The sequence below is a fragment of the Pocillopora verrucosa genome, chromosome 3 (genome assembly GCF_036669915.1).
Source record: "Pocillopora verrucosa isolate sample1 chromosome 3, ASM3666991v2, whole genome shotgun sequence".
In the NCBI taxonomy this organism is placed as follows: Eukaryota; Metazoa; Cnidaria; class Anthozoa; order Scleractinia; family Pocilloporidae; genus Pocillopora; species Pocillopora verrucosa.
This window is the reverse complement of record NC_089314.1, coordinates 6,427,101-6,493,210: the sequence shown is the minus strand read 5'-3', so window position 1 is coordinate 6,493,210 and position 66,110 is coordinate 6,427,101. Positions and strand designations below refer to the sequence as shown.

Genomic DNA, 66,110 nt, shown 5'->3' with positions numbered 1-66,110 from the left:
CTGATATCACAAAAGATAAAATCTAGTCAGATATCAGCTTTAGTACCTCTCTAGCTCCTCCCCAGGAGGGTCTCAATGGGTTAAACCGTTAGCCGTAAAATGTCTTATACATTTTCCTTGATTTTGTATGGTGTAATGAGTTAGATGAGGAGAGGTAAAACGCTAACCACCTTCATTACATAACACTAATTTTTTTTTAACCTTATTCGTGGACAATTCTGACTTGTCCATACCTGATTATCTTAGTTTTGTTTTGTTTTGTTTTGTCGTTGCTAGGCAAAACTAATTTAAGATTTGATTATCAACCACAAAAGTCAGACATGAAAGAAGTCAATTTAAATCTTATGGTTCAATAACAATCAGATTCTTTAGCTAAACGTTAAAATTTGTCCAAGAGAAAAAAACGTATCCTCAAATACGTAGGTAGGAAAACGTTAATAAAGACTATCGTAGGGGTACGAAAAAGTCGTTATTAAGTAATAATTTGGTGCGTATCATTAAATAACAATAGGAGCCTATGGGCTCCTGATAACAATCCTTTTTAGATGTAAATTTAACTGCGTGATTGCGAAAAATTTCAATACTGTAATCATTGAGCTAGTTTGCAAATTCTTGTAGCTATTTTACTTGACCTTAACAAGTTTTTCTTATTGGCAGATTTCCTCTTTAATAAGAGATTCTTTCTCAATCCAAAAGGTAAATACATCACTAACGAAGAAATCTACATCGAGTTTCAAAATGGTATAGTTTAAACACGTTAGTTTGTATCAATTGTTCTTCTTTGTAATCAGAGCAAAGGGGATAAGTTTCGAAAGAAACTTTGGTGCTGCTTTGGTGGGGTCTTCACTAGACAGTTTCGTTTTATCAACTAAGTTGTAGTTAAAGTTTTTTGTCAAGCACGACAGCAAACGGTTAGGTCCAGTTAAGTTCTCTGCCACTGACATCACCCGCCCATCCTTTATGACACTCGGTTTGATATCAAAACTTATTTACTGTTGCACCACTAGACTGCCAATAGAAATAATATGATCCCTTTGCCTAACATGAATAAAAAATAACTTTACATCCTGTTTCCCTTCCTCATAACAAATGCTATTGCAAAAATCAAGCAAGATCATGAGTAAGTTCAAGTCATCAGCACTTTTTCAAACAGATGAGTTATTCAGACGGCGACAACAAACTCGAGCTGCGATCATCAATGCAACAAAAGAGTTCCTCAAATCTCATTTTTCGGTCGGTGGTGTCAAAATGGTCCAACTGTAAATTTGAAGTAAGGTACTTACCTAGGAAGGAAACTCGAAGAAAAAGCAAAATTTCAGCTGTCCGCATCCTTGCCATGTTAGGTAACAAATTGATTATTGAGGGACTGTTTAGTTAGATCAGTCTTCCGTAAACTCCATTAAAAACTGCCAGTCACGATTTTTGACCTTGTTTTTGTTTGATTGTTTTAAAATTCTCCTCACTTACCGTTAATTTTTCAGTTGTATAATATCAAATTAAGACATGAAAACATGCGATACTTTCCCGACTTGCCAACACTTTCGACCAGCTGGTCGAGTTTCTTGCGTGAAGGGAGCCTAACAAGAATGTATCAGTTTCTGTTGCGAATAATCAGCATTTTACACTTTTTCTTTCCGGTTAACGTTCAGCCTGGAATTTCAAGCGTGTTTTGTTCTGATCGTGCACGTGCCTAGCTAATGATCGCCACAAGCAATAAAACTGAGCGTGTCGCTATGATCGGACTCATATCTGATTGAATAAAGGGGTCAGTGGAGGACATGACAAAGGGCTAATACTCGAAACGTCAGCTTTAGAAAGATTTTACGGTGGCCAATTGATAAAACCAATAATGCAAGATTGGATGGTACCGGACAGAAGTTACCATTGAGAAAAAAGGAGACATATCCATGAGCCTTATAAAAATAACACCTTGTACCTCCCCCCTCCGCCCTTTTCGTCGTTCAAAGCACAATTATTTCGCACATTCAAGGCAATTTAGAGATAGTAAGGTAACATAAGTGTTTGTAAGATATCTTTTAACATTTGGGACACAAATATTCTGACGCGAAATCTTTATATGACCTCCTCTCATCTCAAAAAGGCGTGCTTATGAGAAGTTATCATCCGAAGTCAGACATGGAACATGGACGGAAAGCTAAGAACTTATCGTTCCCTAAAATTACCGTCAAATTTGCATTGCTCGTACCAGGTCCCTACTCAGCCACGTCAGTGCATAATCCAATATAGCGGCACCCAGAAGCCCTCGCGAACTTAACGGCGGAATTTTGAAAATATTACCCAGCCCATGTCGTTCACGTAGATAGGATAGTACAACCTCACTTTGAATGGCTGAGAAAATATTTCTCTAGAAAGTTATTAGGTAATTTTAAGCGTTACTTTGTTTTTGTATTCCTGTGTTTCTGTATCATCTGAAACATAGCACAGACCTAAAGAGAGTAAGTAAATTGGTGTGCTTCGTATCCATTCCGCTCGCTGATGACGTTTAAACCTTAGCCGAGAAAGTTTCCCTTATATCAAGACAACATTTGACGTACAGCGTCAAATCAGATCTTATCAACAAATTGGCTTGCGCGTTAGGGCTGCATCCGTTGATGTGAATAAAACACGTTGTATAAGGGTGGAAAGCACATGGCGAGAAGCTTGAGTTGCATTAGTATCTTCTGTACATTCCAAACGTTCTTCTGATCATGAGTCAATTGTTTTATCAACTGAGTTGATGATGTGTAAATTGGCCGGGGGGGGGGGGGGGTTAAGGGTGTTATTAAACTGACCTGTCGGGCGTTGATCCTTTCCTTTTCGCTCTGACGAAGGGATAACGCTGGGAAACGTCAATCTTAGAAAATATTTATGTGGGCCAATTTTTACATTAACAGCTCAGTTGATTAATTAAACCAAATCATCTTGTGCTACCCTCCCCCACACACACACACCACCGACGCATTACCGTAGTTCCTTAAGAAACTTGGCCCGTTTGTTCATTTGAATCAGTCGTGCAAATTTAGATTATATTCAACCTGCGGATGCCTTACTGCACCACAGACCTGGCGCAATGTTGCAAAAGGGATCATTGTTTCAGTCTACGAGGTTTTTGTCACCACTAATACTTAACAATCCAATTACCCTCATCGTGAAATCGGTCATATGTTGTTTGTCTACTTTTTAATTTTTTTATTTTATGAATTTCAAAACAGGCACTTTTTTTAAAATTTTCCATGTTATTTCTTATCACTTTAAAAGGTAGCTTAAGCTAATCATAAAGTTTTGTCTTGTTGTTTAGTAAAGGAAACCGATATCGTAAGTCTTACCAATTACGGAAATGACCGGATTACGACTGGAAACACAGAGGGTGATAAAATACTCCTTCAACACAGGAAATCACCCTGGGTGATCAATTAATTGATTATAAATTGACTCTAGGCTGTGATGTAACATGGATGACAGACTGCTTACAAAACCTCTTGCAACTTGTGTCAGCGGGGCAACTTATATCAAAAGTAAACAGAACATTCCACATTAACTTCAATGGAGGACTATAGGAAGCTAACGGCTTAGATGAAGTAGTCTTTATCAAAAATAAACAAAATTGTACAATGGTTGTCTCTAATAGGTGTAGAGTACTGTTCCTCAAAAAGTAATAAACATTGAAAATATATTGTTTTTCTGCTCAGTGGATAATATTAAGCTAATAGAACTTAGGATCCCGGCCGAAATTTTAATCATCGCAAACCTCCAAAAACCTTTTTTTGAAAATTACAGATTTCTAACTCACAAATGAAGTATTTCCCTTTTGCAAATTACTGATTCGATTCGATTGCCGGTCTCGTCATGATTTTTTTACTTACAATTTGCTTCAATATATTCAATTTTTTCACGATGGTAAAGCGTTGTGTCGTCCAGTTTTGTGCTGATTCAAACAAAACTGGGCATACAATGCAAATATTTCCGAATGACGGAAATTTGAAGGGACAATTTGTGAAATTTGTTTAAGTGATAGCCGATTTCGTCGAGCCGTTCGAACATTCCGTTGTTTTTAGCACTCATTTTTCTTCCTGGTACTGTACCGACGGTTCAGGCCCTGTTTGAAGGACTCTTGGAGTTAGCGACGAAACATTTAACTTGGACGGTTCATGGTTAAAAAAAATATCTCTCTTTTTTTAATGCTGCAAATGTCATCAAAATCTTAACAAAGCAACAACTGGTAACGAGATGCAGCCAACATCACACAGCATATGTGAATAAGTACTTGAAGTGACATTGTGTTGTTGTTATTATTATTAATTGTTGTTTTTGTTGCTGCTTGTAATTCTGCGTTTGTTTCTCATTTTTTATCTTTTTTTATTTTCTCGTTTAAGACCTTCATCCCGCCCAGTATCCAGTAAAAGTCTTCACCGCTGACGTAGTGTAGTGACGTAGACACTACACGACACTTTCATGGAAACAAACACAAAATTACAGGTAACAACAAAAACAAAAATAACAATAACAGCAACATAATGTCACTTCAAAATGGTTTGTCGCTAACTCCCAGAGTCCTTCAAAAGAATTAAATTTCCGTTTTACCAAAGAAACATTTCAAGTTACGTTAAACAGAGTCAGCACAAAGCTTACTTTTTCCCTGTTCCAGGTTTGGTCACAATCACTTGATGTAAAAACCAACCAGTCTCTTTCCCAGTTTCCTTGACAACAGATCCCTGCCGTCTTCGATGTTCCAGTGTCACGTGAGTAAGATTCCCAAGAATTTTATTCGCAAACTCAAATGTGTCTGTTTGTCCTCTACATAGAACTTTGTTCTTTGCGCTGTTTTCTACAGAGTATTCCTGATATTTCCTCTCTTCTCCTTCAAGTACGATCCAAGCATTCTGGGTTGTCCCGGCATTTTTCTTGTCACTTGTAAGGAAAGTAAGTTCAAAGGCTACAAAAAGGGAATCAAAAAAATGAATTATGTAGGGAATGATTATAGTTTTAGGGTAAGTACATTTTTTAACTGAATTACACCACATCTAGAACTTTTAGAGCTGCAAACATCGTTGGAAACCAATTTGGGCCTCATGATTAATTTTGTATTATGTTCAAAGAAATTTTATCTACTTATTCATAGTAAAAGACATACGCTAAGGCCCTTCAATCAGTCAGTTGGTCGGCGCTTCCGTCGTAAACTACATAAAACTTATAGGGAAAACTCCATAAAGTTCACAGGGACTGGTCGAAGGAAGTTTAGGCAGGGTTTCTGTTGAGTCACGAACATAATCTGTAGTTCTCTTAAACATTATTACAAAATAAGATATTTTGTTTAATGGAATTCAATATAACCCCAAGGGGTTGGAGAGCGGCTAATACTCACTTGTGAGCGCTCGCGAGTCGGGACACTTCCCAGCATTTGCGGATGTCAGCTCTCGTACTAGGCTTCGTCGAAGTAGTTCTTTCGTCTTTCTTCGCTCACTGAATAGTCCAACGCGTATTTGATGGCAGAAAATTGTTAGTTGTTTATTGTGACAAATATTTTCTTTAACTTCTTTCAAAATCCGTTGTTTACTGAAACTTGAACCGTCTGGCTTTCGTACCTTTTTACGTAAGGTCAGATCAACCGTCAAACCAATTAATTTTGTGGAAGCAATCCATACTGCAATGTTATACTTCAGTGCAATATTTTACTCGCAATTTTAAATCAAGATAGTTGATTTTTACGTATTTTAAGCAAGGTTAGGGATTCTTTACCTTTTGGTAGTGGTCAGGCGCGAGATAAAAAAAAAAAGGCTTGTATGAACGACTTCTGTTTTTGACAGAGAACGTAGCTTGCTCAAAGTGACTTCTACTCTTGTTAACCTGGCTGATACATGCACACATTTTTACTGACGGGTTGCGGTAAATATTTTGCCCAATTTTTAAAAACGAGTTGCGTTGGAACTGAATTGAAAACACACATACTGCAAACGCTCAAGACACGCTACATATAATTTCCTTGACGCAATAACAATCCAGACTCACGTAGGTTTTTTCTTCTGTAACCGGCCTTGGAGTTTGTTATTCTTTTTGTGCATCTGACCTCTCTCGCTTTGTGTCCGAACTGCTTAAAAGACTCGTCGCGACGAACGCTTTTTGACATATACGCGCACGAGGGATGGGATAAAAGCGATAAATCTACAACCAGTAAAGAAAGACCAAATTTGACGAGTTGGAGAACAGCTTGGCACACTACTTGCAAGAGTATATTTAGTGATAAAATGGAAACGACCTATTTTGACTTTCGTTCATCTCTACGACCTTCATCAGAGTAGATAAGAGATGCAATCCGTTCTTCTATGGCGCATGATAACGAGAGAACCTTTTTGATGGTGCATACATGTATAAAAAATAGTATAAGAAGGTGAATTGATGGGTTTGCAAGTCGGTGGAATTGGCCTAAAAACCTTATCGAGTTCAGGTTACCGGTAATAAGACGGAGAAAGCTGTGACTACCATGGGACATACACCCTGCTGAGATCTTTCGCAAACACCAAATCACGTCAAACCTCTAAGTGACAGAAAACAGGGCGCATCGGTTTCTCAGAAAAGACGGAAGTGGTTCCGAACAGACGTTCATCCATAAACAGTACGTCGTCAAAACGACGACTGAAAAATTGTTTTCAAAAACAGTTTTTTTTACCATTACGTAGTTCTCAAGAAGCCTTCAAAGCTGCCCAGTAACCTTGTTTGTAGTTTGCGTGGTCAAGAAAATGTAGCGTGAAAGTGTCAAGACCCTTAACTTAACTTGAAAGTATGATGCAAAGCGGAAGTTATGTTTTGATTCTTCTTATCATTTTCCACAAAGGTAAGTTAACATTAAACTTCTCGCCTTCTAATATTTGAGGAAACAAAGTTTAGTCGAGGCTAAACTTAATTTTAGGTCTTCGTGTGTCAAATTCGTTAAAGAACGTCAAGGTTTAAGATTAATCGACAGGCTTGCAAACATGTTAATCAAAGATGGCGTCAAGAAACGCTACACTTTAATCGAGGTGCGTGACATCACATGAAAACCAAGAATATAGGTGTCAACTTCTTGTACTGTGAAAATGGGGTTTGAAGGCAAAAGATTGTTCAAAACAACCGAGTTTAGGAGCCTTTAAAAGGAAGAAATAGACAACGGATCTTATGAAAAGAAGAGAACATATTTAAGGTTCGTTTTATTCAGAAGCTGCGGCGTTTCCTATTTGGTCGATCGATGAACTAAATTACGCTAAAGTGTAATACTGGAGTGTGCTTAGTAAATTGTGATAAGCTCTTTTGTGATGTGTAAACTTTTACGTCGCAAAAAAAATATACATATATATTTACATAAAACATAGAGACTGTACTTTCGTCCCTACAAGCCTGTTTCGTGATTACTCACTCATCAGGGAATTTTATTTATCTTTAATATAATCCCCTAATTAGTGAGTAATCACGAAACTGGCTTGTACGGGGATGAAATTATAGCCCCTTTGTTTTTTCCCTATCTCAGTAGCAGCAGAACAACCAAACAAAGGTTTATAGACATGCCAGGCGCCGTAATTGACGTTATTATAACGTGAGCAGAGACGAAAATCCTCAAAGAGAAAACGAAATGGACAGTCCGCGCTTCACGCTCAGTTAGATTGCAAGCTTACGCATGGTAATAAAAATAAAACACAGCTAACACGTATAGTATTTAAAGTTCGAGTTCAAGAACATAACAGAACAAAACAGGAGTGATAAAAAAATATAACCAATGTGGCAGAACAGTTATAATTCATACTAATCAGTCAGAGCGACTGCGATCAAGCTGAGGTCCAACGTGGCTAGCTCAGAGATCGCCAGTGAAGCAAGCCTCAGAAATTACATCGACCGCCCTTCGAGTCAACAATAAGAGCTTGCTCTGATGTCCTTTCCGATGCGTTGAGTGGTGAAGGCCACATCAGTCACTGCAACTGAGTTTTACGGCTCTGTCATCCCGAGAAATCTTCATGTTCCGAATGAAATATATTTATAAGACGAACAAGAAGCAAATGACGTCTTATACAGATTAAACTTTAAGTTCAAAACTCGGACAATGCTGATAGACTTGGTCCGACTATCATTGACAGCGTCTCCGATCGAATTACTGAAAGGAACCTCTCAAGGCTGTCAGAAAATGTCTGGTGTCTTAAAGGTCATGTTTTATATGAAAATGAATTTTGTATTCATGGGTAAAATTACGGAATTTTATCCAAAGCTTTCTATTTTTTTTCCAATTGGTTGGCTAAAGGAGCTTAATCTAACTCTAAAGAGCTATTTCTTAATAACAAGAAAAAACAGTGAAATTTCGAGCGTTAGCCCTTCCCTTCTTTAGCCTTTCGCTCGAAACCTCTCAGCCGACGCAGCAGCACATGCAGTTTCTTTAGAAACTAACCCCTTTATTGCATAATTATCCCATCTGGGATGGGCAAGTTGCCCTACTCATTTCAGTTGATCATCCACTTCAAGTTGATAATTGTTGGTTAACTGGAATTTCGAAAAGCTGAAGTTTCGAGCATAAAGCTCCGTCGCTGCATATTTGCCCGCCAAAGCAATAGAGCGGTTCCTTTAACTTAGAGTTCAATAACCTCGATCGTTTACTTATTTCAAATCACTTGGGACTAAACTTTTTTCCACCATAAAAAAGCGGGGTTTAATATTAAGATTGCCTCGTTTTCGGTTTGTAAGTGAGATCGGAAATAGTATTCTGTTGGCTGTTAATGTAAAGTCAAGACAATTTAGCTCGAAACGTTCGAAATTGAGCTGATCACCGGTGAAACTTTTAGAATGTGAAACATTTAGAATGTGCAGCACTTCAAGTCAAAATTGGTTAAAACGAGGTACTCCATACATTTTACATAGCACATATATAACTCAATAATGCTTTCATACTTTAATTATTATAATCTAGTCTGAGGATCAACAATAAAAGAAATCTTCATAGAGCTGTAATTTTTCGAGAACGTGTAATTAGACGAATAAACATGTCCAAATATGAGGTACATACCTGTCCCTTTTTTCAAGAAACTTAACTTTCTTAAATTTCAAGACATTCATTTGGTACAGTTCGTTCAGTTTATGTTGTTATTAAAAAAGACGATCCCCTTTGAAAATTTGAAAATGTACCCATAAGAAACGACCAAATCTACGACTAAAACACAAGGCATGTAAACTCCTTTCGTTCGCCATTATGTGTAACAAATATTCCACAGTTTTTCATTTTCTATAAAGGTCCAAAGTTTTCCAACTCTCTGACTTTTGAGATCAATGGCTTCTCATCCCTTGCATCTTTCAGAAAAATAAAGGTTTAAAGTATATATTATCAATAAGTACTAATTTTACCTTAGATAGAATTATTATATCTAAGCTTAATTAATCTTTCTTTTAGCGGACACAACAGAGCCACCTACTACAAGTACCTTCATCAGTAATATGAAAACAAACAGCGTCATGTTTTGCCAATAGAACCTCTCAAAAATTTTTTTGGGCATGACATCGTTAAACATCTACCTCAGTAGAACATCGAGTGCTGATATGGAATCCTTCCTTACTCACCAGCTGCTCTAGATTAGATATTATCTAGTTTGAAGTATTTTGACTTCTGTTTATTTATGAAAATTTGCTGTTACATATTATGTTGTTCTTTATTTTTCAGCAGCTAACAGAACGACTTCCCCTCCTGTTGATAGTAAGCAATTATAGTTTCTTCTATAATTTGTTTTGTTTTGTCTTTATATTCCTTGTGTTTGTTGTGCTTCCTTAATGTAATAGATTGCAACTGTAACGAAACTGTGTACAATGCAAATGAATTTCATTCCTGGAAAGAATTAGCTAAATGCTCTTTTTTAGAAAATTTAATTTTAATTACCGCTTTCTCTATTATTAGACCAGCCTGTCATTTAGAATACATCTCTTGTTTAATAACTGTCTTAATTTAATTCTTACAGCCCCTATCGAGTTGAGATGAAGCTGCATATACACGGTAATGCTCTATTACTTGAAGTTCACTATTTCGTATACTTTTTCAATTCAAAGCGAGCAACGTGTATCCGTTTGGCCCTCAGCAGAATGACAGCGAGTTTCGTCTCGAAGATTCACGGTCTTTTTCCTCCCGGTGGTGCTTACGAATAAATACAGACTGGAAGGGATTCCCCTTCTTCTCGGGGAGACATTATAAACTGCATGTAAGTTCTTCTCGATGATCTTCACATGTGTTACGTTATCGTCGTACTCGGCGTAATTTCTTATTACCACAAGCATCATCCTTAAAAAGGTTATGTTTTTCTTTGCTGCTTTAGTTTCCAGCCTTAAAACCTATAGAAATACTCAATTTCTTCAACTAAGTTCAATAAACATCAATTTTTAATCAACTTTTCACTATGATTGGTCCAGAAAACTCGCGCTATCCTCTCAACCAATCAGATGCAAAACTTGCCAACAATCGTGACTTGGTCATCTGCGTTTTCCCGCGCGCCAAGCAGTCTCCTTGTTTTCTCTTTGAGTTCTCATTGGCCAATAATGATGTAACCCTTTGGTCTGCTCAGTCGCTAGGAACAATTTGGTTTTGGTCTTTCGACACTCAATTGAAAACTTGCTTTAACATGTTAGCATTATAATTTATCTCAAGGTTGTATTTTAAGAATTAGATTTGCCATTCGTGTGTAACGCTAGAGAGCACTCTGGGGTTTGCATACATCTGTAAAGCATCATAACGTACAAATGTACAAGATCAGCCTGTAAAACTATGATTATCCGCTTTATGATCAAGCTGCCTGATTGTGTTCTGTCATTCTGCCTTGCAGATATGCCGCGACGGTAAAATCCAACTGAAATATGAATGGAGCTGGTGGTGGCCGCAGAAGTTTGGTATCTACCGATGGTTCAGAAATATGGCTGTTATTGCACCTTTCTGGGCGACGACTGATACTTACTTTGCCTTCAAAAAAAACCATTCCAGGGTGTATTATCAAGTATACGAAGAAAGTAAGGAAAGCTCCTCTAATATTCTTGATATGGCTGCAAAACACGTGCAGAACTACACTGAAGGATTTTCCAACTTTCAGGCCTCCTGGGTCCTTGTAGTGACTTGGGAGAATCTCTGTCCGTACGTCTATTATCCATACTACTATTACTATTATGGATACCAGGAAATTGAGTTAAACTGTCGCTGGGTAAGTAAATATGTGTGGTTGATCAAACTAGTCCATGGTCATTCTTAGTACATACTAAAACAGTGGATAGCGTCGAAGGCGCGCTCTGATTGGCTACTCAAACTTCACTTTGAAATATTTTTGCCATTCACCTCCGGGCATTCACGCGCAGGATTTGCGCCTTAAAATATTGTAATCGTTGCGGGAATTAATGATTTGAAATCATCTTTTGTGCGATTTTGCCCCACCGCTTTGCAGCTCGGTAAATATCATTACTAGTCAGCTCCACTTCGGTGAATAGTTGTTTATTATTCCACCTGCTGTTCACGTAAAGTCTTAATTACGATTACAATGCAGTTCACACTGGTGTCCAGGCTTAGAGAGACCAGTAATTTTCCACTCTTTACAGTGCATGCGTTTCGAATAAATGAAGAATTGAAAAAAAAAATAGATTGACAAAACTGGGAAATGTAAAAAACCACAAAGAAACCAACAGCAACAAAGAAATAGGAGAAATATTTTTCTTCTGTAGATTTCAATATCTTTTTTATAATACACATTGCATTACTTTCATATCTCTTCCCTTCCTAAAAAATATCTTTGTCATTTAGTGTAGGTACGTCAGTTGATATTAGCTTCAATTTTTTTTTCAGAACAACACATTTCAAGCAGTTATAATAACAGATGGATTTAACACGTTCTTGATGTACAATTATCCCCACAATGGCATTCAGTGGGTGGTTCCTGCAGATCAGTAAATTTCTTTTTTTAGCTATTTTAAAATACATAATTCCAGTCTATTTATTGATTAACAATGTCCATGATAAACCTTTCTTAAACTTAATGAGGTAATGTTAGCTGCTCAACTCTTGCAATCCACGATTTGCATGAAACTTTCGCTTAGTTCGAAGAACGATATATTGGCTTAGCTGGCGGTTCTGTGAGTGGTTTCAATCGTTGAGCCGAGGATCCACAAGGGGTCTGGAAAAGAAAATTGAGAGAGTTCCACTACTCGTTTTCGAGGCAAGTAGGCCTTTATTTTCACCAAGCACCCAAAACACCGTCTAATACCGAGGCTAAGACTGGCTTCAATTAAAAATTAGCTTTATTCAAGTATAATCAAAAACTGACTTCTACTTCCTCACAGTTCTGATTACCGTTACTGGACTGGCTACTATGGTCTCCCTACTGCTGGGTGGAACGCAGGGAATGATGGTCAGGATTACCTTAACATTAAAGGGTACGAAAACTGCATCAGGAGGTCTATGACAATCTTTAATCATTTTCCTTGAAATAAGAACTTTATAGTAAATTTTTTTTCAATTGATTTGTATTTTTTTGTTCTATTTTAGATCCGGAACTTTGTTTGGAATGTATAATCTAGATAAACAAAACGGAAATACGGGATCACCTGGAAAATATTTCTGGAGGATCGAGAACAATACGGAAAAAGACTCATTAGAGAAGTGCATGGCTTGGAGTATGCGCCAAAGAGGATTGAACATGCGTGATTGGTACGATAAACTGATACGTTCAGACTGGCGGATGGCCTGTCCTTGTACGGAATGGCAAGCCTGGTTAGATTGGGGAAGATTCTCTTGGGATTGGTGGTCCACTTGGCCTGATTGGTGTTACGAGTCCAGGCGTGTCAAATTCATTCCCTTTCCAATGAATAGTGATATCAGGGGTTTTACCGTGAGACAGCAGTGTTGTTACTCAACTAACTGGGACGACTGGGGCTCTCTCAAGGTTGGTCCTCCTGATGGCGGACATGTGAAAGTTGATGACTGGTTTAATCAGGTTGAAGAGATGGAGGAAATGTACACAGACCGGCAGGCTTATCAGTTTTGTTGTGTTGATACAAATATGTGTGAGCATTTCTACTTCTACCGTCCGTCTGATCACTGCTCCTTGTATAGGCCGCCATTAAGACGTAAGTTCAGTTCTTTTCCACTGTTTCTAGGTCAAATTGAAATTGGAATGCTGGTTTTTGTGGAGGGAGGAAAGCCTGAGGACCCGGAGAAAAACCCTTGGAGCAAGGACTAGACCCCACAACAAACTCAACCCACATGTGACTCCAGGTCCGGGAATCGAACCCCAGCCACAGAACCACTGTGCCAGCCCTGCTCCCCTGTGGAGTGGTATGGTGTCTTTTTTTTCCACTCCAGTTACATCTAACATATCCAGATCGCCCGTCCCTTGTGTGGTCTCACATGTTGGTTCAAGTTGTTTAAAAGAAAACGTAAATTAGCCACCGTAAAGGGTAAAAAAGCTGACGTTTCGAGCGTTAGCCCTTCGTCAGAGCGATCGCTCAATCGCTCTGACGAAGGGCTAACGCTCGAAACGTCAGCTTTTTTACCCTTTACGGTGGCTAATTTACGTTTTCAACCCAGTTGTTATCACTAAATTACCTGCTATACTCTCTCACCGACGTAGCACCACAGTTTCTTTAGAAAATTACGCCTTTATTGTTTAAAAGAAGGGCGACAACTATTTCCTGAGTTCATACATTGTCACGACAGTCGGTATGACAATCGACTTTGACGATGTTGCAGGAAAATTGCGCTCCATCTTTACTATTCAACGGGACGCTGAAAATATTACATCAGGGCCTGAAATTCACAAAGCAAAAATTTACGACTTTTCCGCCCTCTCTGGCTACCAACTACCTAATTCGAAGTGTTTTAATACTTGGAATAAAATATCATCGCTATTTGCTTTTGGTACGTTTTTAAGAATTTTCTTTTACATTTTCAGGTTGGTTCTGGGGTGATCCTCACATTAAAAAAGTAACTGACTTTTTCGCCCTTCCAACAACCAACTCACTAATTCGAAATGTTTTAATACGTGGAATAAAATATCATCGCTATTTGCTTTCGGTTTGTTTTTGAGAATTTTCTGTTACATTTTTAGGTTGGTTCTGGGGTGATCCTCACATTAAAACACTTGATGATAGAAGCTATACTTTCAATGGTCTCGGTGAGTTCGTCATGGTTGATGCAAATGAGGGACAATTTCAACTTCAGGCCAGAACAAAACGTGCTCAAGGGAATAACACGAAAGCAACTATTTTCTCGGCCGGCGCAGCTAAAGAAGAAAATACGAGCACAATCGAAATACGGGTAAAGCCTAAAGGTAAGGATACTGTTATGCATTTTACATAACTTACAAAAAAAAGAATGTCTCGATTAATTGATAAATTAATTGCTCACTGCAGGGTTAAAATCTGCCTTGAGAGAGTTTGGATAGTTTTTTGATGCGTTCCTCAATAACTCAGAATACTACTTGTTGTTAAAAAATTTGAAAATTACCAGTTAATAACATGAAAAAAAATGAGGACGATTAGCAAGTTATGATCTCACACTTGATAAAGATAAAGACAGATAAAGATTAACGCTAACATCTATAGAAAGCAGTCCTAATAGTTGCGACGGTGTAGTTTGACTTACATATTCTTCACTTTTAGGAGGGCTGGAAATTTTGTTAGACAAGAAAATCTACCACGGCTACAACAACCTAATAGACAAGAGTATAGCAATCGGTGGAAATCTCTCTGCTTCAGCACCAGAGAAAAACTGTTTACAGGTTTCCTTTCCCTCAACAACATCCGTCAACTTCTGTGTGAAGAAAGAAATGTTGTCGTTTGTGGTAAGTCTCGGTGAGGATTTGAAAAACACCACCAAAGGACTGTTGGGAACGTGGAATGATAACCCGGATGATGACTTCACAAGGCCTGATGGGACTGTTTTAAAGTCATTTTCATTAAGGGATATTCATTTCTCGTTTGGTGTCAAGTGTAAGTATCCCCACACAGTCTTTCTTGCTTTTCCTTGTAAGTGGGAAGCACTCTACTTACACATCACACAGGGAAGAACATAAGGTCTCTAGGTTAGAGCGTGCCCTAAGACTGCCTGATTTAGCGGGCCGTATTTCACTGCACGGGCCGCTAAATTAAAAAAAATTTGTTTGAATTGAAATCTTTCACCTCAATTTGATTTTAGAGACATACTAAATATCTTGCTAACTTCGAACTGTAACTTATGGAAACTCGTTTTTTCCGCTCGGATATATTTAAGCGTAACTTAAAGAACGGACTTCGAACTCGGTTAGCACAAGAAATTTAAACTCCGACATTTCGAGGACGCGGAAGGCAGCCGGAATTTGAGAGTTCTTTTCCTAGGAATTTCTTAATTTTTTTATCTTTTGTCTTCGCGCTAAAATATGGCAGTTGGACGGTTGATCCTAAAGCGTCATTACAGCCTTACAAGTTCATTACAAGTCTTCTACGCTATTCTTTTCAGGGCAAATTAACCAGTCCCAATCTTTATTTACCTATGGTAACAATGAAAGCGTGGCCAGTTTTTCTGATCCTGATTTTGAGCCCATGTTTGCTGATAACATCACGTGGCATAATGACAGTTTAAGACAGAAAGCTGAAGATCAATGTGGAAACGATCAAGAGTGTCTATTTGACGTGGCTTCCACCAACGACTTGTCTCTTGGCTTGGTAACCAAAGATATCAGCATTCAACTGGTGAATGAGACAAAACAACTCAGTAAGTATTTGAATTTATCATTATATCTCCTGCTTGTGCCATAAATTCGATCGCAAAAAAAACTCGGTCCGTGCTGCCTATTAAACTTTAACGTGATACTTCGTTTTGGAGACAACTGTATTCCAAATGTAGTCTTTTTCTTTTGGTATCTAAACATTCGTGATGGGTTAAAATTGATAAAATATTTAAATGTTGATAATACTGCGTAAAGTTGTTGTAATCATTTGGGATTCCCGATACTCTGTGGGAGAATCTATCAGAAATTTTTCCTATTTTCAGCGTCCCCAATTAACTTCTGATATATTTTTTTGCGGATCCAATTTACCTGTAGCATTTATTTCACGATTACATTGTTACGCGTTCACTTTTCTTTTTCACAGACAACTTCCCGCCCAAAATAGAGACTGTTTCGAACGCGATAAATGCGACCCTTGGTGATACAGTTCACTTGAGCATCAGGGCTGTCGATAACGACACGATTAAGTTTCGCGTGATTAACAATCCTGAAGGGGCCACTTGGAACCAGACTGGTAACTTGTTATATTTCACTTGGCTTGTTACAACATCAAGAAAGGTATGCTTACCAACATTTTGTCTCTTCAAAATAGAAAATGTTTCTCATCTAATCAAAGTATCTGATATGGTATGTAAAGTTTTATCTTTCGCTTCGAGAGAATCCGTCATTTCGCATTTTGCAGCGTAACGTATACTTAAACGTATCAGCTATGTTCCTGTACCGTTCTGAGGAAAGTCGTCTGTGAGGGACTTCAAGAATTTTACCGCGCTTTCAAAGGCAAACTGCACAGAAGGCGCGAGAAATTAGTTGAATGTACTTCTCTTCTTAAAGCCTTGGCATTTGAAACGCGAAAGAGGTACATTCCTTGATTCAATCACCTCAAAACTAGCAAAAACTTTTCCGTGCAATCGCGGGTTATCTGAGTCTCTACCACGTTATTTTTCTAGTGGGGGCTTACTCGGGTGAATAAAAGCTTAACGCCGTCTGAAATCTCCCTTTGCAGTTCAGTTTGACTTTCGTTGCTTCTAACGACAAAGGCGCAAGTGCCAGTTGGAGTCCAATTATTAACATGTGTGCTTGCCAACATGATGGTCAATGCGTAAAGCCAGAAGAGGGTGACACAGCCAACACTGACAGCAAGTTTGTATACATGGGATGTGCATGTCAGGGAGGATACACAGGAAGATTCTGTGACAGCGACATTGACGCCTGCGAAATGAATGGTCAGCCGTGTTACGCGGGAGTTGCGTGCATTGATCTTCCTGCGCCAGCCAATTCCAGTGGATATAAATGTGGACCTTGTCCATCAGGGTACACTGGAAATGGAGCTCAGTGTGCTGGTGGGTTCTTTCAATTTTTCCAAGGATGAAGTTTAATTCTGAGCAAAGGTGAATTCAGTGACTTGCTCGAGTTAGCACACATGAAAACATCTTGCCACCTCGGGGTAAATTTGAATTGTTTGCGAATAGTGAAAGAAAAAAGTTGTGCATGTTAAGTCTTCTGATCTCGAATAACCTCACTTCTATAGCTATCTTTGTGTGGAAATTCAAAAGGACCCTTCTGATCGATCAAAAAGCTATCGTTTCTTACACCTGTAGACTCAAAGAACTGAAAAATCGTTAAATATTTAAATGCAGATAACCAAGTCGAGAATACATTGTGATCTTACACACAAGGGACTCTAAAAGAACGATTAATGATAACGTACGTGAACGTTCAGACAGTTTTTACACAATGGTGTACGTTACTGATTAATTGACGCTATGCATTTTTTTTCAGACATCGACGAATGCCAAAATAAGTCGGGAATTAACTGTGATCAGCTCTGTGTCAATCTGCCAGGTTCTTACTTCTGTGATTGTAACAACGGATACAAACTGAATGCTGATGGCGGCACGTGTGATGGTAAGCCACCTAATTTCTTTTATTCCTGTCCAATTACTTTAAGTCCTGTCCAGTTTCTTTGAGTCCTATTCCGCTTTGTTTTGGGTATACGCATGACCCAGAAATGGAACTGAATTTTGCAGAGTAATTTTCTCCCAGATCCGATTGATTTTATATGAAAAGAGGAGTCAGGAACTGACTCACAATTAACCCTGATGAACTTCCTACGCATTATACGTTACCATGAGTTTCTCTACGTGTGTCGACGGTTTTCACCTTGTTCAAATTTTTAAGCTTTTACTGTTTATGTGTTGTCATGTACATACTTTACATTTTTATTTTATAAAAAAAAACGCAAGGTTATAAAAATTATCCTTGAGCTAATCCTTCTTTTTTAAGTTCGTCTGGTCCTCCTCTCTAGTCCATCATTTAAAAAGAGTAATGTTAGGTACAGTTGTGGTCAATGTGAAAGATATTCTTTCATTTGCTTGTAGATATTAACGAATGCCTGCCAACAAACGATTGCATGCAGAAGTGTAACAACACACGAGGAAGTTACAGCTGTTCATGCGACAATTTTTTTCAAGTTGATCCCAGTGATCCAAAGAAGTGTGTAGGTGAGAATGGGGTGTTTGTGGAAACATTACTGGCTTCATCCTGGGGAAACGTAACCACCCGATGGAACGCGCATTGTGTCTTTGATCAAAAGGTCTGGGTTCGAAACCTGACCAAGTCAACTTGTTGAGTTCATGGGTAATGAATTTCACTCACAAAGTGCCTCTGTCAAAATGGTTGGTAGCGAACTGCTAAGGAGACTTGAGAACAATATCGATGGCTGGCCTGTTATACTCGTAATGAGTTGCAGCCGGATGAGTAATTGGGTATTAGCCCACTTCAATATTCTTTTCAGCGGGTCTCAAAGGGGTAAACCGTTAGCAGTATAACGGCTAAGAGATTAACCGCCAGCAAGAAAATATAAACTGTTTATAATCCCTTGAAATCGATTATAAGTAAAAATGTAAAAAAAGGGACTTCTAATAAATTCGTCGATTTCATCAATGAAAACGACACGTTATTAAGTTCTTATCACATTTACAAATAATTCTATCTAATGTCAATGTGACATTTTTTTTACACAGCCATAAACCCTTGTCCTGCTGGCCATGGCTGTCAACATGTTTGCTTCACAGGGGACGATGATGAACTTAAATGCACGTGCGATGCTAATTATGAGCTGGACAGTGATGGCATAAGTTGCAGAGGTATTAAGAAATTTTGCGACTATAAATTTCAATATGAGTTTACAGCGAAATATATGCAGTAAAGTTGACTCTTCTTGAGTGAACATTTGTGACTGATAACCGAGAGAGGTTAAAAAAAAGAGGTTCCTTCGCTTTTCAACTGAGTACTGTAAAAGCAAAATCAAAGTAATCCCAAAGGTCAGTCAGAAGAAAGGATAATAATGTTGCAAACCTACCTCTCATTTCACACAGGTTCTTCTACCTCACACTTCGCATCCCACACTTCGCATAACACACCATACACGTAAGATTCACACTTCCCACGTTACTGACGTCAAGTTAGTTTTGTTCTTGTCATCCTCACCCGACTTGCATATCTGAGATCTGTTATCATTTCATCAACTAGAAGGCCGTCTCTTAATGTCTTTGCTACTCACTTCACTTTTCAGATATCGATGAATGCGACCCTTCGAATCCCCGTCATCGCTGCAGTCAGATCTGTAAAAATACACCAGGGAGTTATAATTGCTCTTGTGAAAAAGGATTTGAAATAACCAAGGATGGTTACGATTGTGAAGGTTGATAACAAAACTTGTGCTTAAATTAAACAGCTGTTTCATTGCAGCAGTTTGCCATTTACTTTTTTAAATTTTGCATGATTTTCTTCGTTTCTTTTGATTTCTAATTGTTATTTGTACTTTATTAATCAGATATTAACGAGTGCCTCGACGTGAGCTTGTTCAACTGCACGGATGAGTTTCACAAATGCGTTAACACTCGTGGCTCTTACAAGTGTGAATGTGATCAAGACTTGTACTTTATTGACGGAAAATGCAGAGGTAACGACTGCAAAAAATGCGTCTTTTTGTAACTTGATTCATGATTAGGATCAGGATTCGAACTAGAACTGAGAACTGAATAAAATTGTAATAATGAGGATGAAATTTCATTTCCAGTTTTCGACAATTTTTATGTTAGATGGCCTTGGATAGTGTGCTAATGAATATGATTTTATGAAACCATGAACCGCATGATATGCAGGGGCGTAGACAAACGCAAATGAAATAAACCAACATTAAGTAATTTGATAATATGATTTCTATTTTTGATAGATTAATATCATATTTCCTTGAATAAGCAGTCAGGCGCTTATATCGAATTTTGGTTTAAGGGAGAGTCACTAATTGGAAGGAGAGCGTTTAATCGAGGGGGGCACTTATTATTATTCTGTACTGATTCCGCTGTAGTTGGAGTTTAAAATTTAATAAATAAGTTGGCAATAGCAACAACTTTTTTTCGTATCCCTTCTATTAGGGAAATGAAGGAAGGAGGGAAGGGGAAGTGGGGGGAGGACGCTTGTTTGGAGGAGAACGCTTACTAGAGTGTGGACTCTATTGTCCGTTATTTTCTTTCTAGGTTTAGAGAAGAATCAGACAGCTCCAGTGCCAGAGTTACAAAAGCCACGCGAACCTTCAAACAAAGAAAAAGAGGAAGCCGTCCAGTTCTCGATTGAACATAAAAATGGGGTGGGTATGATCATATTACCAATGGACTTTTTGAGAATTTTATGCAATCAAAGATGATGAAGCTGATGAAGTCGCAAGGAACTTGAAATCCCTAAGGACCAATTACTGTTTATTGCCTGAGGAGGAGGTCTGGACGATTTTGGTTGTGTCACAATAAAATAATCTGATTCCCTCCTTAAGTTTCGTTTTATTGTGATGACCTCCCCCCATTTACTGGCAGTTAATTTCTTATAGTCCCCCATTTATACTCTGCTAGCGACGACTGGCTCCCCTCTGTTTCCCCCTGAAAACCATGTGATCAACCCATGTGTTTAACAGATCTTCTACCGATCGAACAAACGTACATATAAATCTTAAAGTCAACGTGGTCATGACTATGTGTTGCCACGTATTCGCACAGAGCGCTTTAAGCGCTGCTTTGTAATAGTTTAATTTTTGTAAAGAAAGTTAGCCTTTTTATATAACTCCTCTTCTATTGTATTGTAAACTTGCACTTGTGTCTGCAAGTGTTTGGTTTAATTAATCAATAAAGACTGAATCAAGCAATCAGTCCCCCCCTAATTTCAACCCCTCTCCGCTCCCCGGCGATTAATAATAACTAAGCCCCTAAATCACGCTTTTTCGTGGTGTGTTTGTAGTTTAAATGGGATTTCAAGAAAGACAAGGATTTCAATGAAAAGATGGCTTCTGTTACCACTAAATACTGTAGTGAAAACAGGACAAGATGTGCTCTAAAAGAAACAACAAGAAGCAGGTGATGATTTTAATAGTAATTGATTTGTACAAATGAAGGTTAATCGCTCAGTTTCCACGCCAAAAATGTACATTAAACGTCTTACAATTGATTGAGTCTGCAGTTTGTTCTTGTTCTAACCTAGCTGAAAGGGGTCACGGAGTTTATCCAGATTCTCCGGTCTTCCCCATCCTCCCCCCAGCAAAAAATCTAAATATACGTAAACTTACTGCGTTTTTGTTTGTTTAGCGTTGTAGAGCATTCATAGGTCAAGAGACTCTTCACCTTGTTCTAATTCAACTGTCCTTGAATGCGACAAAATAATAGATATTTACCCTTTGTTTATCATTTTTGTCCTTCTTTGCCAGACGGCCGCTCTTTTTTGATCTCTATACTACAGATCAAATCCATCTTTTGCCTGATTACCCCACAAACTCATCCGGGCTCCTTTACGTAGCGTTCTATGTTCAACAACCTGTTGGCCAATATGTCAGCAACGCGTCAGCACTACCACACAGAATACTGGTTCAAATTATAGTCATTCACAAAGGTGAGATTGAAGCAGCTATTGGTGCAAATATATCTGGTGTAGTAGCGTGGTTTAAACCTGGCGAATCAACCTCCTCGCCAACTGTTAGAACAGCAGAACCGGATCCCATAACCTGGAAGTGGATTGCAATTAGTGCTATCGGGGGAGGAGTGGTTCTCGTCATCGTTGTCATTATCGTTTGGAGATGGTGAGTCAAAATAACACTTTTTGGTGTCAAAAACTGGGATCAAATCCTGGACCAGGTGTCACATGTGGGTTGAGTTTGTTGTTCGTTCTTGTTCTTGCCCCGAAAGTTTTTCTCGGAGTTCTTAGGCTTTCCTTCCTCCACGAAAACCAAACATTCCAATCCGCCTCGTGGGATGTTAATGCAATTATTATGATTATTGTTGTTGTTTTTACCGTTATCTATATTATTGCACATCAGTTCTCCCCCAGATTGGGATGCCAGTCAATCCCCTCGCATTTCCTCAAGTTTTCCTGACAGTTTTCCGGCGCTTGTATATAACGATTTTAAAGAGGCTCTGTTTAGGCAAAGTACGCGCCCAGAGGCATTACACAATAACCCCAGCTATATTTTGAGCCTGAACCGTATGATCTGGAGACGAAGGCACCACATCAGAGGGGTACAGCTTTCTCCTTTGACTCCTTACCACGTAAATTCAAATGAAAATCAAGAGTTTTGAATTATCAATATGAAGCTATTTTCCAATCTCTTTATTTTAGTTTGAAGATGAAGTGCAAAAACAAAAATGTTGTGTTACCTAATAATGCTGATGACACAACTGGAGGAAACATCGCCATGAACAATTGTTATCAGTCTGTAGAGAGCTTGTAACTAATACCCACCCAGTGAAACACTTTTTTCTATCGTAAATGTAGAAAGTAATTACCCCATAGTTGGTCACCGCTTAGCTTTCTTCCGTCCGTGTGCTGGGGGACTTTAGTTTTCACCCGGGAAAAATATTAGTCCGTAGATCAGAGACAACAGTTTCAGTCGTATGATGGTAAACGCTTGTCAGAACTTATTTAGAAAACATAATTTGACGTGAACCCCGTGAAACTAAAACGATTTCAAAAATGTGTTTTACCACGTCTCGCGAATTAAAAACCGTTAAATATAATTGTGTCATATCGCCTAAAACACCTTACTACACTCTTGAAAATCAAGAGTTTTGAATTGTCAATATGAAGCTATTCTTCAATCTCTTTATTTTAGTTTGAAGAGGAAGCGCAAAAAAAAAAATGTTGTGATCCCTACTGTTGTTGATGACACACCTGGAGGAAACATTGCCATGAAGAGTAATCATCAGTCTGTAGAGAGCCTGGAACCAGCACCCAGCCAGTGAAACGCTTTTCTATCGTAAATGTAGAAAGTAATTACCCTATAGTTGGTCACCGCTCAGCTTTCTTCCGTCCGTGTGCTAAGGAACTTTAGTTTTCACTCGGGAAAAATATTAGTCCGTAGATCAGAGACCACAGTTTCAGTCGTATGATGGCAAACGCTTGTTTGAACTTATTTAGAAAGCATAATTTGACGTGAACCCCGTGAAACTAAAACGATTTTACAAATGTGTTTCACCAGGTCTCGTGAAAGATATAATTGTGTCATATCGCCTAAAACACATTACTACACCTTAAGCTCTTGATGCTATCTTATAACTATCTTATCATAAAACTGGTTGGAAACTTTTTCTTAAAGTGGTTTAGACAAAGCCTCGGCCGTTCGAAGGCTGGATAACGCTATCCACTGTATAAATTTCCATACAGTAGATAGAATAGAAAGTTTTGTTAACACTTACCGGTATCACCTGGTTAGCGATTTATCCGGTGGAAAGCGCCATCCAGCCTATGAAAAACCTAGGCGAGAGATATAGTTTCTGCATATGAAGACAATTTGCATCGCTAAATAACGTGTTCAACACAAAATTAAGCTCGTGTTTTATTCGGTTCAACCGTTTCAACCTCATCAAAAAACAGTCTTGAAGTGTGATTGCATCTGCTTTCCCATTCTTAACACGCTTATGATTTCTCCTACTTTCCTCATATCTGGCGTTTATGAAGAGTGGAACTCGTAGTTGTTTTCTTGTTAACAGAAAGCGTCAAGGCTGGCAAATGGACTCCGCGCTAGATTTTAATGGGCCCGCGAAAACGAAAGCGATCGCTCACCACGTTTTTTTCCAAAGTTTCAATCTGGTTCGATGCCCTTTGAAAAATTAATCTATTTGAGCCAATTTTTTAATTTAACTCAAGGCAGTACCTGTGTTAAGCCAAGAGATCATGAATTTATAATTTCTTGGTCAAGCTCAGGAGAGTTAAATAGGTTGGGTACATATTTATCATGGTTTATTTCATTTTTAAATTTAACTCAAGGCAGTACCTGTGTCAAGCCAGGAGATCATGAATTTATAATTTCTTGGTCAAGCTCAGAGGAGCTAAATAGGTTGAGTACATATTTAAAAACTTAACAGGGGTTATCAGAGTCAGTAGTGTCATAGGATTGTGCTCGTTGATAGATCGATTGACCTGTACTCAGAGATTTCAAATAAAAGTCAATTTAATCGGTATTGATTAGGGGGGAATTTGATTGATATCTTGAATGATTGAAATTTAGCTCGCTAACATAAGTACTGAAGCCCGTAGATAGACCTTTGCAGTTTTACTTCTAACTTATGCTAAGCGCCTGCAACTCCTTATCTTTGTTTTTGTTGTAGTTGTTAACGTTGTTGCAATTTTTTTCGATTTTGTTAAGTGGGCTGTGAATGGTTTCTTTACTTTAAAACACCAATCCTCTAATGCATTGTTTCCATCAAACGAGGAACGTTCTTAGATTTGCAAGTTGAATAAGTTATATCTTATCATTGTGAATTTGACAAATTTAGCTTAAAGTTGACAAGTTCATCATCATCGATCCTTAATCATACTTCGTTCTGTTTGGTTTTTTTTTTTTTGCACGAATAACGTAAGCTAGCCACAATAATGACTTCCTTTAATTTAAAGTTTGATCACGGACAAACGCATGGGTACAGGCAGGTCAATATAAGAGGAACAAATAACAATTTCAACAAGTGCATAAAACACAAATCATTTCGAATTATAAATTTACCGCCACAAACAAAGACGGTTTCGACTAACGGAAGGAGAAATAAACCTCAACAAATTTTTTTCCATTGTGATTAAAACGTAGAAACTTATGAGAGCTTTTGAGAAATTCTCTGCTGTTCACTTGATTTGTATTGGCTGCAGCTCAAGCTGTTTTGAAGATAGACGCGCATGTTTGCCACAGCATTTGATTAACAAATGATCCAGAGGTACCTTAGGCACCTCTCCTTTCATAACGTGCCTTCGTCCAAAAATCCTCAAAGGCCCACAGGATTTCTCCAAAGCTCTTATCAGTTTCTACGTTTTCGTCACATTGGAAAAAAATTGTCGAGGTTTGTATTTCCTTCCGCCGATCGAAACCGTCTTTGTTTGTGGCGGTAAATTTGTAATTTGAAATGATTCGCTCGCCATCACGTAATATTTACACAGCGTAATTTGCATTTGAGCTGAAACCACGAGGCGGAGCCAACCTACTGTGCTATTGCTTGACGACAGCCGACAAAGAGTCACACTGCCTGTCCGCATGGATGACAGGCAAGTGGAAGCTTTTTGAGCATTTGAAATAGCGAGAAAAAGTCATGACCGAAATTTGACACCTTCCTTTTGAAGTCACTGAACCTCCAAAAGTACGCACGCAGAGCAAGAGTTTTATCCACAGAACCTTCTAGAGACCAAGTTTCATTTTCAATTAATGTCGAACTTATTTTTCTTTTTATCCTCAGGAGAAAAATATAATTTCTCAAATGCACCTTTTTTTAAAAAAATTCAAATTATGGTTCTACAAAATAGCGTCATCAGTGGCATTTTTAAGTGTAATGATGAGGATAATTTTAAAATCGTCACAATTTAGCTGGCAGACTGTCTAAAAGATAAGCTTATATATGAAGTCACACTACTGCCGCGGTTAAAGCGTACGCTGTCCATAAAGATGGTGTGATGATTCCTAAAGTAAGGGCGCTAACAAGAACACAGGCAAAAGGAAATAGCACAACCAAAATATGCTCACTATATACACTGCTGTCAATAAAGACTTCCTCGCTTTTAACTGGAATATTTAGTCTAGAAACTGACAAACTTGAGCTTCAATGTGTATCCTGTGTTGACTATAATTTTTCAGCATTTTATGATAGATCACTATCGTCGTGAAAAGTCAGAGAAAAATTCCTCCGAAACTTGCTGTTATAAATCTATTGATGGTAATCATCGGCCATACTGTTGGCACAAAAATTGAGGGTCGAGGTACTGTGACGATCTCGTTGTAACGCGCCTAATAGAGACGGTAAGGAATCTATCCACGCTTAAAGCGACAACAGTTATTCCTTATGTACCATTCGCGGACCAAGAGATGGACTCCATGATAACTCCTGGGATACAAGATAGACGAGAGTTCTAGGCGACTACACCGGACAAGTAAATGACAGTGAACGGTTCAGATACGAGACCGTTGATGAAGTCTGCACAGGCCAGACATAGGAGAAGAACGTTGCCAGGTGTGTGTGCAAAGAACGAGTCTTCTTTATCGTGGCAATCACTAATCCATTCAACAATACTGTTGGTACAACGAGGAAAGAAATAAATACGTATGAAAATATCTTCAGTGCATCTTGGAGTTTGGTATATCACAAAGATAAATTTTTGGTGCATCACAAAGATAAACTTTTCACGGTGTTAGATTAACTAAGAAACTTTGGAAATGCAGCCAAAGAAGGCTTAATGAGAAAAAACCATTGGGCAGCGTACTCTTTAAAAATACAAATCTTTGGCATCCTATTCCCGAACGTACTCGCTTCAACAACTTTGTGTTTTATTCACTTGACGAAATGTTATCCGTTTCTCTGATGCTGACCTGCCTGTACCCATATGATTGTCCGTGATCAAAGTCTAATGAAAGGAAGTCGTTACCGTGACTAGCTTACGTTATTCGTGCTGAACTTTTAATCGATATCATCATTTTAGTGAAAGGGGATAAACGTAAGCCTTACGGTGACCATAGACTTCAACGGATCAATACTGGTTGAGAAAATCATCTCCCACCAAAAAGGTCTTCCTAAGTTTAGGAAATGACCTTAGACAAAATTGTATGATCGGGATCGGGATTGGCTGGTATAAACCGTCGGGATTACGGGATTAAAAGAAAATTTTAGTCGGAATCGCGGGATTGAAGAACCCTATTGGGGACCTCATTGTTATGCACGCTAATAATATCTCAAAGGAGCCCTTGTTGCGCTAATTTGAGTCGGAATTTACATGTAAGAAAACGAATAGAAAGAAATATTTGTAAGCAGGGGACCCACTCCCTGAGGTGTGTATTAGTGAGGCCTCTACAAGCCATCAACTAATCTGCATTAATCGCCAACGAAACCTGAAATAATAAATTCTTCACCTGGGTAGACAAACACCTGTGAAGCAAAAAGAAAACCAAATGGGACGAAGTATGATTAAGGATCGTTAATGATGAAGTTATTAACTTTAAGCTAAATTTGTCAAATTCACAATGATAAGATATAACTTATTAAAAAATCTAAGAACGTTCCTCGTTTGATTGAAACGATGCATTAGAGGATTGGTGTTTTAAAGTAAAGAAACCATTTACAGCCCGCTTAACAGAATCGAAAAAAATTGCAACAAAGTTAACAACTACAAAAAAAACAAAGATTAGGAGTTGCAGGCGCTTAGCATAAGTTAGAAGTAAAACTGCAAAGGTCTATCTACGGGCTTCAGCACTTATGTTAGCGAGCTAAATTTCAAACATTCAAGATATCAATCAAATCCCCCCTTAATCAATACTGACTAAATCGACTTTTATTTGAAATATCTGAGTACAAGTCAATCGATCTATCAAAGAGCACAATCCTGACACCACTGATTCTGATCACCCCTGTTAAGTTTTTAAATATGTACCCAACCTATTTAGCTCCTCTGAGCTTGACCAACAAATTATAAATTCATGATCTCTTGGCTTGACACAAGTACTGCCTTGAGTTAAATTAAAAAATCAAATAAACCAACCCTTTTAAGACTATGATAGGTAGATAAATACGATCATTAAAAAGCTCCTATTTTATTTGAATCGACCGCTTCAGGTTGTCTAGCTTGGTTGAGTTGTTCCTGGCTCAAATATATTAATTCTTCAAAAGGGCATCGAGCCAGATTGAAATGTTGGAAAAAAAACGTGGTAAGCGATCGTTATCGTTTTCGCAGGCTCATTAAAATCTAGCGTGGAGTCTATTTGCCAGACTTGACGCTTGCTGTAAACTAGAAGACAACGGCGAGTTACGCTCTTCATAAACCCCAGATATGAGGAACGTAGGAGAAATCATAAGTGTGTTAAGAACCGGAAAACAGCTGAAATCATACTACAAATGTTTTTTGAAGAGGTTGAAACGGTTTAACCGAATAAAACTCGACCGAAATTTTGAACACATTATCTAGCGATGAAAATGGTCTCCATATGTAGAAACTACACCTCTGGCCTCGGGTTTTCACAGGCTGGATGGCGCTTTCCACCGCCGGATAAATCGCTAACCAGCTGATAAGTGTAATAAAACTTTTCATTTTAACTACTGCATGGCAATTTATCCAGTGGATAGCGTTATCCAGCCTTCGAACAACCGAGGCTCTACCTAAACCACTTTTAAAAAAGATTTCCAACCAGTTTTAAGATAAGATAGATATAAGGTAGTATGAAGAGCTCAAGGTGTAGTAAGATGTTGTTAAGTGATATGACACAATTATATTTTACAATCTTTCTTTCACGAGACGTGGTAAAACACATTTGTAAAATCGTTTTAGTTTCACGGGGTTCGCGTCAAATAATTTTATTTTTAGATACGTTCTGACAAGCGTTTACCATCATACGACTGAAATTGTGGTCTCTGATCTAAGGACTAATATTTTTCCCGAGTGAAAACTAAAGTTCCCTAGCACACGCACGGAAGAAAGCTGAGCGGTGACCAACTATAGGGTAATTTCTTTCTACATTTACGATAGAAAAAAGCGTTTCACTGGCTGGGTGCTGGTTCCAGGCTCTCTACAGACTGATGATAACTCTTCATGGCGATGTTTCCTCCAGGTGTGTCATCAACAACAGTAGGGATCACAACAGTTTTGTCCTTCCTCTTCCTCTTCAAACTAAAGTAAATAGATTGAAGAATAGCTTCACATTGATCATTCGAATCTCTTGATTTTCATTTGAATTCACGTGGTAAGGAGTCAAAGGAGGAAGTTGTTCCCCTTTAATGTGGTGCCTTTGTCTCAAGATCATACGGATCAGGCTCAAGACATAGCAGGGGTTATTGTGTTATGCCTCTGGGAGCGTACTTTGCCTTAAAGAGGCTCTTTAAAATCGTTATCATATAAAAGCACCGGAAAACTGTCTAGAAAGCTTGAAGAAATGCAAGGGGATTGACTGGCATCCCAATCTGGGGAAGAACTGATACACAATAATATAAATAATGGTAAAAATAACACCAATAATAATAATCATAATCATAATAATGATATCGACATCCCACGAGGCGGTTTGGAATGTTTGGTTTCTGGGAAGGAAGGAAAGCCCAAGAACTCCAAGAAAAACCCTCAGGAGCAAGGACAAGAACCAACAACAAACTCAACCCACATGTGACACCAGGTCTAGGATTCGAACCTGAGCCACAGATGTGGTTTGACCACAGGTTTTGACGCCAAAAAGTGTTATTTTGACTTACCATCTCCAAACGATAATGACAACGATGACGAGAAACACTCCTCCCACAATAACACCAATTATAATCCACTTCCATTCTTTTGCAGCCGGTTCTGCTGTTCCTAAAGTTGGCGAAAAGGTTGGTTCGCCAGGTTTAAACCACGCTTCTATACCAGATATATTTGCACCAATAGCTGCTTCAATCTCACTCTTGTGAATGACCATAATTTGAGCCAGTATTCTACGTGGTAGTGCTGACGCGTTGCTGACATATTGGCCAACAGGTTGCTGAACATAGAACGCTATGTAAAGGAGCCCGGATGAGTTTTTGGGGTAATCAGGCAAACGATGGATTTGATCTGTAGTGTAGAGATCAAAAAGGAGCGACCGTCTGGCAAAGAAGGACAAAAAATAATAAACAAAGTGTAAATATCTATTTTTTTTTTGTTACATTCAAGGACGGTTGAATTATAACAAGGTGCGAAGTAACTTATGAATACTCTACAACGCTAAACAAACAAAAACGCAGTACTTTCACATGTATTAAGATTCATTCTGAAAAGCAGCGTTGAGATTGGGCCTTTTGGTTTTCATTGGGGGGTGGGGGAAGGGGAAGACCGGAGAATCTGGATAAACTCCGTGACCCCCTTCAGTTAAGTTAGAACAAGGAGAAACACCAGACTCAATCTATTGTAATACGTGTCATGTACATGTATGGCGTGGAGACTTAGCGATTAACCTTCATTTGTACAGATTAATTTCTTTTAAAATGATCACCTGTTTCTTGTTGTTTCTTTTAGAGCACATCTTGTCCTGTTGTCACGACAGTATATGGTGGTGACAGAAGCCATCTTTTCCTTGAAATCCATGTCTGTCTTGAAATCCCATTTAAACTACAAACAGACCACGAAAACGTATCACTTTGGGGCTTAGTTATTATTTATCGTCAGGGAGGGGAGGGGGTTGAAATTAGGGGGGATCACATGGTTTTTAGGGGGGGACAGAGGGAGCCAGTCAGTCGCTCAAGAGTATAAAGGGGGGACTATAAGAAATTGACCGCCAGTATGGGGGGGAGGGGGAGAAGGTCATTACAATAAAGTGTAACCTAAGGAGGGGATCAGATTACTTAATTGTGACTTCCTCCCCAGGCAATAAAAAATAATTGGTCCCTAGGGATGTCAAGTTGCCTGCATGTTGGCGATTTCTTCAGCTTCATCATCTTCGATTGCATGAAATTCTCAAAAAGTCCATTGGTAATATGATTGTACTCACCCCATTTTTACGTTCAATTGAGAACTGGACGGCTTCCTCTTTTTCTTTGTTTGAAGGTCTGCGTGGTTTTTGTAACGCTGGCTTTGGAGCTGTCTCATTCTTCTCTAGACCTAGAAAGAAAATAATGGACAACATCCGATTACAAATACTGTATTTCCTAAAATAACTGTTCACACTCTTATAAGCGTTATCCGAACAAGCGCCCTCCCCCCACTTCCCCCTCCCTCTTCCCTTCATTTCTCGAATAGAAGGGATACGAAAAAAGCCGTTTCCACCGCCAATTTATTTATTACATTTTAAGCTTCAACTACATCGCAATTAGTTAAGTAGAATAATAAGTGCCCCCTTCGATTAAACGCTCTCCTTCCAATAGGTGACTCTCCTTTTAGCTTAAATTCCAGAGATCATAGAGTGAATATAACGTATGTCAAATAGCTCAAAGTTGGTACATAACCATTTCATCTACGTTTGCCTACGCCCCAGCATATCATGCGGTTTCATGGTTTCATAAAATCATATTCATTAGCACACTATTCAAGGCCATCTTACATAAAAATTGTCGAGGACTGGAATGAAATTTCATCCTCATTATTACAATTTCATTCAGTTCTCTGTTCAAGTTCGAATCCTAATCCTGATCCTGAATCAAGTTACAGAAAGACGCATTTTTTGCAGACTTTACCTCTGCATTTTCCGTTGATAAAGTACAAGTCTTGATCACATTCACACTTGTAAGAGCCACGAGTGTTTATGCATTTGTGAAACTCATCCGTGCAGTTGAACAAGCTCACGTCAAGGCACTCGTTAATATCTGATTAAAAAAGTACAAATAGCAATTAGAAATCAAAAGAAACATAAAAAAGTAAATCATAAACTGCTCCAATTAAACAGCTGTTTAATTTAAGCACAAGTTTTGTTATCAACCTTCACAATCGTAACCATCCTTGGCTATTTCAAATCCTTTTTCACAAGAGCAATTATAACTCCCTGGTGTATTTTTACAGATCTGACTGCAGCGATGACGGGGATTCGAAGGGTCGCATTCATTGATATCTGAAAATTGAAGTGAGTAGCAAAGACATTAAAAGATGGCCTTCTGGTTGATGAGATGATAGCAGAACTCAGATATACAGGTCGGGTGAGGATGACAAGAACAAAACTAACTCGAAGTAAGTAACGTCGGAGGTGTGAATGTGAAGTATAAGGTGTGTTATGCGAAGTGTGAAACGCAAGGTGCGAGGTAGAATAACCGGTGTGAAATGAGAAGTACCGTTTGCAACATTATTTTCCTTTCTTCTGACTGACCTTTGGGATTACTGTGATTTTTCTTTAACAACGCTCAGTTGAAAAGCGAAGGAAATCTTATATTTTTAACCTCTCTTGCTTGAACATTACGAGGAGTCAACTTTACCGCATATGTTTCGCTGTAAACTCAACATTTCTTAATACCTCTACAACTTTTGCCATCACTCTCCAGCTCATAATTAGCATAGCACGCGCATTTAAGTTCATCATTGTCCCCTTTGAAGCAAACATGTTGACAGCCATTGTCAGCAGAACAAGGGTTTTTGGCTGCATAAAAAAATAAGTCACATTGACATTAGATGGAATTATTTGTAAATATGATAAGAACTTGATAACGTGTCGTTTTCATTGATGAAATGAACAAATTAATTAGAAGTCCCTTTTCCCCATTTTAAAACAGTTTACATTTTCTTGCTAGCAGTTAAGTCTCTACGCCGTTTTACTGCTAAAGGCTTATATTACCCCTTTGAGACCCGCTAAAAAGAAAGGAAGTTGGCCTACGACCCAATTACTCATCCAGCTGCAACTCATTACGAGTATAGCAGGCCAACCCGTGATATTATTCCCAAATCTTCTTAGCGGTTCGCTGCCAACCATTTTTACTCCTGGGTGGAGAGAGGCACTTTTGAGAGTGGAATCACTACTCAAGAACACAACAAGTTGACTTGATTAGGTTTCGAACTTAGACCCTTGGATCAGAGACCCAGTGCGCGTTCCATCGGGTGGCTACGTTTCCCAAGGATGAAGCCAGTAATGTTTTCACAAACACTTTATTTCTCACCTACACACTTCTTTGGATCACTGGGATCAACTTGAAAATAATCGTCGCATGAACAGTTGTAACTTCCTCGTGTGTTGTTACACTTCTGCATACAATCGTTTGTTGGCAGGCATTCGTCAACATCTATAAGCAAATGAAAGAATATCTTTCACGTTGACCACAGCTGTACCTAACATTACGGTCTTTTTGAATAATGGACTAGAGAACACACAAACAGTAAACGCGTAAAAGTTTGAATAAGGTGAAAACCGTTCACACACTTAGAGGAACTCATGGTAACGTATAATGCGTAAGAAGTTCATCAGGGTTAATTGTAAGCCAGTTCCTGACTCCTCTTTCATAAAAAATCAATCGGAATCGGGAGAAAATTACTCCACAAAATTCAATTCCATCTCTGGGTCATGCGTATACCCAAGATAAAGCAGCACAGGACTTAAAGTAATTGAACAGGACTTGAAGTAATTGGACGGGAATTAAAGCAATTAGATGGCTTACCGTCACACGTGCCGCCATCAGCATTCAGTTTGTATCCGCTGTAACAATCACAGAAGTAGGAACCTGGCAGATTGACACAGAGCTGATCACAGTCAATCCTCGACTTATTTTGGCATTCGTCGATGTCTGAAAAATAGTGCTTAGCGTCAGTTAATCAGTAATGTACACCACTGGGTAAAAATTGTCTGAACGTTCAAGTTATCATTAACCCTTTACACCCTAAAATCAGTAAAGGTATTCTCCATACTGATCTCCGTACATTCACTAAGGTGCTGACAAGGAGAATTTGTATAACAATCAACAACTTCTTTACCTGCTGATAATTTTCTTAATTCTCATGACCTCACTGCATGATTCAAAGATGATATTATCAGGAGAAATTAGATGTTAGTCACTCATAGAGGTTAATCGTTCTTTTGGAGTCTTTGTGTGTAAGATAACGGATCATAAGGAATTCTCGACTTGGTTATCTGCAGGGTGTTGTATCCCCTGAAGTAAGTAATTTAAACTAGTGATTATTAAAGCAGTAGGTTACACTTTCTATGGGCTGACCAGAATCTTCCGAAGTGAAAGAACTAAGTCAAGATCTCGAGGGAACAGAAGAGAAGCCTATAACTAATGAGCCGAAGACCATTCCTTTATACGGTTAGGGTATTCTGTCAACATTCTGAGTACGATAGCTTCTTGACCAATCAGAGTCCCTATTTGAAATTCCACACAACGATAGCTATAGTAGTGAGGTTATTCGAAAGCAGAAGGCTTAAAATGCACAACGTCTTTCTTTCGCTAATCGCATATGATTCAACTTTGCCTCCGGAGGTTGCGAGATGTTTTCACGTGTGCTAGCGCGAGCAAGTCACTGAATTTATCTTTGTCCAGAATTCAACTTCATCCCTGGAAAAGGTGAAAGAACCCACCAGCACATTGAGCTCCATTTCCAGTGTATCCTGATGGACAGGGTCCACATTTATATCCACTGGAATTGGCTGGTGCAGGAAGATCAATGCACCTAACTCCCGCGTAACACGGCTGACCATTCATTTCGCAGGCGTCAATGTCGCTCTCGCAGAACCTTCCTGTGTATCCTCCCTGACATGCACAACCCTTGTATACAAACTTGCTGTCAGAGTTGGCTGAGTCACCCTCTTCTGGCTTTACGCACTGACCATCATGTTTACAGGCGCACATGTTAATAATTGGACTCCAACTGGCACTTGCGCCTTTGTCGTCAAAAGCAACGAAAGTAAGGTTGAACTGCAAAGGGAGATTTCAGACGGTATTAAGCTCTTATTCAAACGAGTAAGCTCCTATTAGAAAAATAACGTGGCAGAGACTCAGATAACCCGCGATCGCATGGAAAAGTTAGTTCCAAATTTTGAGGAGATTGAAACAAGGAATGCACCCTATTTCGCGTTTCAAATGCCAAGGCTTTAATAAGAGAAGTAAATTCAACTAATTTCTCGCACCTTCTGTGATGTTTGCATTTTAAAGCGCGATAAAATTCTTGAATTCCCTCACAGACGACTTTCCTCAGAACGGTACAAGAGCATAGTGTTAAGTTAAAGTGTAAAGAAACTATTGTTACACCAAATTGGCATGATTAGATCTATCTGACCAAGTAACCTATACGTTACGCTGCAAAATGAAGAATGACGGATTTTCTCGAAGCGAAAGGTAAAACTTTACGGACTGTATCAGATACTTTGATGAGATGATAAATATTTTCTATTTAAAAGAGAAAAAATGTTTGCAAGCATACCTTTCTTGATGTTGTAACACGCCAAGTGAAATATAACAAGTTACCAGTCTGGTTCCAAGTGGCCCCTTCAGGATTGTTAATCACGCGAAACGTAATCGTGTCATTATCGACAGCCCTGATGCTCAAGTGAACTGTATCACCAAGGGTCGCATTTATCGCGTTCGAAGCAGTCTCTATTTTGGGCGGGAAGTTGTCTGTGAAAAAGAAAAGTGAACGCCTAACAACTGAATGTAATCGTTAAATAAATGCTACAGATAAATTGGATCCGCATAAAAATCTATTAGAAGTTAATTCAAGAGGCTGAAAACAGAAACAAATTCTGATGGATTCTGATACTGTTCCGCAGTGTCGAGAATCCATAATGATTACAACATCTTTATGCAATATTGTCAACATTCAAACATTTTATCAATTTTAGCTCATTAAAAATGTTTCGATATAAAAAAACTACATTTGGAACACGGTTGTCTCCAAAAAGAAGTATCAGGTTGAAGTCTAATAGACAGCTTTTAAATTGTGTAAATAGGCGAAAAAAAGCAGCCTAAAGTCGATGCTTTTCATCTATGCGCTTTACACGCAAAAGGGAATATTACGCAAAATTCAAATATATGTCAAACATGATCTTGAAATCAGTTTTTGTTTTCAAGATAAAAATCTGTGCTTCTCAATACACACCTCTTACTAACCGAGTTGAGGTCTGTACTGTAAGTTACGACCGAGTTTTTTTTCTGATCGAATTTATGTTGCAAGCAGGAGATATATGACAAATTCAAATACTTACCAAGTTTGTTTGTCTCATTCACCAGCTGAATGCTGATATCTTTGGTTACCAAGCCAACAGACAAGTCGTTGGTGGAAGCCACGTCAAACAGACATTCGTGATCGTTTCCACATTGAGCTTCAGCTTTCTGTCTTAAACTGTCATTATGCCACGTGATGTTATCAGCAAACATAGGCTCAAAATCAGGTTTCGAAAAACTAGCCACGCTTTCATTGTCACCATATGTAAATAAAGATTGGGACTGGTTAATTTGCCCTGAAAAGAATAGCGTAGAAGACTTGTAATGAACTTGTAAGGTTGTAATGACTTTGTAATGCAACTAAGGCACATACGTTTTTGATAAGCGGATGGAGATAGTAAAATAATTTATCCGACTACTTCCGGTACGCATTAGGATCAACCGATCAACTGCCACATCTTATGGCTACAGACAAATGACATAAAATGAAAAAAATTTCTTGAGGAAAGATCTCTCAACTTTTGCGTCTTAGAAATGTCTGAGTTTAAATGCCTTGTATTATAACTGAGTTCGAGGTCCGTTCTGTAAGTTACGCTTAAATATATCCGAGCGGACAAAACGGGTTTCCATAAGTTGCAGTACGAGGTTAGTAAGATATTTAGTATATCTCTAGGTTCAAATAGAGGTGAAAGATTTCAATTCAAACAAACTTTTGAATTTAAGGGCTTCCCACTTACAAGGAAAAGCAAGAAAGCCTGTATGGGGATACTTACACTTAACACCGAACGAGAAATGAATTTCCCTTAATGAAAATGACTCCAAAACAGTCCCATCAGGACTTGTGAAGTCATCATCCGGGTTATCGTTCCACGTTCCCAACAGTCCTTTGGTGGTGTTTTTGAAATCCTCACCGAGACTCACAACAAACGACAACATTTCTTTCTTCACACAGAAGTTGACGGATGTTGTTGAGGGAAAGGAAACCTGTAAACAGTTTTTCTCTGGTATTGAAGCAAAGAGATTTCCACCGATTGCTATACTTTTGTTTGTTAGGTTGTTGTAGCCGTGGTAGAGTTGCCTGTCTAACAAAATGTCCAGTCCTCCTAAAAGTGAAGAATATGAAAGTCAAGCTGCGCCTTCACAAGTCCTAGAACTGCTTTCTACGGATGTTGGCGTTAATTTTTATCTAACACCACGTGTGAGATCATAACCTGCTAATCCTCCTCCTTATTGTATTTATTATTTTTTTTTATGTTATTAACTGGTAATTTTCAAATTGTTTAATAACATGTAAAATTCTGAGTCAGTGAGTAATGCATCAAAAAACCATCCAAACTCTCTCAAGGCAGATTTTAACCCTGCAGTGAACAATTTATTTACCAATTAAACGAGACATTCTTTTCTTGTAAGTTATGTAAAATGCATAACAGTATCCTTACCTTTAGGCTTTACCCGTATTTCGATTGTGCTGGTATTTTCTTCTTTAGCTGCGCCGGCTGAGAAAATAGTTGCTTTCGTGGTATTCCCTTGAGCAAGTTTTGTTCTGGCCTGAAGTTGGAATTGCCCCTCTTTTGCGTCCACCATGACGAACTCACCGAGACCATTGAAAGTATAGTTTCTATCATCCAATGTTTTAATGTGAGGATCACCCCAGAACCAACCTAAAAATGTAACAAAAAATTCTCAAAAACATACCGAAAGCAAATAGCGATGATGTTTTATTCCACGTATTAAAATATTTCGAATTAACGAGCTGTTGCTGGAAGGGAGAAAAAGTCAGTTACTTTTTGCTTTGTAAGTTTCGGGCCCTGATATAATCTTTTTCAAGGTTCCGTTGAATGCTAGAGATGGAACGCAGTTTTTCTGCAACTGTGCCAAAGTCGATTGTTATACCGACTGTCGTGACAAAGTATGAACTCAGGAAATAGTCGACGCCCTTCTTGTTAACAATCTTTCAACAACCAACGTGTGAGATCACATAACGGACCGGCGGTCTGGATATATTAGAAGCAGCTAGAACAAACAAACGATGAGACTCGACAGGGGAGCAGGGCTGGCGCAGTGGTGAGAGCGCTCGCCTCCCACCACTGTGGCCGGGGTTCGATTCCCGGACCTGATGTCACGTGTGATCTGGTATCACATATCGGTTGAGTTTGTTGTTGACTATCATCCATGCCCCAAGGGTTTTTCTCCAGTTCCTCCGGTTTTCCTCCCTCCAAAAAACATTCCAATTCCTCCCTCCAAAAACATTCCAATTCCAATTTGACCTAGAAACAGTGGACAAGAAGAACCCATGGTGGAATATCCATTGTCATTGCTAATTTATAAACTTACGTCTTGGTGGCGGCCTATACAAGGAGCAGTGATCAGACGGACGGTAGAAATAGAAATGCTCACACATATGTGTATCAACACAGCAAAACTGATAAGCCTGCCGGTCTGTGTACATTTCCTCCATCTCTTCAACCTGATTAAACCAGTCATCAACTGCTGTCACTTTAACGTGTCCGCCATCAGGAGGACCAACTTTGAGAGAGCCCCAGTCCTCCCAGGTAGTTGAGTAACAACACTGCTGTCTCACAGTAAAACCCCTGATATTACTATTCATTGGAAAGGGAATGAATTTGACACGCCTGGACTCGTAACACCAATCAGGCCAAGAGGACCACCAATCCCAAGAGAATCTTCCCCAATCTAACCAGGCTTGCCATTCCGTACAAGGACAGGCCATCCGCCAGTCTGAGCGTATCAGTTCATCGTACCTATCACGCATGTTTAATTCTCTTTGGCGCATACTCCAAGCCATGCACTTGTCTAGTGAGTCTTTTTCCATGCTGTTCTCGATCCTCCAGAAATATTTTCCAGGTGATCCCGTATTTCCTTTTTGTTTATCGAGATTATACATTCCAAACAAAGTTCCGGATCTAAAAAAACCAAAAAGTGTAAATCAATTTAAAAAAAAGATGTATTAGAAAGTTCGTATTTCAAGGAAAATGATTAAAGATCGTCATAGACCTCCTGATGCAATTTCCTCACCCTTCAATGTTCAAGTAATCCTGACCATCATTCCCTGCGTTCCACCCAGCAACAGGTAGACCATAGTAGCCAGTCCAGTAACGGTAATCAGAACTGTGAGGAAAAAAGGTGGTAGTGATGGTGATGATTATATTTAATAAGGCTATTTTGTAATTGAAGCCAATCTCAGCCTTCGTATCAGACGGTGTCGTGGGTACGTGGTGAAAATAAAGGCCCAGTTGCCTCGAAAACGAGTAGTGGAACTCTCTCAATTTTCTTTTCCAGACCTCTTGTGGCTCCTCGGCTCGACGATTCAAACAGCTCACAGAACCGCCGGCTTAGCCGTTTTTCGAACATGTTAGCCCTTGCGAAGCGAAAGTTTCTATGCAAGTCTTGGATTGCAAGATTTCAGAAGCTAACATTGCCTCGTTAAGTTTAAGAAAGGTTTATCATGGAAATTGTAAGTCATTACAATACACTGGAATTATATATTTCAAAATGGCTAAAAAAAGAAACTTACTGATCTGCAGGAACCACCCACTGAATACCATTATAAGGGTAATTGTACATCAAGAACGTATTAAATCCATTTGTTATTATAACTGCTTGAAATGTGTTGCTCTGAAAAAAAAAATTGAAACTTACATCAACTGACCTACTTACACTAAATAACAAAGAGATTTTTAGGAAGGGGAGAGATATGAAAATAATGCAATATGTATTACAAAAAAAGATATTGAAATCTACAGGAGAGAAATATTTCTCCTATTTCTTTGTTGCTGTTGGTTTCTTTGTGGTTTATATTTGCTAGTTTTATCAATCTATTTGTTTTTTCAATTTTTCATGAATATTTATTCGAAGCGCGTGAACTATAAAGAGTGAAAAATGGCTGGTCTCTCTAAGCCTGGACACTAGTGTGAACTGCATTGTAATCGTAATTAAGACTTCAAGTGAACAGCAGCTAGAATAATAAACAACTATTCACCGAAGTGGAGCTGACTAGTTGTGACATTTACCGCCCTGCAAAGCGGTGGAGTAAAATAGCACACAAATGTGATTTCAACTCATTTATTCCCGCAACGATTGCAATATTTAAGGGCGTAAACCCCGCGCGTGAATGTCCGGAGGTGAATAGCAAACAATATTTCAAATTGAATTTTGAGTAGACAATCATAGCGCGCCTTCGAAGCTATCCACTGTTTTAGTATGTAATAAGAATGAGTATGGACTAGTTTGATCAACCACACATATTTACTTACCCAGTGACAGTTTAACTCAATTTCCTGGTCTCCATAATAGTAATAGTAGTATGGATAATAGACGTACGGACAGAGATTCTCCCAAGTCACTACAAGGACCCAGGAGGCCTGAAAGTTGGAAAATCCTTCAATGTACTGCGTTACGTTTTTTGTAGCCATAGCAAGAGTATCTTTGGAACTTTCCTTATTTTCTTCGTATATTTGATAATACACCCTGGAATGTTTTTTTTTGAAGGCAAAGTAAGTATCAGTCGTCGCCCAGAAAGGTGCAATAACAGCCATATTTCTGAACCATCGGTAGATACCAAACTTCTGCGGCCACCACCAGCTCCACTCATAGTTCAGTTGGATTTTACCGTCGCGGCATATCTACAAGACAAAGAATGACGGAACACAATCAGGCAGCTCGATCAGAAAGCGGATAATCATATTTTTGCAGGTTGATTTTATACATTTGTACGTTATGATTATTTACAGATGTATGCAAACCCTAGAGTGTTCTCTAGCATTACACACGAATGGCAAATCTAATTCTTAAAGTACAGCCTTGAGATAACATTACATTGCTAACAAGTTAAAGCAAGTTTTCAATTGAGTGTTGAAACCCCAAAACCAAATTTTTCCCAGCGACTAAGCAGAACAAAGGGTTACATCATTATTGGCCAATGAGAACTCAGAGTGAAAGCAAGGAGACTGCTTGGCGTGCGGGAAAACGCAGATGACCAAGTCACGATTGTTAGTTAGTTTTGCATCTGATTGGTTGAGAGGATAGCGCGAGTTTTCTGGACCAATCAGTGAAAAGTTAAGTAAAATTGACGTTTACTAAACTTAGTTGAAGAAATTGAATTTTTTTATAGGTTTTATGGCTGGAAAATAAAGCAGCAAAGAAAAATATAACATTTTGCATGGAGTATATGATGCTTGTGGTACTAAGAAAATACAACGAGTACGACGATAACGTAACACATATGAAGATCATCGACAAGAACTTACATGCAGTTTATAATGTCTCCCCGAGAAGAAGGGGAATCCCTTCCAGTCTGTATTTATTCGTAAGCACCGCCGGGAGAAATAATACCGTGAATCGAGACGAAACTCGCTGTCATTCTGCTGAGGGCCAAACGGATACATGTTGCTCGCTTTGAATTGAAAAAGTAAACGAAAGAGTGAACTTCAAATAATAGAGCATTAGGGAGGTTTACCGTGTATACGCAGGTTCATTTCAACTCAATAGGGACTGGGAGAATTGTATTCAGGATAGTTATCAAACAAGAGATTATTCTAAATGACAAACTGGTTTTATTTAAGAGAGAAAGTGGTGATTCAATTAAATTTTCTGAAAAAGTGCAATTAGCTAATTCTTTCTAGACATGAAATTCATTTGCATTTATACACAGTTTAGTTACCGTTGCAAACCATTAAATTAAGGAGGCGCAACAAATACAAGGGAGAATATAGTAAAAACAAAAACTAATTATAGAAGAAACTATAACTGCTTACTATCAATAGGAGGGGCAGTCGGTTTAACAGCTGTTGAAAAATAAAGCACAACATAATATCTAAGAGCAAATGTCCATAAATAAACAGAAGTCAAAGCAAATTAAGTTACACCGTGCAGAATTTCTGCAGCACTTCACGTTACATCGTGCATAATTTCAGTATTATTGAGTTATATAGCACGCGAAGAGAAGATTTAGAGAGGATAAAAACTAGATTTAAAAATTGTATACCTGTGGATTTTGATATTTTGTAAATAGCTTGAGGCAAGATGTTATTCTAAATGGTTGTTATCTGTTTTTGTATATAGATCAGTTTTTTTTCGTGTTACCTCAAAAATTACCACTAACGTGATTTTTTTTGTTTTTATATTACTAATGACGGCACTTACTTGTAGCCGGCGGCTTTGTCGTGCGCGCTAAAAAATTAGGGAGAAATGGAAAAATATGCAATTACATGGCAATATAACTATCATAGGGCTTCAATACATTTTTAAATAGAACCATAGTATATTCGAACTTTTTTTCTAAATCCATTTCTCGCGCAAAAAGACTTTATGTGTTAAATTCCTGGCTTTTTGTTTTGTTTTGTTTTTTGTTTTTTTTCATTTCTAAGATTGTCTTTTGATTTATTTTTTCTGGTTTTGATGTCAGTACTTACGCCTCGGAGTTGTTCTTGTCGGACTTTGTGTTGCTAAAATACAAGGGAAAAAATTGTTAAGTTGAAAAATCTAAAAATTTTACATCGCGTAGACGCCATAACTTACTAGTTGAATGCATCATAATCGCGGGAACGGTGCGGCAATTTTTCAAATTGTAGCTCATAAGCTTCGGGTTAAAGTGCTGAGAAAAAACTGTCCAAATATATTTTATGCAACTCCCTGCACGCAGTCTTGGTGTAGAAATATGACTTTTATTGTAAAACAAGAACAGGCTGCCGAAAGTTTGTAACCCAAAACCCACAGTCTAACAAGTTACCTCAACCGGCTGTTTTATATTCTCTGAGATGGTGGGGTAATCCACCCCTCCCCCCTCCCTCCCCTCCTTCACGCTGCAATGACTGCAGGCTTTGAAAAGACAGAAATGTAAACATGACGGCTTAAAGAAATTTGATACTAACCCTCTGGCGCCGCCGATGACTGTGCAGGAATCATAAACGTTGGTAAAGGTGACTCACTGCTGTGTCGAGGACTGGTTGGTAATTTTGCAGAGGCTTTCATAACCACGGAAGCAGTCATAACCTGTTGAGGAGTTTGCCATCGTACAAGTGATAATGTAATATCAGAAGTCATCGAAGAAGTTGAAGAACCTTCCACAACCACAGAAGAAGTAAAAACGTGTTGAGTAGTTTGCAATTTTACAAGTGTCTTATTGGTAAGGGTCATAGAAGAAGTCACCAACTGGTAAGACGAATTCCATCCAGCAACTAAAAAAACACAAAGTTGAAGGGAAAATCAAAACCGATGACTTGAGTGGGTTTGGTTAGTAAAAAATCAAGCATGTAAAATGTATGGAGCAGTTCATTTTAACTAATTTTGACTTAAACTGCTGCACATTCGAAATGAAAGTTTCACCGCTGATCAGCTCGATTTCGAACGTTTCGAGCCAAATTGACATGACTTTACATGAATAGCCAAAAGAACACCTTCTTCGATCTCACTTACAAACCGAAAACAAGGCAATCTTAAAATTAAACTCCGCTTTTTTTATGGACTTACATCTGAACTCTAAAGAAACTGCTGTATTGCGTTGGCAGGTAAATATGCAGTGACTCAGGTTTACGCTCGAAACTTCAGCTTTTCGAAATTCCAGTTAATTAACAATTATCAACTAAAGTGGGTTATCAACTGAGTTGAGTAAGACAACTTGCCTATCCGAGATCGGATAATTATGCAATAAAGGGGTTAGTTTCTAAAGAAACTGCATGTGCTGCTGCGTCGGCTGAGAGGTTTCGAGCGAAAGGCTAAGAAAGGGAAGGGCTAACGCTCGAAATTTCACTGTTTAAGAAACCCTGAACGGTGGCCAATTTACATTATCAACCCAGTTGATCATACCCAATTTTCTTGTTGTTAAAAAATAGCTCTTAAGATTTTGGTTAAGCTCCTTTGGCCAGCCAATTGGAAAAAGATAGAAAGCTTTGGATGAAATTCCGTAATTTTACCCATGAATTCAAAATTTATTTTCATATGAAACATGACCTTTATGACACGCAACATTTTCTGACAGCCTTGAGAGGTTCCTGTCAGTAATTCGATCGGAGACGCTGTTAATGATAGTCTGATAAAAGTTTATTAGCATAGTCCGAGTTTTGAACTTAAATTTTAATTTGTATAAGACATCATTTGCCTCTTCTTCGTCTTACAGATATATTTTATCCGCCCTGTCTTACGTCATTTCTCAAGGCCTCCAATTAGTTCATGAATCGAAGACAAACAAAGTAAACCTCAAGTATTTTAATTTTCTGGCATAAAAAACACCGCAATACTAACAGTTGACTCTTTACGGTCATGATCTAACGAAACCGGTTCTACTAGAGAAATTTTATGTCAAAAACGTCAAAAAATAGTGTTTTGACTGTCGACTGGTCGATTTTTTTTCTTTGCTTATGTTCTGCCCAGCAGAATCACTTTACAGTTATAACTTGCGTTTATCTAATCAATGTAACATCTCTAAAATGGAATCGATCCATGCTTGTTGTTCTTGCAAAATCCCATAGTATTATATGAAATGAGAAATACATATACATATATATAGATATATAGGAAGTCTGTGTTTCGATTTTTCCGTAGCACAGTGTTCGATACGTAGAAGTGGAGCGCGATATATATTGAGATAGGGGGAAAAAAAGAGACTTTTCTTTCATCCCTAAAAGCCTGTTTCGTGATTACTCGCTCATCAGGGGATTTTATTTATCTTTGATGAAATCCCCTGGTGATATATACATCTTTTTTTTTCGCGACATAAAAGATTACGTATCGCAAAAGAACTTATCACAATTTGCTATGCACACTCCAGTAACACACTTTTGCGTAATTTAGTTCGTCGATCGACCAAATAGCAAACGCCGCAGCTTCTGAAAAAAACCAACTTTAAAATGTGTTCTCTCCTTTTTATACGAACCGTTGTCTGTTTCTTCGTTTTAACGGCTCCTAAAACTCGGCTGTTTTGAACAATCTTATGTCTTCAAACGCTATTCTCACAGTACAAGAAGTTGACACCTCTATAACTCGATTACAGAAGCGTTTCTTGACGCCATCTTTGATTGACATGTTGCAAGCCTGTCTAGCAACCTTAAACCAAGACGTTTTTCAACGAATTTAACACACGTAGACCTAGAATTTAGTTTGGCGAGAAGGTTGACTTACCTTTATGGAAAATAATGAAAAGAATCAAAACACAACTTGGGCTTTGCCTCATATTCTCGTTAGGACACACCGCTTTGAAAATGATTTATTTTTCCTGTCAAATGAAGGGTCTTGACATTTCCTCACTATAAATTTGCATGACCACGCGAACTACAAACCAGGGCCGAGTTGTTCAAAGCTGGGTTAAGATAACCTGGGGTTAAAGTGAAATTTTATTTCAGATCTGAAAGCTTGAAGAGAAAATTCAGTTTACTTCTTTTTGACTACAATTTGATAATTGAATGCTATAAAAATATTGGGTAAAATTATTCCAAAATGGCTTTTGAACAGAGAAATATAGAAACCTGGATTAAGATTTAACCCTGGGTTACTGCTAATTAGCCTTTGAACAACTGGGCCCAGGTTACTAGGCAACTTTGAAGGTTTCTTGACAATATGTCAAAAAAACTGTATTTGAAAACAATTTTTCAGCCGCCGTTTTCAGTTGAAAATGCGTGAAAACAAAAAATACAAGCAGTTGTCTGATTTATTCAATAGAAAGCAGTAAAGTTACGAGACTTGTATACCTTGGTGACAACACAATGTTTGTGAATGAGCGTCTGTTTATGAATACTTCCGTCTTTTCTGAGAAACCGACGCACCCTGTTTTCTGTCACTTATGGCTAAGAACGGTAGGTTTGACGTGTTTTGGCGTTTGCGAAAGATCTCAGCAGGATGTATGTCGTATGATAGTCACAGCTTCCTCCGTTTTATCACCGGCTACCTAAACTCGATATAAGATTACATCTGTACTCTGTACCCTGTACAATATTTATGGCGCGTAATATTTATGTCACGCGTATTTCTTTGTCTTCGAGGTATTTCGGAACTGAAGATGGGTTTTCCGGAAAGGTCCTCGCTGGATTCCGTTCTTTTGACGAGAGGGGTGGGTTGGGATGAGTCCGCCTATTCGATTAATTTTACTGGCCCGATACTTCGGATCAGACGATCGATAGTTTCGTTCAAATTCGTCTCCGAGTCCGTGAGAAAGGTCAGATACACAAATAGAATAACAAAACTCCAAGGCCGGTAACAGAAGAAAAAACCGACAATGAGCGTGTCTTGAGTATTTGCAGTACATGTGTTTTCAATTCCGTTCCAAAGCAACTGGTTTTTAAAACATTGGGCAAAATATTTACCGCGACCCGTCAATAAAAATGTGTGCTTGTATCAGCTAGGTGAGCAAGAGTAGAAGTCGCTTTGAGCCAGCTACGTTCTCTGTCGAATGCGGAAGTCGTTCATACAAGCATTTCATTTATCTCATGTCTGACCACTGCCAAAAGGTAAAGAATTCTTAGGTTAGCCAAATATACGTAAAGATCACCTACCTCGATTTAAAATTGCGAGTAAAAGTATAGCATGAAAAGTTCTCTGCATGTTGCGATCGTGATACATTGCAGTTCGGATTGCTTCCACAAAATTAATTTGTTTGACGGTTAATCTGACCTCACGTACACAGGTAAGAAAGCCGGTTGGTTCAAGTTTCAGTAGACAAAGGATTACGACAATTGGTTGTTGATGACAGCCAGTTGTTATCAAATTCATCTGAAACGCTAAATCACTGCTACTTCAGGCATGGGATTTTGAATAATTTTATCGGGAGGGGGGGGGCACATTGTTATTACTTAGGGAGGGGTGAGAGACGGACTATTACTACGCAGCGAAGGGTGGGAGGTGGTTGTAATAGTAAACGCTGCTGGTGAATGGAGCTTTTAATCAATCATACAAATTGTTTCAATCGGTTTTTCGACTGACCTTTTTTTTTTTTTTTTTTTTTTATTTTGTCATGCGAATGCAAAACTGCCACCTAAACACTATCAGCACTGAGGGAGGGGTGGGAGGCACAGTGTTATTACTTAGGGAGGGGTGAGAGACGGACTATTACTACGCAGCGAAGGGTGGGAGGTGGTTGTAATAGTAAACGCTGTTGGTGAATGGAGCTTTTAATCAATCATACAAATTGTTTTAATCGGTTTTTCGACTGACCTTTTTTTTTTTTTTTTTTTTTATTTTGTCATGCGAATGCAAAACTGCCACCTAAACACTGGACTTTCATCCTCATTGAAAATATCGCGTCTACGATCCTCCACTGTTGAGTTATGCGTGTGGCTTTTAACTGAATAGAGTTGTGCACCATCAGTTGCTTCACGTTTCCCTTTGTGTATACAGTATATGATTACTAAATTTCTCTATCTTCCTTTTGTCATTGACCCTATCAGACAAGATCACGGAATTTCCGGTCCTTAGCCTTTAAGTTTTCATATGCGCTATCGCAATTTTAATCTTTATACATTTAATATTGTATATCATTATCATATATATATTATCATTGTTGGTACAATCGTACAAAGCAATCTTCTCTCTTCTCAGTTACACAGTTTTCCCCTTTTTGATACAATAAACCCACGCTTGAGTGTCATGTAACGCATTGCATTTCGCACATTGATGATTAAAACAGCCCAGCTTCAGCGCTAGATGATTTTTCAAATAACAAGTTTGCCTTTTATGGCTTAAGGGCACAATTTTTTTCACATAGCCACTGCATTTTTCATTAAATCCACACAAGTGCAAATTAAATAATTACCTTTTTCGAATATTACAGATTTCTAATTCACAAATGAAGTATTTCCCTTTCGCAAATTACCGATTTGATTTAATCTCACAAATAAAACTTTTTCATTTTGCTTCGTTTCGCAAATCAGGGTTATCTCATGGTTAACATGACCCCTCATTTGACAAGTCGTATAAGGGAAAGGTTTGTGGAGCACGCCCATTCTTCCGTTTTTTATCTTTTTTTTCGCTTAAACGAGCGTTCATTAGTATGCATTAATTAGCGGCTTAAATAATCCAAATTGTAGGAAGAGATTAATTCTCACGTTTTGTTTTTATAATATATACAAGGTGCAGACGGAAAAGTTATCGTTGCCAATTTCCTCACAGCCCACACACTTAAACTTTATTTGTGCAATTCGGTTTTTTTCTAATTTTTGCACAATGTCTTGATTTGGCCTGCATTTAGCAGATACTTATCACTCTGACTGTTTGCAGAAATTGGAAAGAGATTTCGTTCCCTCTCGAGTCATTGGAAAACATCGAGGTCGTTTTTTCATTGTCTCTAAGAGGGCTTTCTGTAATTTGCGATACAAAACAGATTGACAGAATTTTATTTGTGACATTAACTCAAATCGGTAATTTGCAAAAGGGCAATACTTCATTTATGAATTAGAAATCTGTAATTTTTAAAAAAAGGTAATTGTGTTGTCTGCACTTGTGTGGATTTAATGAATCAGTGCATCGGCTATGTGACAGAAAAATTGCGTCCTTAAGCCATGAAAGGCAAACCTAATATTTAAAAAATTATCCAACGTTGAAGTTATGCTGTTTTAATCATCAATGTACGAAGTGGAATGCGTGACATGACTTTAACATTCCATGGCCATGGGAACGAGGTTGGGGTCCAACGGTCCAGTCCATATTCTATCCTATGCCACTACTTCAAGAGGTTTGAATATTTTGCAAGAGCTTTAATTTAAATGTAGACTTTCAGTGTTTCAAGGGAAATTTTTTTTTTTGGAGGTTTGAGATGAGTAAAACTTCGGTCGGAATCCTAAGTCTATTAGCCTAACATTATCCACTGAGCAGAAAAACGATATATTTTCAATGTTTATTACTTTTTGAGGAACAGTACTCTACACCTATTAGAGACAACCATTGTACAATTTTGTTTATTTTTAATAAAGACTACTTCATCTAAGCCGGTAGCTTCCTATAGTCCTCCATTGAAGTCAATGTGGAATGTTCTGTTTACTTTTGATATAAGTTGCCCCGCTGACACAAGTTGCAAGAGGTTTTGTAAGCAGTCTGTCATCCATGTTACATCACAGCCTACAGTCAATTTATAATCAATTAATTGATCACCCAGGGTGATTTCCTGTGTTGAAGAAATATTTTATCACCTTCTGTGTTTCCAGTCGGAGTTGATCTCTTTTTGTTTACTGACTCTTAATCCTGCTTTAGAACCTAATAACCAAACTAGTTTAAACAGGATACCAAGCAGATGGATTATAGCTATACAAATTACGCGGTTAGGGATTTCTGATAGCGATTGGAATCGGAAATGTTTCGTAACGAAACCTCGAGCCGGTTATGCGAAGTCGAGGATATCATTTTAAAATAATTGCTCAGCAACTTTCAACTACCAGCACCTTCGTCTGTCAGGCGATATAAGTCCTAACCCTGGACCTAAATCAACAAGAATTTGTGCAGATTGTGGCCGGGCTGTTGCTCGAAACCATCGAGCGACTCGGTGCGATGGCTGCTCTTCGTGGACTCAAATAAAATGTGGTGGCGTGCTACCTAAAGAGTATCACCATATGAAGTCTACAGGAAATTTCTCACGCACCTGCAGATTCTGTCTGACATTACTACAACAGCTTCCATTTGCGAATTCGACCTTGAATTCTAGTAGCAATTCAGAGCCGGTATCAATAAAAGAGGAGCAAAATATTACATCAATGTGGACTGAATTTGACAATACTGCTCAAAACTATCGTTTAAATTTCAAGCTTGGGCACGTCAATACAAACAGTATTGGGGGATTCAAGTTTTATGAAATCAGAACTTGGCTGCTCTCTGGTAGATTTGACATTCTTGTTATTTCGGAGACTAAGATTGATGGAAGTTTTCCAGATAGTCAATTTCAGGTCGAAGGCTTTCGCCTGTGTCGAAGCGACAGGAAGGCCGGTGGCGGGGGACTTATGATCTATGTGAGGAGTGATATCCATTTCGTAAAAGTAAAATATCTAAAAGGACTAACTCCAGAAGAGTGGGCTGCATTTAGAACAGAGATGATAAACCTTAAGGTCAAACTGGGCAGGGGTTGGATTGCAGTTGTAGGCGTTTATAGACCTCCATCAATTCCGAAACATCAATGGACTAGAGAGCTTTCATCTATTTTCGAAGAGGTCTCTACACTTACAGAGACTGTTTTCTACGCTGGAGATTTCAACGCCGATCTGTTAAATCCAGACAAGCCTCCCAAGGACGGTATAAATCTTTTAGACCCGATGGAAATCTTTGGTCTCGATTGCTTGATTACAAAAGCTACTCGAAAGACGAAAACATCAGAGACACTTCTTGATTTAATTTTGACCAGTAACAAGAAAAAGACATTGGTATCTGATGTAGTGGATACACAGATAAGTGATCATTCACTAGTCTTTACAATTCTAAGGTCAAGAGCTCCAAGATCGCGCTCTCGTAAAATTTGTGTACGAAGTTTTAAAAACTTCAACAGAGATAAATTTATTCAAGATCTACAAATGGCAGCTTTCTCGATAGTCGAAGTGTTTGACGAAGTGGATGACAAACTCTACGCCTTTGAACAATTGTACTACGAAATTCTGAATGAACATGCCCCTCTTAAGCAGACTATTGTTAGGGGCAACCAGGTACCATATATGACGGAACAATGGCGCAAGGCAATAAGGCACAGAAATAAATTATGGCGGCTATTTATGAGAGATCGGACGGACGCAAATTATGACTATTACAAAATTCAACGCAATATATGTACTTCTCTAAGAAGAAAGTCGATAAAAGAGCATTTTATGAAAAAGTCGTCCGAGCCTGAAAACCCAGGGGAGTTTTGGAATGCGTATCGATCCTTTCTTCATGGCAAAACAAAGCAGGCAAATGAAATCATTATCAAGGAAAACGATGTTGTTATAAGTGACAAAAGGGAAATTGCAGAAATATTCAATGCACACTTTATTCAAATTGCTGACGATATTCCGTTGATGAAAGAGACAGATTATGGTCAACACTTTGAAAACCACCCAAGTATTAAAGCTATTCATGAGAAGAACAGCGCAACAGACGCACCACTTTGTTTTAATTTTGAACACATCAATCAAGCACAAGTAGAAAAAGCACTTTTGGACGTGAATGTCCGTAAATCGTGCGGCCACGATATGCTGTCTCCAAGGCTTGTAAAAGAATTGGCATCTGTCATAACTAAACCTATCACTAATATTTTGAACACCTCCATTGAGCAAGGTTGCTTCCCCAACGCCTGGAAAATGGGACAGGTCACACCTCTGTTTAAAAGAGACGACAAACCTAATAAAGCAAATTACAGGCCTGTCACAGTGTTACCTGTGCTTAATAATATCTACGAGAAATTACTGGCAGCGCAATTGGGTAAATTCTATGGCGCTATTCTGTCGGACTTTATTAGTTCATATAGGAAGTTCTACAGTTGTGAAACTGCATTATTGCGGCTGACAGAGGACTGGAGGCACATGCGTGATAAAGGGGAACTGGTTGCGATTGTCGCTATAGACCTTTCTAAAGCTTTTGATGTCATTCAGCAGGACTTACTCTTGGCAAAACTCAAAACATATGGAGTTGGCGAAGGAGGTTGCGCCCTACTTAAGGACTACTTGTCAGGAAGACAGCAGCGAGTAAAGATTGGAGATACCTTCTCTAACTGGGCGGACACCAGAAGAGGAGTTCCACAAGGGAGCGTTTAAGACCAATGCTTTTTAATATATTTATTAATGACTTGTTTCAGCATGTGAAATATGCAGATTTATTCATCTAACCTAGACCCACTTGCACTGGAAAAGTGCATTTGTGAAGAAGTTAATGTCGCAAATCAGTGGTATAAAAACGGTGGCAGATTGCTAACGAGAAAAAACACCAAGCTCTAATCCTGGGAAAAACTGAGTACAATTTTTGTTTCCCAGCAAATAACTCGATAGATATATTTGGAATGACAATAGATAATAGGCTTCCTTTTGATAATCATGTATCAGTTACCTGTAAGAAAATTAATAATCAATTTAACGTAATGCTTAGATTTTGGAAACTTATTAATAAGGAGACGCTATTGAAGCTTTATAAAGCCCTTATTTTGCCGCATTTTTACTACTGTTCTTCTGTTTGGCATTTCTGTGGTGCGCGCAATGCCGACAAAGTACATAATCTAAATAAGCGCATTCTTAGGTTTATACTACAGGACTACAGCTCTTCATATGACATTTTACTAAGCAAAGTCAACTTAAAATCTTTATTCATTAGACGCCTCCAGAACTTCATGATCACGTTATATAAGAGTCTATTCTTTACGAATTATCCAGGTTATTTAAAAGATATGTTCACCGTACGGTCTTCATCTTACAATTTGCGCGGAAATCATATCATGTCCCTTCCCAACCCAAAAACAACGACATACGGTCTGCACTCTTTTTCATACTTGGCTAGCAAAATATGAAACTCTCTCCCAGACACTTACAGAACATTGAATTTTCTAAAATTCAAGCAGGAGATCCTCAGATATGAAGCTTTTCCACAGCAGGTCTACAAGTTATGTTTCCCTCTTAGTTTTCCCTCTTAGCTTTCAGTTTTATATAGTTTATAAATAATATTGAAATGGTAAGATAGCATATTTTTATTTCATTTTAGCTTTTTTTTTTCTCGAAGATATTAGCTCTACAGCTACACTGAATTTCGAGCTTAAATAAAGTATATGTATGTATGACCGATTTCATGATGAGGGTTATTGGATTGTTAAGTATAAGTGGTGACAAAAACCTCTTAGACTGAAACAATGACCCCTTTTGCAACATTGCGCCAGGTCTGTGGTGCAGTAAGGCATCCGCAGGTTGAATATAATCTAAATTTGCACGACTGATTCCAATGAACAAACGGGCCAAGTTTCTTAAGGAACTACGGTAATGCGTCAGTGGTGTGGGGGGGGGGGGGGGGGGGGGGGGGGCACAAGATGATTTGGTTTAATTAATCAACTGAGCTGTTAATGTAAAAATTGGCCCACATAAAGATTTTCTAAGATTGACGTTTCCCAGCGTTATCCCTTCGTCAGAGCGAAAAGGAAAGGATCAACGCCCGACAGGTCAGTTTAATAACACCCTTAACCCCCCCCCCCCCCGCCAATTTACGCATCATCAACTCAGTTGATAAAACAATTGACTTATGATCAGAAGAACGTTTGGAATGTATAGAAGATGCTAATGCAACTCAAGCTTCTCGCCATGTGTGCTTTCCACCCTTATACAACGTGTTTTATACACATCAACGGATGCAGCCCTAACGCGCCAGCCAATTTGTTGATAAGATCTGATTTGACGCTGTACGTCAAAGGTTGTCTTAATATAAGGGAAACTTTCTCGGCTCAGCTTTAAACGTCATCAGCGAGCGGAATGGATACGAAGCACACCAATTTACTTACTCTCTTTAAGTCCGTGCTATGTTTCAGATGATACAAAAACACAGGAATACAAAAACAAAGTAACGCTTAAAATTACCTAATAACTTTCTAGAGAAATATTTTCTCAGCCATTGAAAGTGGGGTTGTACTATCCTATCTACGTGAACGACATGGGCTGGGTAATATTTTCAAAATTCCGCCGTTAAGTTCGCGAAGGCTTCTGGGTGCCGCTATATTGGATTATGCACTGACGTGGCTGGGTAAGGACCTGGTACGAGCAATGCAAATTTGACGGTAATTTTAAGGAACAGTAAGTTCTTAGCTTTCTCTCCATGTTCCATGTCTGACTTCGGATGATAACTTCTCATAAGGAAGCCTTTTTGAGATGAGAGGAGGTCATATAAAGATTTCGTGTCAGAATATTTAAGTCCCAAATGTTAAAAGAAATTTTACAAACACTTATGTTACCTTGCTATCTCCAAATTGCCTTGAATGTGCGAAATAATTGTGCTTTGAACGACGAAAAGGGCGGAGGGGGGAGGTACAAGGTGTTAATTTTATAAGGCTCATGGATACGTCTCCTTTTTCTCAATGGTAACTTCTGTCCGGTGCCACTTCCAATCTTGCATTATTGGTTTTATCATCTGAACTGATAGAGTGAATTGGCCACCGTAAAATCTTTTTAAAGCTGACGTTTCGAGTATTAGCCCTTTGTCATGTCCTCCACTGACCCCTTTATTCAATCAGATATGAGTCCGATCATAGCGACACGCTCAGTTTTATTGCTTGTGGCGATCATTAGCTAGGCACGTGCAAGATCAGAACAAAACACGCTTGAAATTCCAGGCTGAACGTTAACCGGAAAGAAAAAGTGTAAAATGCTGATTATTCGCAACAGAAACTGATACATTCTTGTTAGGCTCCTTCCCGCAAGAAACTCGACCAGGTTGTATCGAAAGTGTTAGCAAGTCGGGAAAGTATCGCATGTTTTCATGTCTTAATTTGTTATTATACAACTGAAAAATTAGCGGTAAGTGAGGAGAATTTTAAAATAATCAAACAAAAACGAGGTCATAAATCGTGACTGGCAGTTTTTAATGGAGGTTACGGAAGACTGATCTAACTAAACAGTCCCTCGATAATCAATTTATTACCTAACATGGCAAGGATGGGGACAGCTGGAATTTTGCTTTTTCTTCGAGTTTTCTTCCTAGGTAAGTACCTTACTTCAAATTTACAGTTGGACTATTTTGACACCACCGAGCGAAAAATGAGATTTGAGGAACTCTTTTGTTGCATTGATGATCGCAGCTCGAGTTTGTTGTCGCCGTCTGAATAACTCATCTGTTTGAAAACGTGCTGATGAGTTAAACTTACTTTTGATCTTTCTTGGTTTTTGCAATAGCATTTGCTTTGAAGAAAGGAAACATCTGCATGTAGAGTTATGTTTATTCATGCTAAGAGAATGTACATAATCATTAAGATTCAGAAAACTGATTCGTCTAGTCAATTTGAATTTATTCAGAAAATTAAAAGTTATATCGAAGACTTTCATGTCTTAGTAGTAAGGCAAAGAAATCACATGATATCCATCGACAGTCTAGTGGTGGAACAGTAAATAAGTTTTGATATCAAACCGGGTGTTGAAAAGATCATAAAGGAGGGGCGGGTGATGTCAGTGGCAGAGAACTTAACTGGATCTAACCGTTTTTTCTTGCTTGGCCCGAGCGACAAACCATTTTGTTCTTTTCTTTCTTCCTTGCCGTAAAAATCCTCCCAATAATTTTTATCTAGATAACCCCTAACGTTACTTTTGTATTGCAATTTATCTGCACTAGCATTGCAATCGTAGAGTGCAGTCAGTCTAGTTTCAAAATTTACAATCCTCCTGACCGATGCAATATTAGATTGAAACGAATCGAAGTTCCGAGGCACATATTTAGCAAAGTTATAGCAAATGAATTGCATTTGCTAAACTTAACCTAAGCACAAAGAAAATTTGCTTTATAAACTGAGTCGATAATGTAAATTGGCCATCGTAAAGAATTTCTGAAGCTGACGCCTCGTGCGTTAGTCCTTCGTCAGGGCAAAGGACAAAGAAAATATCCATGGAGACCAATTTACGTCACCAACGTAATTGATAAAACGAAACTGTCTAGTGAAGACCCCACCAAAGCAGCACCAAAGTTTCTTTCGAAACTTACCCCCTTTGCTCTAGGTACAAGGAGGAACAATTGGTTCAAACTAACGTGTTTAAACTATATCATTTTGAAACTCGAAATTTTTTCGTTAGTGATATATTTACCTTTTGGATTGAGAAAGAATCTCTCATTAAAGAGGAAATCTGCCAATAAGAAAAACTTGTTAAGGTCAAGTAAAATAGCTAGAAGAATTTGCAAACTAGCTCAATGATTTTAGTTTTTAAATTTTCCGCTATCACGCAGTTAAATTTTCATCTAAAAGAGGATTGTTATCAACAGCCCATAGGCTCCTGTTGTTATATAATGATACGCACCAAATTGTTACTTAATAACGCCTTTTTCGTACTCCTACGATAGTGCTTTATTACCTTTTCCCTATCTACGTATTTGAAGATACGTTTTTTTCCTTGGATAAATTTTAGCGTTTAGCTAAAGACTCTGATTGTTTTTGCGCCATAAGATTTAACCTGACCTCTTTCATCTCTGACTTTTGTGGTTGATAATCGAATCTTAAATTAGTTTTGCCTAGCAACGACAAAGCAAATCAAAACAAATCAAAACAAATCAAAACAAATCAAAACAGAACTAAAATAATCAGGTATAGACAAGTCAGAATTTTCCACGATTAAGGTTAAAAAAAAAAAAGTGGTATATAACGAAGGTGGTTAGCCTTTTGTCTCCTCCGCTAACTCATTACACCATAAAAAATCAAGGAAAATGTATGAGACATTTTACGGCTAAAGTTGAGACCCTCTTGGGGAGGAGCTAGGGAGGAACCAAAGCTGATATCTGACTAGATTTCATCTTTTCTTATATCAGAGAGATCATTAGGCCATCTAAGTGCTGAGAAAGCGCATAAATTGAAATTTGACCGCAACAAGGAATTTAATGTCTTTATCATAAGGGAGATTCAAACACTAAATTTGCGTTTTGCCCAAGGCTACTAGCAGCATCGGTTCTTTATAAGCTAGATTCATGAACGTTATTTCCGGTGTTGTTATTAATTCCTTAACTATCTCATGCTAAAAGCCCCGTCATTAATTTTATCCTCTCAGTAATCTTTCGAAGAATTTAAGCAATATCTTAGACGCCGATATTAACTTTTGAAGACTCAGAAACATTTTTACTCTTCCTTTCGACCCTGGACTGAAATATGCCAAGCATAAAGTTTAATACGCTATAATTTTGTATTCGGGTTTGAATACAAAAGAATCATGAATAATCAGGTTTTGTATTCATATGTAACTGATTTACATGACATGAACATAGTTCACCATTAGCTCGAAGAAAACTTTGTATAGTAGCAGTTTAATGAATTGCAACTAAGGACTGTGTTAACCCAAGCTGCATGGAACTTACTTGGTCCATTCGATAGTGAGTCCAGTTACTATCTTTGACTTGATCTGCTACAAAGGCTTTGTAGACATGTTATTGTCTGTTGTGATATCCATAAATTCAAAGAATCCTTTCAGGAAAAGAGTCACGCTTATCATAATTGAAATCAAACTCTCAAGAGTGCTCATATAATATCTTTGTGCGGTTATACAATAACATCTTCATTATGAAAGAAAGGTCATGCACCCACTAATGTTCATCTAGTAGGTGCTCTATCATAATGCAAATAAATGCGTTGAGGTGTCATCCAAAGTTAACAGCCGACCATTATGAAACAGCCAGAGGCGAAAAACAAAACTTTCGGTCTAGACTGATTGAACAAAACAATATAGATGTATTGGATCTTTGTTTCACCGGGTTTTTTTTAATGATAATGAGAACCATAAAAATAATCAAAGAAATTAGAAATGCGCTAGGGCTACAACTCAAACTCATTCGACGTGAATATAATGATTGACAAATTAAATGAGACTGTATAGCGATTAAATTTTGGCTATATAAATGTCACAATGACTCGTTCCCGTGAAACTCATCCTTTCTCTTGGAAAGTGTAGGAGAGCACTTGGAAAAACCCAAAGTTGCTCTCGGCTGCGCCTCGAGCAACTCTTACGCTTCTCTCGAGCTCTCCAAACTTCCCGAGTGCATCCATAACTCGATGTGCACAAGTTAAGCATTAAACAACTCTTAACTGAGCCAGAAACTTGATAGAGTTTTTTTCAGCTTTTGTTCTTAAATATGCTCTTGTGTCCTAGAAATTTTTTTTTAATGATATGAGCTTGTTTTCTTTTGCGCTTTAAATGGGCAAAACTAATTGGACATTTTCTGGGATACTAATTTCGCCATTTTACAGCTGTCTGAAATACTTAAGAAAATGGAAGCAGATCTACGCAAAATAAAGAACGGAGTTTGTGAGCTCATTATTGCATATCCCTAAGCAAATTCTGAGGTATTAAATTTTCAACTGTGTGCTACACGTTTCTTCGATTTTCTCGAAGAGAGACATTTTCGCTTTTCGTATTGAAACTGGTTTCTTAGTCAAAATTCTCGTAAATGCTGCATGCTTTTAGCTTTTCCAGGTTCCTTCGGTACTTCTATCACTGGATCATCCCTGTTGTCTTCATCTTCCATCTCACTGTGTAAATGTCATTGTGGTCCTAATGCCACCAGATCGTACAACATATCATCTTCCATGGATTCTCCGTTTGTTATTGCCCCTGTGTCACATCAAAATTGTACCCCTACGCATTAATAATTTATTAGAAGAATTGAAATAATAATTAAAACTCATGGCATACTAGAGGGCAGTATAAATACAAAAAATTGGTAACTTCATTAAGATGGGAGTCTTAAATCTAACATGAAAGTCCTCATATGAATGACTGATAAGTAGACGGATTCGGCTGACATGTTTGCATTCTTTATTCAACTTAGGATCATGAAATGATTCTTTATGGTTAATATGTTATTTGCCAAACGCCGCAGAGTTTAGGGGCAATACGAACATTGTGGTAATGTCAGTCAAAACGGGGAAATAATATGGTTGGGTGTTCATTGCATGTTATTGTGATAACACTATTGTGCTATATTAGCACTATTGCGTTCGACATTTCAGCAATCATAATTTTTCTTTTCCTTTGGCCAATGTAGTTGTGCCTGGCATTCAGTCCACTCCGAGCTTACCTCTCGACGGTTCCACGTCTGCAGTTGTCCCTCACCAATCCTTATTTCTGCCTTGGAAATTAAGTTCCAAAGTTTTCCTTTCTATAGGTGCATTGTGCATTTGATGAGCAGAGTTTTCCGCCATTTCTTGGGACACTGACATCCGCCATTTCATAATTTTCTGTAATTTTTAAGAACTGAAAAAGAAGCAGATCTATGCGATATAAGTACACTGCGACTGTTAGCTCATTATGAAGAATCCTAAGGGAAAATATTGGTCTGCATTTTTCTACCATGTGCCGTACGTTTTCGATTTTTCTGCGATCCTCTCAGACATTTCCACTCCATGTATATCCACGTAGAGTCTATAACAAGCTTCTTTCATTGAAACTGATTCTTTCGTCAAAATTCTCATAAAGCCTGATGTTTGTAACTGTTTTAGGCTCTTTCGGCACTACTATCAGCGTATCATCCGAGGTCTCGTCTTATAAGAATGCCTACACATACATCATTAATTTGAGGGATTAAAATACTCGGGTAAGACTTTAAGTTCATGGCGTAGTATAGGGCAATATGAATTCAAACACTAAGTGTCTTCATTTACTACTAGCAGTCTAAAATCAAATATGACAGTCTTTCTACGAATCATTAACAAATAGACGGATTTGGCTGACATGTTTAAGTTATTGTTAAACTTATAATCGTGAAATAATTCCTTCGAAAGAAATATTGCTGCGAGTACATCGCATTTTATTGTTATAACACTATTGTGTTAAAGTATATTCGATCTTTCAGCCATCATGACTTTCCTTTTTCTTTGGCCTATGTAGCCGTGCCTGACATCCAGTCCACTGCGAGCTTAGTTCTCGACGGTTCCACGTCTACAGTTGTCCCTTTACCAAGCCTTATTTCTGCCTTGGAAAGTAAGTTTCAAAGTTTTCCTCTCTGTTAGTGCATTGTGCATTTGATAAGCACAGTTTTTCACCACCTGTTGGGACACTGACAACCGCCATTTTACTGAGTTTTCTTTAATTCTTAAGAACTGAAATAGAAGCAGACCTCTACAATATAAGTACACCGCGACTGCTAGCTCATTATGGAGAATCGTGAGGAAAAATTTTAGTCTCTGCATTTTTCCACCATGTGCGGCACGTTTTTTCCATTTTTCTGCGATCCTCTCAGACATTTCCACTCCATGTATATCCACGTAGAGTCTATACCAAGCTTCTTACATTGAAACTGATTCTTTCGTCAAAATTCTCATAAAGCCTGATGTTTGTAACTGTTTTAGGTTCTTTCGGCACTGCTGTCGGCGTATCATCCGAGGTCTCGTCTTGTAAGTATACCTACACATACATCATTAATTTGAGGGATTAAAATACCGGGGTAAGACTTTAAGTTCATGGTTTAGTAGAGGGCAATATGAATTCAAACTCTAAGTGTCTTCAATTACTACTAGGAGTTCTAAATCAAGTATGAAAGTCTTTCTACGAATCAGTAATAAACGGACAGATTTGGCAGACATGTTTAAGTTATTGTTTAACTGAGAATCATGAAATAATTGCTCCGGAAGAAATATTGTTGCGAGTACATCGCATTTTATTGTTATAACACTATTGTGTTAAAGTGTATTCGATCTTTCAGCCATCATGACTTTCCTTTTTCTTTGGCCTATGTAGCCGTGCCTGACATCCAGTCCACTGCGAGCTTACTTCTCGACGGTTCCACGTCTGCAGTTGTTCCTTCGCCAATCCTTATTTCTGCCTCGGAAAGTAAGTTCCAAAGTTTTCCTTTCTGTTAGTGCATTGTGCATTTGATAAGCACAGTTTTTCACTATTTCTTGGGACACTGACATCCGCCATTTTACAGTTTTCTGTAATTCTTAAGAACTGAAATAGAAGCAGATCTCTAAAATGTAAGTACACCGCGATTGTTAGCTCACTATGGAGAATCCTAAGGGAAAATTTTAGTATTTGCACTTTTCCACCATGTGCCACACGTTTTTTCGATTTGTCTGCGATCCTATGAGACATTTCTACTCCATGTATATCCACGTATAGTCTATGCCAAGCTTCTTACATTGAAACTGATTCTTTCGTCAAAATTCTCATAAAGCCTGATGTTTGTAACTTTTTTAGGCTCTTTCGGCACTTCTATCAGCGTATCATCCGAGGTCTCGTCTTGTAAGTATGCCTACACATACATCATTAATTTGAAGGATTAAAATACCGGGGTAAGACTTTAAGTTCGTGGCGTAGTAGAGGGCAATATGAATTCAAACTCTAAGTGTCTTCAATTACTACTAGGAGTCTTAAATCAAGTATGCAAGTCTTTCTACGAATTCATAAACCATAAATCTATCACCGATCCACGTATTCTGGCCTGTTTCAAGCGTTCTAGTTAGTCAAACAGAGCGAAATAGCTAAGGGCACGATAGTAGCGGCGTAGTGCAAAAGAGTGAGGTTTGGGTCTGGTAGGTAAAAGAAGTAGTTGATTTCACAACATGACCCACCCCTCCCTGGTTTCTTAAATCCTCCGCTAATCTAACGCTGTTCAATATGGCACTGTGTTTTAACAACTGAACGCCCGGAACAGCCCATGCTTATTCTCCCATACTCACATGCTTCTTTTTCATCGTTTATAGTTTGTCCCAATGAAGCAATTCCTCTCTCAGGCAGTGGGAAAATAAGCAGCACAAACTACCCAAAGAGTAACTACACTGCGTCTAGAGATTGTACCTGGAACATTACCGCACCGGCTGACAAAATTGTAAAGTTTACGTTTACTGACTTTGTCTTAAGTGAGTGTTCAGCCAAACCTTGTTCGGATTCTTGTTCTTATGTGGAGCTTTATGATGGTGGGTCAACAACGTCTTGTTCGCTAGGGCGATTTTGTCAGGGTTCGTTTTGGAATGAGTCTCAGTTCTCAAGTGGAAATCAAATGTTTGTGATGTTCCATCCTGGAAAAAATGTTGATCGTGGATTTGAAGCGAAATATGAATGCACAACTGGTGAGTACCCTTTGAAGGTTTTTCTGAAGATCCTCTTTTATAATCATCAAATATTTTTCTTGCGCGCAATTGGTCTTAGCGCGTTACTCAACCGACTATGCCCCAACTTTTATACTTCTATATTTTTAAGAGATAGACATACTTTCGCCGCTCACCACGATCACTCTGAGTTATTCTCTCTTCCTTTTGAATGAAGGGAGAGTTAAACATTTATGTTTTACGAGGGTCTCGATGGGATTAACCGACAGCCGTATAACGGCCAAAATATTTACTCTTTAGGCATAAAAATTGACAAATTTTAACCGTTAGTGGTAAAAAAATGTTAACCGTTAACAACAAATTCCTAGTGACAACAATGGAAAGATATTAACCGTAAGCGTTAGCTGTAAAATCTCCAAAACTTTAACCTCAAGTCGTAAGAGCCATCACCCCATTGAGACCCTCTTTTAGCAACACGAAGGCCAACAGAAGCACCTCCGAAGCGTAAGTACTGACATCAAAACCAGAAAAAAAATTAAAAAGATAATCTTGGAAATGAAAAAAAAACAAAACAAAACAAAAAGCCACGAATTTAAAGCATAAAGTCTTTTTCCGCGAGAAATGGAATTAGAAAAAAGGTCGAATACACTATGGTTCTATTTTACGAATCATGTAAATAATATATGACTAAATTAAAAGTATTGAAGCCCTATGGTAATTATGTTGCCATGTAATTGCATATTTCTCCATTTTTCCTCATTTTCTTAGCAAACACAACAGAGCCGCCTACTACAAGTAAGTGCCGTCACCAGTAATACAAAAATAAAAAAGTCACATCTTAGTGTTAATTTTGATGTCGTTTGTTAGCGACAAGACCAACAGAAGCACTTTCAATGGGTAAATACCCATGCCACCTTCATCAAAACCAGAAAAATAATAAATATAAGACCCCCCCAAAGTGCAGGGGGAATACCAAAAATTTTGTAATGTCAGTATAAACAGGTAAATAATATGGTTGGATGTCTATTGCCTTTTACTATAATAACAATATTGTGTTAAACTGCGCGTTTGATCTTTTAGCCATCATGACATTTCTCTTTCTTTGGCCAATGTAGCTGTGCCTTGCATCCAGTCCACTCAGAGCATAATTCTTGACAGTTCCATGTATGCAACGGTCCCTTCACCAATCCTTATTTCTGCCTTGGAAAGTAAGTTCCAAAAGTTTTCCTTCTGTTGGTGCATTGTGCATTTGATGAGAACAGTTTTTCGTCATTTCTTGGGACACTGACATCCGCCATTTTATAGTTTTCTGTAATTCTTAAGAACTGAAATAGAATCAGATCTCTGCAATATAAGTACAACGCGACTGTTGGCTCATTATGGAGAATCCTAAGGGAAAATTTTTCCACCATGTGCCACACGTTTTTTCGATTTTTCTGCGATCGTCTCTGACATTTCCACTCAATGTATATCCACGTATAGTCTATACCAAGCTTCTTACATCTAAGCTGATTCCTTTGTCAAAATTCTCATAAAGCCTGCCGTTTGTAACTGTTTTAGGTTCTTTCGGCACTACTATCGGCGTATCATCCGAGGTCTCGTCTTGTAAGTATACCTACACATACATCATTAATTTGACGGATTGAAATACTGAGACAAGACTTTAAATCCATGTTGTAACAGAGTGCAATATGAATTCATAAACTAAGTGTCTTCAATTACTACTAGGAGTCTTAAATCAAGTATGAAAGTCCTTCTACGAATCAGTAATAATAGGACGGATTTGGCTGACATGTTTATGTTATTGCTAAACTCAGGATCGGGAAATAATTCTGCAAGAGGAAATATGGTTGTGACTCCATCGCATTTTATTGTAATAACACTATCGTCTTTAAGTGCGTTCGACCTTTCAGCCATCATGACTTTTCTTTTCCTTTGGCCCGTGTAGTTGTGCATGGCATTCAGTCTACTTCGAGCTTACCTCTCGACAGTTCCACGTCTGCAGTTGTCCCTTCACCAATCCTTATTTCTGCCTCGGAAAGTAAGTTCCAAAGTTTTCCTTTCTATGAGCACATTTTGCATTTGATGAGCACAGTTTTTCGCCATTTCTTGGGACACTGACATCCGATATTTTAAAGTTTTCTGTATAATTTTTAAGAACTGAAATAGAAGCAGATCTCTGCAACATGAGTACAACACGATTGTTAGCTCATTATGGGAAATCCTGAGGGAAAATATGTCTTTGCATTTTTTCTAACATGTGCTGTACGTTTTCGATTTTTCTGCGATCCTCCCTGACATTTTCACTCAATGTATATCCACGTATAGTCTATACCAAGCTTCTTACATCGAAGCTGATTCCTTTGTCAAATTCTCATAAAGCCTGCTGTTTGTAATTGTTCTAGGTTCTTACGGCACTACTATCGACGTAACATCCGAGGTCTCATCTTGTAAGTATACCTGCACATACATCATTAATTTGACGGATTGAAATACTGGGATAAGACTTTAAGTTCATGTTGTAACAGAGTGCAATATGATTCCAAACACTTAGTCACTTCAATTACTACTAGGAGTCTTAAATCAAGTATGAAAGTCCTTCTACGAATCAGTAATAATAGAACGGATTTGGCTGACATGTTAATGTTATTGCTAAACTCAGGATTGGGAAATAATTCTTCAAGAGGAAATATGGTTGACTCCATCGCGTTGTATTGTTATAACACTATTGTCTCTAAATGCGTTCGACCTTTCAGCCATCATGACTTTTCTTTTCCTTTTGCCCGTGTAGTTGTGCCTGGCATTCAGTCCACTTCGAGCTTACTTCTCGACGGTTCCACGTCTGCAGTTGTCCCTTCACCAATCCTTATTTCTGCCTCGGAAAGTAAGTTTCAAAGTTTTCCTTCCTATGGGTGCATTTTGCATTTGATGAGCACAGTTTTTCGCCATTTCTTGGGACACTGACATCCGCCATTTTATAGTTTTCTGTAATTCTGAAGAACTGAAATAGAAGCAGATCTCTGCAATATAAGTACAACGCGATGGTTAGCTCATTATGGGAAATCCTGAGGGAAAATATGTCTTTGCATTTTTTCCAACATGTGCTGTACGTTTTCCATTTTTCTGCGATCCTCCCTGACATTTCCACTCAATGTATATCCACGTATAGTCTATACCAAGCTTCTTTCAATGAAACTGATTCCTTTGTCAAATTCTCATAAAGCCTGCTGTTTGTAACTGCTCTAGGTTCTTACGGCACTACTATCGACGTAACATTCGAGGTCTCATCTTGTAAGTATACCTACACATACATCATTAATTTGACGGATTGAAATACTGGGATAAGACTTTAAGTTCATGTTGTAACAGAGTGCAATATGATTCCAAACACTAAGTCACTTCAATTACTACTAGGAGTCTTAAATCAAGTATGAAAGTCCTTCTACGAATCAGTAATAATAGGACGGATTTGGCTGACATGTTTATGTTATTGCTAAACTCAGGATCGGGAAATAATTCTGCAAGAGGAAATATGGTTGTGACTCCATCGCGTTGTATTGTTATAACACTATTGTCTCTAAATGCGTTCGACCTTTCAGCCATCATGACTTTTCTTTTCCTTTTGCCCGTGTAGTTGTGCATGGCATTCAGTCCACTTCGAGCTTACCTCTCGACGGTTCCACGTCTGCAGTTGTCCCTTCACCAATCCTTATTTCTGCCTCGGAAAGTAAGTTCCAAAGTTTTCCTTTCTATGGGTGCATTTTGCATTTGATGAGCACAGTTTTTCGGCATTTCTTGGGACACTGAGATCCGCCATTTTATATTTTTCTATAATTCTGAAGAACTGAAATAGAAGCAGATCTCTGCAATATAGGTACAACGCGATGGTTAGCTCATTATGGGAAATCCTGAGGGAAAAAATGTCTTTGCATTTTTCCAACATGTGCTGTACGTTTTCGATTTTTCTGCGATCCTCTCTGACATTTCCACTCAATGTACATATCCACGTATAGTCTATACCAAGCTTCTTTCAATGGAACTGATTCCTTTGTCAAAATTCTGCTGTTTGTAACTGTTCTAGGTTCTTACGGCACTACTATCAGCGTAACATCCGAGGTCTCATCTTGTAAGTATATTTACACATACATCATTAATTTGAATTCAAACACTAAGTGTCTTCAATTACTGCTAGGAGTCTTCATTCAGGTATGAAAGTCCTTCTACGAATCAGTGATAAAAGGACGGATTTGGCTGACATGTTTATGTTATTGTTGAGCTCAGAATCGTGAAATTATTCCTCAGGAAGAAATATGGTTGTGACTTCATCGCATTTTAGTGTAATAACACTATCGTCTTTAAGTGCGTTCGACTTCTCAGCCATCATGACTTTTCTTTTTCTTCGGCCAATGTAGCTGGGCCTGGCATCCAGTCCACTCCGAGCATAATTCTTGACGGTTCAACGTCTCCAGTTGTCTCTTCATCAATCCTTAGTTCTACTTCAGAAAGTAAGTTCCAAAGTTTTCCTTTCTATGGATGCATTGCGCGTTTGATGAGCACAGTTTATTCGCCATTTCTTGGGACACTGACGTCCGCCATTTTATAGTTTTCTGAAATTCGTAAGAAAATAGAGGCGGATCAGCGCAATATAAGTACATCGCAATT

At 38.3% G+C, this 66,110-nt stretch overlaps 4 protein-coding genes across 11 annotated transcripts in view; 2 read left to right on the top strand and 2 right to left on the bottom strand.

Moving 5' to 3' along the window:
* The window catches only part of LOC131777394 (uncharacterized), a 17,215-nt gene extending 15,771 nt beyond the window's left edge, over positions 1-1,444 (bottom strand). The window contains exon 1 of one of the 2 annotated variants that reach the window (XM_066163764.1): positions 1,284-1,444. In XM_066163764.1, the coding sequence (XP_066019861.1) occupies positions 1,284-1,338 (55 nt within the window). In that variant the 5' untranslated portion in view covers positions 1,339-1,444. The remainder of the gene's footprint in view (positions 1-1,283) is intronic. The other variant, XM_066163763.1, reaches the window with a different exon arrangement.
* A 5,141-nt stretch (positions 1,445-6,585) lies between these two features.
* LOC131777318 (mucin-like protein) lies at positions 6,586-24,227 on the top strand. Of its 4 annotated transcripts, none has more exons than XM_059093591.2 (21): positions 6,586-6,829; positions 9,668-9,697; positions 10,045-10,193; positions 10,812-11,180; positions 11,813-11,913; positions 12,307-12,399; positions 12,512-13,092; positions 14,073-14,294; positions 14,626-14,955; positions 15,461-15,715; positions 16,096-16,289; positions 16,735-17,071; positions 17,511-17,636; positions 18,110-18,232; positions 18,755-18,877; positions 19,306-19,434; positions 19,567-19,695; positions 20,273-20,382; positions 21,021-21,136; positions 21,484-21,852; positions 22,882-24,227. In XM_059093591.2, the coding sequence occupies exons 1-21, from the start codon at positions 6,778-6,780 to the stop codon at positions 23,009-23,011; spliced, it is 4,068 nt and encodes a 1,355-aa protein (XP_058949574.2). In that variant the 5' UTR covers positions 6,586-6,777; the 3' UTR covers positions 23,012-24,227. The 4 variants fall into 4 exon arrangements, with proteins under 4 accessions (XP_058949574.2, XP_058949573.2, XP_058949575.2 ...); XM_059093590.2 differs by having other exon boundaries at positions 9,665-9,697; XM_059093592.2 differs by lacking the exon at positions 22,882-24,227 and having other exon boundaries at positions 9,665-9,697; positions 21,516-21,677.
* Positions 24,228-27,539: 3,312 nt separating this feature from the next.
* LOC131777317 (mucin-like protein) lies at positions 27,540-46,457 on the bottom strand. Of its 3 annotated transcripts, none has more exons than XM_066163422.1 (24): positions 46,303-46,457; positions 42,691-42,996; positions 42,232-42,264; positions 41,963-41,989; positions 41,575-41,604; positions 41,068-41,213; positions 40,075-40,443; positions 39,336-39,436; positions 38,837-38,929; positions 38,135-38,724; positions 37,240-37,461; positions 36,574-36,903; positions 35,842-36,096; positions 35,061-35,254; positions 34,219-34,555; positions 33,302-33,427; positions 32,807-32,929; positions 32,170-32,292; positions 31,645-31,773; positions 31,403-31,531; positions 30,721-30,830; positions 30,226-30,341; positions 29,471-29,839; positions 27,540-28,895 (listed from the first exon to the last, which is right to left on the bottom strand). In XM_066163422.1, the coding sequence occupies exons 1-24, from the start codon at positions 46,367-46,369 to the stop codon at positions 28,766-28,768; spliced, it is 4,455 nt and encodes a 1,484-aa protein (XP_066019519.1). In that variant the 5' UTR covers positions 46,370-46,457; the 3' UTR covers positions 27,540-28,765. The 3 variants fall into 3 exon arrangements, with proteins under 3 accessions (XP_066019519.1, XP_066019521.1, XP_066019520.1); XM_066163424.1 differs by lacking the exon at positions 46,303-46,457 and adding an exon at positions 44,936-45,044; XM_066163423.1 differs by lacking the exon at positions 41,575-41,604.
* A 7,851-nt stretch (positions 46,458-54,308) lies between these two features.
* Positions 54,309-66,110, top strand: part of LOC131777315 (mucin-like protein) — a 64,341-nt gene continuing 52,539 nt past the window's right edge. The window contains exons 1-16 of one of the 2 annotated variants that reach the window (XM_066164214.1): positions 54,309-54,418; positions 59,290-59,382; positions 59,751-59,795; positions 60,139-60,231; positions 60,598-60,642; positions 61,104-61,469; positions 62,217-62,243; positions 62,564-62,656; positions 63,009-63,053; positions 63,397-63,489; positions 63,854-63,898; positions 64,240-64,332; positions 64,695-64,739; positions 65,083-65,175; positions 65,530-65,574; positions 65,861-65,953. In XM_066164214.1, coding sequence (XP_066020311.1) covers positions 54,364-54,418; positions 59,290-59,382; positions 59,751-59,795; positions 60,139-60,231; positions 60,598-60,642; positions 61,104-61,469; positions 62,217-62,243; positions 62,564-62,656; positions 63,009-63,053; positions 63,397-63,489; positions 63,854-63,898; positions 64,240-64,332; positions 64,695-64,739; positions 65,083-65,175; positions 65,530-65,574; positions 65,861-65,953 — 1,369 coding nt within the window. In that variant the 5' untranslated portion in view covers positions 54,309-54,363. The remainder of the gene's footprint in view (positions 54,419-59,289; positions 59,383-59,750; positions 59,796-60,138; positions 60,232-60,597; positions 60,643-61,103; positions 61,470-62,216; positions 62,244-62,563; positions 62,657-63,008; positions 63,054-63,396; positions 63,490-63,853; positions 63,899-64,239; positions 64,333-64,694; positions 64,740-65,082; positions 65,176-65,529; positions 65,575-65,860; positions 65,954-66,110) is intronic. The other variant, XM_066164213.1, reaches the window with a different exon arrangement.

Bases quoted from the DNA above. Each gene is read 5' to 3' on its own strand.
- LOC131777318 (XM_059093590.2), top strand. From the start codon at position 6,778: ATGATGCAAAGCGGAAGTTATGTTTTGATTCTTCTTATCATTTTCCAC. The intron at 13,093-14,072 runs GTAAGTTCAGTT...TTACATTTTTAG, and splicing joins GTATAGGCCGCCATTAAGAC to GTTGGTTCTGGGGTGATCCT. The intron at 21,853-22,881 runs GTGAGTCAAAAT...TCTTTATTTTAG, and splicing joins GTCATTATCGTTTGGAGATG to TTTGAAGAGGAAGCGCAAAA.
- LOC131777317 (XM_066163422.1), bottom strand. From the start codon at position 46,369: ATGTATCACGATCGCAACATGCAGAGAACTTTTCATGCTATACTTTTA. The intron at 37,462-38,134 runs GTAAGTTTATAA...TTACATTTTTAG, and splicing joins GTATAGGCCGCCACCAAGAC to GTTGGTTCTGGGGTGATCCT. The intron at 30,831-31,402 runs GTAAAGTCTGCA...TTTTCTTTCTAG, and splicing joins TATCAACGGAAAATGCAGAG to GTCTAGAGAAGAATGAGACA.